We start from the raw sequence: 72,089 nt of genomic DNA, 5'->3' as shown, positions 1-72,089 counted from the left end.
CTTATCAGTGAGACCATTCGTCCTTTGGTTTTTTGAGATTGGCTATTTCACTTAGCATGATATTCTCCAATTTCATCCATTTGCCTGAAAATGCCATAATTTTATTATTTTTTGTGGCTGAGTAATATTCCATTGTGTATATATATATATATCCATTGTGATATATATATATATATATATATATATATATATATATATATATATATATATCACAGTTTCTTTATCCATTCATCAATTAAAGGGCATCTAGGTTGGTTCCACAATCTGGCTATTGTGGCTATTGTGAATTGAGCAGCTATGAACATTGATGTGGCTGTGTCACTGTTGTATGCTGATTTTAAATCCTTTGGGTATAAACCAAGGAGTGGGATAGCTGGGTCAAACCGTGGTTCCATTCCAAGTTTTCTGAGGAATCTCCGTACTGCTTTCCAGAGTGGCTACACCAATTTGCAACTCCACCAGCAATTGTATAAGTGTGCCTTTCTCCTCACATAAATGCCAACACTTATTATTGCTTGTGTTCTTGATAATAGACATTCTAATTGGAGTAAGATGAAATCTTAGGGTGGTTTTAATTTGCATTTCTCTAATTACTAGAAATGATGAGCACTTTTTCATATATTTGTTGATCATCTGTGTATCTTCTTCTGTGAAGTGTCTGCCCAGTTCCCTAGCCCATTTATTGATTGGGTAGTAGACTATTTTTTTAAATTTATTTTATTGTAAACAAATGGGATACATGTTGTTTCTCTGTTTGTACATGGAGTAAAGGTATACCTTTTGTGTAATCATACATTTACATAGGGTAATGTTTTATTTGATTCATTCTGTTACTTTTCCCTTCCCCCCACCCTTCCACCCTTCTTTTCCCTTTATACAGTTCCTCCTTCCTCCATTCTTGTCCCCTCCCACCCCCATTATGTGTCATCATCTGCTTATCAGCGAGATCATTTGTCCTTTGGATTTTTGAGATTGGCTTATCTAACTTAACATGATATACTCCAATTTCATCCATTTGCCTGCAAATGCCATAATTTTATTATTTTTTGTGACTGAGTAATATTGCATTGTATATATATATATACATTTCTCATGGTCCAAGATGGCCCCAGGAAAAGGAAGAATTATTGTCCAAGTATTGCCAACTGAAGTTCCAAAGCACTTACTGGTAGGTAACCAGAAAATACTGTTGGCCTAACTCAGTCTATTCAGTGTGATCCATGGACCACTGCCTGTTCACACATTTTTGTTACCCTACTTGTCAAAATAAGCATAAAAATCAAGAGGGGTCAGAAAATTTTATTACACCAATTTTCAGTCCCATCAACAACATATGCATGTCAGTCCCACCAACAATGTATGTGTGTACCCTTTTCCCCACATCCTCACCAACATTTATTGTTATTTATATTCCTGATAATTGCCATTCTAATTGCAGTAAGATGAAATCTCAGTGTAGTTCTAATTTGCATTTCTCTAATTACTAGGAATTTTGAACATTTTTTCATATACTTGTTGACTGGTAGTATTTCTTCTTTTGAGACATGTCTGTTTAGTTCCTTTGCCCATTTATTGATTGGGTTATTTGGTGCAACCACTCCGGAAAGCAGTATGGAGATTCCTCAAAAAACTAGGAATGGAACCACCATTTGACCCAGTTATCCCACTCCTCAGTATATGTTAAAAAGATTTAAAAAATTATCCCACTCCTCACTATATAGTCAAGAGATTTAAAATCAGCATACTACAGTAATGTGGCCACATCAATGTATATAGTAGCTCAATTCACAATAGCTAAGCTATGGAGCCAACCTAGGCCCTTCAACAGATGAATGGTAATGTGGTACATATACACAGTGGTATATTACTAAGTCATAAAGAAGAATGAAATCATGGCATTTGCTGGTAAATGGATGGATCTGAGATTATCATGCTAAGTGAAATGAGCCAATCCCCCAAAACCAAAAGCTGAATGTTCTTTCTGACATCTGGATGCTAACACACAAATAAGGGGAGTGGGACAGAAGTTCAGTGGAGTAGACAAAGGGGAGTGAAGGGAAGGGAGAGGGAGATAGGAAAAGGAAAGACAGTGGAATGAATCTGACAAACTTACCTATGTATATATATGAATACACCATGGTGAATCTCATCCATAAAAAATTAATTAGAAAAAATAACTATGGGTAAATGGCAGAAAGACCAATAGAGGGAAGGGAGTAAGGGGTGGGGAAAGGGAAGGGGAAAAAGAGGTACTGGGGTCTGAATTGGAATAAGATATAGTCCACGCTTATATAATTATGTCAAAATGGATTCTATTGTCATGTGTAACTAAAAAGAACCAATAAAATAAAATAAATTCTTATTACAATTTGACAGTGTAATTTAATCTGGTAGTAAAAACTGAGGCTTATGTTTTGTGTATCTTTGCTTTGTGTCTCATTTTTTCATGGGCTCACTTTTACATTCTACCCTAGTGTCAGTCCACACAAGATAAAGAGGGGGGACCCACTTCCCTCTCACCTCCACTCCTTCCTCCCCATGGCAGCTGGGTTGATGCTCTGCCTAGTACTCGTGTGCATGCCTCTATCACTCTGCCTCCATGTTGTTTTGTAGTTATCTACTTCTACGAAGTCCCTCTGGGGTTAGCTGCTTTAGATCAAGACAACATCAGGTATCACTGTGCAGTAGATACTGCTGATGCCCCCCTGCCTCCCCTGTGTCACTCTAGCGTACTTACACCCCAGATAGCATGGGTGTTGGCTGTGAATTTTACACCTCAAGTCTCCCCCAAAGTGATTTTTCTTGGCTGACAACAGACACCTGGTCTGGAGAAGCTTGAGAGTTTACGTTAGCTTCCACCCATCCCCAACCCCAGAGACTATAACTGTCTGATAGCAAGTGTATCAGCCCAGCACCATTGCAAATGGGGAGGGTAATCTGGTAAAATTCATTCTCCACAGGACCCTGAGAAGTCATATCATTGCCTTGCTTCTTTACCCATACTTTTCTGTCTTCCCCACTGCTTTTACAGTGTCCCCTCATTCTATCACTTTCCTAAAAATTCCCACCTTACTTTCTGCTGCCAGGGAGCATAACCTAAGATACTTCATGACTAGCATTAACACATGGGAATATTCTCTAAGAAACAAACATTGAATATATGATTAAGTAGATGTTAGAGAGTCATGGAATCAAGTATCAAAGACCTAGCCAGGTCTTTACAAGGCCTAAATTGATATTAAAAGGAACTTCCATTCTTGATTAGCAAAAGACTTGAGTACAGGGTGAAAAGATTAGGGTGCAGTTTCTAAAACAAGGCACAAGACAGTGGGTTTACTCACAAAAATGAGGGAAGAAGCTCATGATTATACCCGAGGAACAATGCCTACTGTGTGCCCAGCACTATGTAAGTCAGTTTCATCAGCACAAATAGTCTAAGATCACTTTAAATTCTCACCACTGGAATAGGTTTCCTAAAATTCTCTCAAGCTTGACTGGTCACAGAGCTGGGGATGAGATGAGTTTGCAAGACTGGATTATGAGATTGGTTCAGAAGAATTTTGGTGAACAGTGTATGGAAGGGCTGCCTTTGTAGACCTGACATCTTGTGATAATATCCTGGAGATATTAAGAGTTTGGCCCTTAGAAGCCAGGACTGAAAGACTGGAAAAATGAGAGACAAATTCATACCATAGTATTTCTATCACAGATAAGGTTCTCTGTTGTAATTTCGATGTCTCCTTTCAATCTTTGCATCAGTTTTGGAGTTAAGCAGATGGTAGGTGAGGGATGAAGTGAGTAGTGAAGTTTCAGCTGCAAAAGGCATTGAATGACAATTCAAAACCTTTCTTTTTCCCTCACATGTCATATTGACAGGGGGTTAGAAAATCTGAAAAGAAGGAGGAGGTCCATCAGAGTCAGGTATCCTGTGTGTGATTCAGGTGTATGCAGGCAAACACAACTGAATTCTTTTCTTCCCTGTATTTGCTAGTCCCAAGACAAAGGGCCAGACTTGCTTGTGAATTTAATTATATAACACACACACACACACACACACATATATATATATATATATATATATATAATTTATAAAACTACAGTATAGATTTTGTTTATAATTAAAAATATATATTTAAATGTGTCTAAAATACAAGGGATCTCCAGTATATGAAGCAATTGCTATAATGCAGTCTGAAACAAGTGTATGGGACCTTCATGTATCCCATTTGTTTACTATAAAAATAAATTAAAAAAAATAGAAATTAGAAAAGTTCAAAAGAACATCATTTTAAGCTAGTTGTGGAGTTTTTTTGAAGTTTTACATTACATTTTTAAAGTAAAGTAAAAATTATATTTAAACCAGCTTATTTAATAAAGTTAGTAAACAAATGCAAAGCATCTTCAATGTACTTTCTGTGAACATGCCTAAATATGCATCAGTTAGGTCTGTAAGTGTCTCAATACAGTGCAAATGAGGAGAGTTAAGATATTGTCTACAAATGTGGGTAAGGCTAAGAGAGAGCCATACAACCAGTGGTGCCTGAGCTAGGAACACCAGGGAGTCCTTAGTATCTCAAGGCTTGCAGGGGGAAAGGAGGGTAGTCGTTGCCCTTAGAGAGGGATGAAGCTGAGCTTCTCTTACTTGTGCCTTGGACACTACAGACAAGAAAGTCTGGGCAGTGCTGGGTACAGAGCAGGAAGACGACTAGCAAAAAGCTCATTAGAATTGGTGACTATTCAGAACATATAATACAGTAGTATCCTTAACTGTGGGGAATATAGTCCAGCCCAAGCCCCCAATGGATATCTGAAACCATGGAAAGTATTCAACCCTATATATATTTTTTCCTATGCATACACCACTATGATAAAGTTTAATTTATAAATTAGACACAGTAAGAAATTAACAGCAGAAATAGTAAAGCAGAACAATTTTACTGTAATAAAGTTATGCAAATGTGCTTATTCTCTCTTTTTCTTATGGCACTGTGTTCATCTTTCCTTTGATTATTTGAGATGACAAAATGCCTATGTAGTGAGATGAAGTGAGGTAATGATGTAGTCATCATGATCTAGTATTGTGCCATTACTGACTAATGATGTACCAGAAAAATGAGCATCAAGCCATGATGATGTTGATAGTTGGATGTCAGAAGCCGATGATCTGATAAAAAAGATAGCTACTAAATGGGTAGCATATATACATCACATGATTTAAAAAATATGCATTATTATTCCTGAAATTAGCCATTTAATATTTTAGACTGCAAATGACCACGAATGACTGCAACCATGAAATACTGTACACTACACATATTGTATTTCAGTTTCAAAGTTAACCATTCTTTAAAAAGATGTGAAGTGAGACATGTTAAACACTTAAAAATGATTATGTCAATCTCTTCCCTTAAGTTGCATAGCAAGGTAGGGACTGATTGGTATATCAATAACAACAGAGAAACAGAGGTAACAAATATACTGAGTTACAAAAGAAGAGTAGTGTGAGGAAGAGAGGGCCTGGGAAGAGAAAAGAAAGAAAGGAAACAATGGAGAGGAATGTCTTTTGAGGAGCAGTCCAGAAAGACTTCAAGGGAGAAGAAAGCATTTGACCCTGTCTTAGAGGGATGGGTTGGTTTTAGTTTTGACAATAAATATGGGGAGAGGGTGAGGTGCCCATCATCTACTCGCAGGTCTCGATCTCCTTGCTTGTCATGGTAGACAGCTGGTCTCCCTGCAGCAGGCAGTGTAACCAGGCTTCCCAGCTGTCAGGCAATAGTTTTGATGAGAGACCTGCATAACTTCCTTGCCATCTGCTCCTGCACAGCTGCTGATGTGCCTGTTCCTTCCCAAAAGAGAAACAGAAATTATATTCCACAGCTGGTTAGTGAGAAGGGTGTGAATGGGAGTATTAGACACTGGACATCCAGCAGCAGAAAGATAGTTTGCAGCTGTAGAAGATCTATCTGTGCCATGGGTCTGGCAGGGATTTTTGGTGCTAGTCCTATTACTCTGAGCCACATCCTTCATTCACCTTTCTGCATATCTAGTTCAGTAAGAGCTGACACTCATGTCTGTTTCCTGTTTTTTTTTTTAACTGCTGCTTTGTGACTTTGCATGCCTAGGTCTGATGACATCTGGGGAACAAAATTCTATCTCACTAGGTTGAATTGGAACACGTGGACATTTTTTAAAAATTATTTATTTTGTGATTTTTTACAGACTGCATTTTGATTCATTATTCACAAATGGGGTACATCATTTTGTCAGGAACTTGTGAACAGGAAGGGCTATGGGTCATGAGTGTTATGTCACCTTTACTGCTGGCTTAATCCACTATGTGTGTCTAGAGGCACTTCTCAGCTTGGGTAGCTGCTGAGAGACGGGGGCCAGCACTCACAAAGGACACCAACTCCATCTGGCTCCTGTCTGTTTTCAGAGTCAACACTACTCAGTCACAGTTCCCACTCCTTGAACAAACAGCTCGTCATTAACATGGAACCCCTGTAGCCCCTGCTTCCTTCTCCCATTGAGCAGGAAGAAGAGCTTCCCCTGGGTGAAGATAAGTCGGCTGCTTCATTTTAGATGTCTACTTCTGAGGAACAAAGAAGCATCAGATACCCAACATCAGGTATTTTGTCATAGCAACAGAAGACAGATTAAGATACCATGTGTGAGTTTGCCTGTGAATATATATGTCTGTTCACATAGTACTTAATTAGAGACACTTTGGAAAGTAGGGTCAGTCATTTCAGTATGAAAATTAACAAAGAAGAGATACATTACTTGCTTAAGAATTAATTTTCTGGTGATCAAGTCAGAAAAGTGAATTTTTTTCTTAAGGCTATTTTGGAATTTCAAAGAATACACAGTAAGTATTAAAGAAACTAGATAGTTGAGGAAAATGATAACATATTTACTCTGAATGAAGCTTTTTAAGAAGCAAGTTGTTACTGAACGAGTTTCAAATGTTCGGTGTCCTCCAAGATTACCATTGAGGGCTGTGTGGAACATTTCCTACCAGGGGGCCTCTCCACTCTAACATCCATGCATATGTGCTTGGATTGTTAAAGAAGGTGAAAATCTTTTTTCTGAGCTTGCAGATGTGCAGATCCCACATTTGACAACAGAAAGCGCCATCAGGAAATGAGAGTTTGGATGGAGATTCCCACTATTAGAGGAAGGCCAGCAGAGAAACAAGGAAACACATCTCCCTTTCCCCTTCCACCCCCTTGTTCTCATGAATCCTTATTAATTCTACTGCCAGTATTCTGGAGGTTAGCTGATTGAAATCACTGAGAAGTACCAAATAAACACAACATCAAAAAAAAAAAAAAAAAAAAAGAAGCATCAATTCTATGCATGCTGGGTAATAGATTGGGGAAGAAGCCACAGTGAGCCACAAACTAAGTTTTAGTGAATACATTTTTTTTGCAGTCAGAAGTCTGTGATATATTGGGAGTTCTATCAGTTTTTCCTGGAAATTTCACTAGTACAAATTATTTCTAAGATGACATGGCAGAGCAGTAATAGTGATATGACTGCCCTGCTCAATATGGTAACACTAGCCATGGTGGCTATTTAAAATTAATTTAAATCCATTAAAAAAATTCCAATTCCTCAATCACACTAACCAGACTTTAGTCCCTAGTGGCCACATGTGGCTGATGGCTGCCATATTGGAATCTGAGACTGAGAACCTTTCCATTATTACAGAAAGTCCTATTGGAAGGTGATGTTTTTCACTACATCACAATTAAGTTGGTAGTTATAAAGAATTCTCTACTTGCTTGGCATGGTGTTAACATGCCTGTAATTCCTATTACTTGGGAGGCTGAAGTAGGAAGATAGCAAGTTCAAGGTCAGCCACAGCTGAGACCCTATCTCAAAAAAATTTAAAAAGGAATGGAGGTGTTAACTCAGTAGTAGAACACTTCTGGGTTTAATCTCCAGTACAAAAAAAAATAAGTATCTCTACACTAACCATCCTCTTTCTACCACAGCATCTCCCCACTCTTTTTGTTATCTATTCCATAGGTACTTTATTTTGATACGGCTAAAATAAAGTGTCCGCTTCAATACAAAAGTGTTTGTTTGTTTGTTTTTTTTTAAAGACAATGGTAGAGGTTCTTGTAGGGTTTGTATCAAAGGATTTACTTCAGGGAAGAATCTTACCATACTGCTTGCTAAAGACATCTGGTGTGGCAAACCTCACATTCTTATTTAAAAAATAAAGTTACTGGCACCCTTAATACAAACAAGCATTTTCTTACTTTTATTTGGTTTAATCATTGAAAATCTAGATACTGGGAAGTGTAAGAGGGCAGGTCCCCTGCTTCCAAAAGATCACCTTCACCTCAACCTTAAGTCAAGAATTCCTTCCACAGGAGAGAACTTTTCAGTTCATAATAAGAATTTATCTTGGATTGTAAATACCCTTGAGAGAGGTAGAAGCAACTAACTCACACTGCAGCATAAATATATTTTAGTAAATCTTTTCCTTGAAAGGATATATTTATGGTTACAATAAGACCTGGGCAATCTTAGGTCAAAAATGCTATGGGAGAGGGAAAGTATGCAAATGTAAGAATAGGGTCTCAGAAGACAACTTCTGGCCCCTGCTAGGCTACAAGAGATAGTGATTATAATAGTCTTTGTTATCTGTCCTAACAACTAACTGTATACATTCCATACTAAATTGATTTTCTTACCCCAAGGGTCTCTGGGTCCAGGCTGATTGTGCATAATTTTCAGTAGATTATCTGTTTTTGTTTTGTTTTTAATATTTTTGCAAGTAGAGAAAGAAAGTCAGCTTTGATTTCTGGTCACTGATGATTTTCTTGGTTTCCTCTCACATGCCTGGAATATTGCTTTGTTTGAGTGAAAATCACTTTTTGTGAAGGTCATAATTATTCCCAGGTTGACTGAATTAGGGTATGAGTAATGGAGAAAAAGAGAGGAGAAAGGAGAACACATGCATGAAGTTTTGCCTACTCCTTGTCTGCAAAGATGAAAGTCCAGCTGGGAATAAAATGTGGAAGACCAGACTGGTTGAATGGTTATCATGGAGAATATGAAAGCCAAGACATTGCTGTTTTGGGAGCCCTTTGGAGATGATGGGAGCCTGGGAAAGTTTTCCTCTGTACCTTTCACATCATTCCATTAGAAACTTCCATTTTTCAGGTCCTACTGACAAATACAGTGGATGAAGCTAGTGTCCTTTACAAGGCTGGGGCTTAGTGTGCTGTAGTAAATAAAATTCTTTAATCCAGGTTGCAGGGAAGGAGACTTCCCACAGGATGCTAACTCCCCTCTGTGAACACTTCTGATTTCAGGGAAGGAATGGCTCACTCTGGGACTACTTCTAATCAATCATTTGCTCACCATCTGCTTGAAGTATGGTGTCTATTATTAGTGGAAGCAATTCAGTAGTGGAGCTTTCCAAATCATTATTCCTGCTCAGGTTGGCATTTGGCTGCTGCTCTTAAGTATTAATTGATTGTTTTAAAAGATTTGCCTAGAGTGAAAAAAATGTCAGTCACTAGGGTAATCCAGTCAGTCCTTGAGGGCTGGGATTCGAGTCAACAGAGCATCACAAGTTTGACCAGCTGTAACCACCAAAACAGTTTGCCAGTGGGGAAAACATTCTGCTCAGCAGCTAGACAAGCACTCTTACCATGTCCTAAGAAACTGCAGCAGAGAAAGCCCGTGGCACACACCTGTAATCCCAGCTACTTGAGAGGTTGAGGCAGGAGGATTGCAAGTTCAAAGCCAGACTCAGCAATTTATCAAAACCCTGTCTCAAAATAAAAATTTTTGAGATGAGGCTTAGTGGTTAGGCACCCCTGGGTTCAATCCCTGTTACCAAAAAACAATACAAGAAACTGCAGGAGAAGAAAATGGAAACAATTACCAAACCCATTGTTATTAGAGAGCAGAAGCTAGGATTTCCCAAATTTTGGATACAATTCATCATCAGCATGAGGTTCTCCTTTCTTGCACTTTTGTTAGTGGGTTGGTAGTGAGTGTTCAATAGATGTTCTTCAAGATGCCCAAGTTGAAATATTGCAGCAGGATCTCATCATCTCTCTCTCCCTCCTCTCTCTTAGCACTGTGTCACCCAGTGGAAAAAAGCCTGGTGCAGCATGTGCTAGTGACATTCTTTCAAGTTGATCCATAAAGATAGGTCTACAGCGATTTGGGCAGATACAGAAGGGAGGTTCTGATCAGTTGTCAGAAGGCTGGTTTCTGGGAGTTTCCACTGGAGTGTACACCAAATACCATTTACGTATGTGGGAGGATGCAGGCTTCTCTTTGGTTTGGCTGATGGCAAATTAGAGGCCACACAGACATGGCTTCCAGTGCTAGGTGCATGTACACTGAGCTCATATAATGATCCACTGGGGTGGAGAAAGAATCTACTCAGACTTCTTCTGATTTTGTTTATCACTTTCATGTAAAATTTCCATTGTGCAGGTCTTATAATGTACATAACGAAGACAGCTCTACACATATCTAATTTAAAATAAATATGCAGCTATTAATAACTATACATCAACACTTTTTATTTCCCCAAAGCAGACTTAGATACAACCACTCTAGCTCTTACAGATGTGTTTAAATGAAGAAAAGGTGGAGTGTGTTTCTTAAACTTTGAGATTCCTGTTTGTGCCAAAGCTCCAGATTCCTCATATAGATGTGAGACTTCTATGCTCTAGTTATGGTGGTGACATGCCATTTCACATGAAGATCTGCTACTCAGTAAACCCACACAAGTCACCCAAGAACAGTCTTGGCCTTTACCAGGCAGTTTGGTAGTGCTGTGTCACTGTCATTTAAGTGTTCTGTGGCAACCTGTGAGTCTCCAGTACATGGGGGCTGGATTCCACTTGAGGGGACAAGGGTACAACATTAGTGGGTATTCTGTGGTTGGTGGGAAGATCACTGGATAGAGGATGAGGGGATGGGGGTTCATTCTTTTATTCAGTAAACATGTACATCTATCTGGCATATGCAAGTCACTGACACCACCTAGATCCTACTTCCTCTTCTGTAAAACAAGGTGAGATGACTTCTAAGATTTCTTCCTATTCTGACTGGCTTTTTATAATCCTTCCTCCAAATTGCTGCTATTTTTCATTATGTCCTTTTGGATAATTTTCTAGTTTGAAAAATTTGAAATTTTCTAGATTGAAAATTTGAAAGTGAAAGGTATAGTCATCTTCTTTTTAAATGTGGTAAATGAAACAGTAAGCATATGGCACCATGATCTCTAAAAACAGCATCCAACTTTTTCTTTTTGTGAGTGGAACATTTCCAGCATGAAATTGCAAATTAATAGGAGCTACTTTAAAGGGGAATATAAAATGAATATTTTACCACTTGAAAGAGTTCTTGCTTCCTTTAACACATCATCTCCTCTTAGAAGAGAAGAGCCCGTAGAGAACTTTTTTAACCCCCAATTCTCCACTACAACATTATAAATGTGACAGTGTAACAGGACTTAGACTCTCTACTTTTACCTACAAATGACTGATGGGTGGCTAAAAGCAGGAGTAAAGTCTTGGCATCTCTGCAGTCTTATTGCATCTTCTCCTTTGCTGGGAGTCACCTTGGAGTCTAGGAACAAAAGATCTGATGGATAAATGCCTTGTGATGATTTGAAGCTATCCCCAACTGCAGCAACAGCAGCTTTCTTAAGCTGACAAGGCCCCATTCTGAGCCCAATGCCACCTCAGGACTTTTGCACAAGCTGTTTTCTCTACTCAGAAGGGCCTTTCCTCTGGTTTATGTATGTCTATTTTTCTTTAAGTCTAAGCTTAAATTTCAGCTCCTTGGAAGAAGGTGTTTGCTGAGTGCCCAATTCTATGTATATACAGATATGTCCTTCACAAGTAGTTGTGCAAAGTTTTCACAACTACTTTCATTGAGGGATTTGTGACATGTTCTCTTTTCCTTTTCAGATACCATGGTGAATAAGACCCACAGCCTCAAATGTTTAGATTTTCCGTGAAATTTCCTATGTATGTTGAGCCAGGTGTGGTTGTACACATTCATAAATTCAACTCCTTAGAAGGCTGAGGAAGAAGAATTGAAAATTCAAGATCAACCTTGGCAACTTAGTGAGATCTTGTCTCAAAATAAAACATCGAAAAGTCTGGGAGTGTAGCTTGGTGGTAGAGTGCTCTTGGGTTCAATCCCCAGTACAGAAAACAAGAAAAGAAAAAAACTACTATGAGTACATTTGTGGATGTTTGTATATGTGTGTGTGTGTAAGTCATAGTACATATGGCAAGTACATATACACATCTGCACACACACGCACACACCTGGAAATATATACATATACAATTTTGTCTTTAGTGCTAGTGCAAGTTGGGTTTTGAAAATTAGGTAGGTTAAGTTGTTATGTATTTTTGTCAGTGCTTCTTTCCTTATTTTTTTTAGATCAACATCTTACACTTTATAATATACTCACATTTATACACAAATTTGTGTTTACAAGTTCAAAAGGCAAAGAACTGCAAAGAATCTAAGCAACTGCATCATCAGCTACATTCAACAGCGTTAATACTGTTATTCCTGCTCCCCATTTTCTAAATCTGGAAGGAAATGGTAAATGCCATCCGATGTGGACTTCACTACTAGAAGTTGAAGACTGTGCAGCCTGGCACACATCTGAGTTTCTACAAAGCTGAACTGAGACTCCACTGTGTTCCAGGCCAAATCGGATAGAAGAAAGTCATCCATTGCTATCTGGGTTTCATTGCTGGTGAAGGACAAGCTCCCCAGGGTTTCAAACCTGAACTCAAGGTCTGTGTTTCTGTATTGTTCAACTGAACTTTGCTCTCCAAAGCAGATAGGTTTTTAGCAGTGGAGATTCTTTCAGTTTGGGTCTCTATGTCTGATGAATCAGTGCTCATGGAAAAGCTGGGGTGTTTCAGGATGCTGCTGAGGGGCAGATGAGGGCTACTGTGTAAAAAGAAATTTCAGTCTGTCTGTGTTTGTGTGTCAGACATCTCAAGACCTAGGAAGTGAGAACTTTCCCTGTACCCATAAGGCTACACAGATGGTTTGCAAGTAAAAAGTCAGTGTGGGTCTTTGTTCAGTGATTCCGAGACTGGCTTAGTGCTAACTGCACTGTCTCCAGGTTGAGTCTGGATATTTGAAGCTGAGAACTCTTCAATATCAAAACCTATTCCAGGATTCCGGGTTGGGTTAGATGGCAGTTGGGTGTCAGGTCCAGGGTTTGTGTCAGACAAAAAACTAGTTATCCAATGTCTGATGGGGCAGATTACTTGACAAGATGTTTTCTAAATTACTTAATAAGTCTGTGGTTTGGGTCTTATTATCTGTCTTGTTTTGTGAAGGAAGAATACTAGTTGGTGCACTGAAGCTCAAAATGGGCGCAGATTTCTCAATATCTTGGTTTAAAATCTTAGAGTCATTCTTAGGTAACAAATCACGAGTTACTGTCTCTGCTACTGGCGCATGCCTGTACTCCTAGCAGTTTAGGAGACTAAGGCAGGAGGATTGTGAGTTCAAAGACACCTTCAGCAACTTAGGGAGGCCCTAAGGAACTCAGTGAAACCCTGTCTCCAATATAAAAAAGGGCTGGGGATGTGGCTAAATGATTAAGTGCCCCTGGGTTCAATCCCTGGTATCAAAAAAAAAAAAAAAAAAAAAAAAAAAAATGGTGGGGAGCATTCTTGTATTCCTAGCAGTGTGGGAGGCTGAGGCAGGAGAATCACAAGTTTGAGGCCAGTGAGACCCTAAGCAACTTAGCAAGATCCTGTCTCAAAAATCAAGCAAATATACAAATGAAAGGCAGCTCAAATCTATGTTGCCCCAGTGAAAAATCAGAAGTGTCCAACAGTCTGTACCACCCTGCCCTACAAAATGTTTTAAGCGAGGTGACTGTTAATCTTGTTTAGTGTTTAGCATGTTCAGAAGAGTTACTCTGCAAGCCACTGTTAGAAAAGTTCAGTGGGAAATGTCCAAAATGTTGTATGCTGTAGCTTTAACTTGAAGAGTTACAATGCATGTTAGCTTGTTAAGACTTCTAGAAAAATAAAGAATTCTTGCAGTAAGAAATACATTTAAGGAAGTCAGTTCCTAAGCTGACAAGATGGAGAGTTGGGCCTACTTTTTCTTCTAGTACACATGGGGTATCTAGTCAACTTTGAGCTGAGTTCTGTATAGGAAGGGGTCTAATTTCATATTGCTACATATGGATTTCCAGTTTTCCCAGCACCATTTGTTGAAGAGGCTATCTTTTCTCCAATGTATGTTTATGGTGCCTTGTCTAGTATGAGATAACTGTATTACCCATACGTTGCTGATAGGACTGCAAATTGGTGTAACCACTTTGGAAAGCAGTATGGAGATTCCTCAGAAAACTTGGAATGGAATCACCATTTGACTCAGCTATCCCACTCCTCAGTTTATACCCAAAGGACTTAAAATCAGCATACTACAATGACTCAGCCGCATCAATGTTTACAGCAGCTCAATTCACAATAGCTAAATTGTGGAACCAACCTAGATGCCCTTCAACAGATGAATGGATAAAGAAAATGTGGTATATATACATAATGGAATATTACTCAGCCTTAAATAAGAATGAAATTATGGCATTTGCAGGGAAATGGATGGAGCTGGAGAATAGCATGTTAAGTGAAATAAGCTATTCCCCCAAACCAAAGGCCAAATGTTCTCTTTGATTTGTGGATGCTAACCCACAACAAGAGGAGGGGAGGGGAAGAATATAAGTTAATTGATTAAACAAACGGGAATGAAGGAAATGGAGTGGGGAGGAGAATAGGAAGGATAGTAGAATTAACAGTCATTAACATGACTTTCCTATTCTTGTATTTAAATACACAACCAGTGTAATTCTGCATCATGTACAACCACAAGATAGGATACTAATTAGAATAATTTATACTCCATGTGTGTGTAATATGTCAAAATATATTCTACTGTCACATATATCTAAAAAGAACAAATAAAAATACACTTAATCAAGTATTTTACATACTTATTTGACTGTAGATCCTTATCTTATGTTAAACAACTTTTATTACCTCAAGAGACATATTGTGTCTGTCTACTCACTTGGCCCCCTAACCACCTCAGCCTCCTCACTCACTTTTAGCAATAATTCATGATTTAGAAATTTAAGTTGGAGTAAGTATATTCTAGGTTTTTAGAGAACTGTTCTTATTGTATAAATGTACATAATAACACAGAAAACAGACCTATAAACAGAATACCAAATAAGATAGGGTAAATGCATAAAGTACCAGGGACTGTAGATTATTGTACTCTATTGAGATGAGACTCCCCTAAACCTCTAACAGAACCTGTGCAAATGTGGTTCTTATTTTACAATCAGGGAAGACTATACTATAAGGATCCACAAGAGTGCAAAAGTGAGTCCCACCTCACAAAAGTGTTACCTCTTGAAGATGGTCAGTGGAGACCCATGGTTCCCCATGGTCCAGCCAGGGCCTAAAGGGTTCTCTGACGAGCTGGGTCAGGGTTGTCTGCATCAATCTTGAAGTCCCAGCCGAATGCCCAATAAAGGATAAAGCTTTGAGGGTTAAGACATCTGTTATGCAGCGCATGTGTATTATCCTCCGGAGAACAGGATCGCTTTACTAGCACGGATTCCTTGTTCTGAACCCTAAGTGTGAACCAGGAATTGGGGTGAAGAACGTCTTCTATATAAAGTTCTAGGCTCTGCAACTGCGCCATTCCTCCTGAGGAGTCATCTCTCTCTGCCTGCAAGCTCTGCTTTCTAGATCTGTTTATCTTAACCAGGCTGCAGGAGAAGTTAACTAGATCCCACACCATGGGGTATAGCTATATGGAGTGAATTTTTAAAAAGACAAGACTGCCCCCCAGTGGAACACTCTCAAAAACCAGCGAGGGTTCTACTTGGGTGAACAGAGGCCGCACTTCAGCTTTACTTCTTTGAGAGTCGCGAGGGAGTAAACTGGGGAGCAGGGTAGTGATTCTTTTTACCATTGTGGGGTACTGGGGGGGCTCTGGGAAAAAGGAATGCACGAGCCCAGCTTTTGCTAACCTCCTCAATGTAAAAGCCCCTGCTGAGATCCACATTCCAGGTCCTCGCCACGGAGATTCTGATTTGGGCGGCCTGCAGTGGGGTGCTGGGGTGCTCTGGGTTTCTAATCAGCGTCATTGTGATCATCTGGCAAATTCAGACACCCTGCGCCGGGAAGCGACTCCTACTTCCTTTTCCTGGATCCCAGGGAGGAGCCTGGCTCACGCGCCTCAAGCGAACCCGGAAGTCGCCGGCTAAAAATTTACGCAGCCCCTGCGGCGCCGCGAAGCGCCCCCCGCGGACCCGCCTACTGGAGGCGGAGCAGCTGCGCCACCGCCGCGGTTTCCATGACGACCTGACCGCGCCCCCAACTGCAGATCCGCTGCCGGGGCGATTTCCAGGACGCAGGACCCTGCAGACCTCAGCATCCTTGGCATCTCACTGGCGCCCACAACCGGCTCTGGAATTGAGGATTTTCGTTCAGGACAGGTGAAGAGGTAACTTTATTATTAATATTATGTTTAAATATTTTGCTTATTAGTTCGAATACTTGTTGAGCCCATTATAGTCAGTGAGCTTTAATAGTTTTGTTTTTGTTTGAGAACGGAGGGAAATACATGTGACTTGTCCTTCTGGTACTTTCTTTCTATTATTTTACCTTCAGATTCAAATGCTTTGGATAGAGAGACTGATCCTTGGCTGAGGCAAGCCATAAGGTCTACCTGGTCAGCAATTTACCTTTGTTCTGTGATCTTCCTGTGGGGGACAAGGGCACTCAGGTATGTAGCTTGTGTCGCTAGCCACAATGAGGAGGTCCACAGACGTGGACTTTCTGTCCCTCTCTTGACTTTCTGCCATTTCCTCCAAGAGTAGTTGCCTTAGTGGAGCCCAGATTTTGTGAGCTTGGTGGGAATGCAAAGGTCATGCTTTCAGAAGAAACTGGGGTGAGCTTGGCACTCAGAAGCCCTTCAACTTCTTTATGAAAGAGACATACTTTTGGAGATGCTGGGCTTTCTGCTTTTTAACACTTAGGCCTGAACATATACCAGAAGCTGCTTCCAGTAGTTTGGACACCATTTTTCCACTTGTCAGGTTCTATGCCAAGGATCTGTTGGTTTTTGTTTTTGGAATGGCCTGATGGACTTGAAGGTCCCTGGGTGACCTTTGATTCAGGGTTTTGCTTTGGGGGCAGTTTGGTTGTCCAGGGTGGCTGGAGATTAACTGGAAATCTAAAAGCTGATGGATATGCAGTTTGAGTGCCCACAGAGGAGAATTGGGGTACTGTAGAAAGGGATGTCACTTTTACTTTTCACTTCAACCCAGTGTAAACTTATTGTCTCAATTGTGTAGAAGAGAAAATGGAGACAAAGAATTTGAGAAACTTGGCCGGTGGTGGAGTCCAGAGGCAAACCCAGGATCTGTCCCTAATGGAGCTTTCATTCATTCTTCTCTACCCCCCACCAATTCAACCAAACTGATGTAACCCTCATTGACTGGTGAACTGTTTCCTTTCTACCCAGTGTCCTGTGAGGGTAGGTCCACAGGGACAGACACAACCACATCTGTTTTGTGAACTTTCTTATATGTAGATCACAATGGACTCTCAGGAAAGTTTTATTTTTAATAGTACATGGATACAATACCTTTATTTTATTTATTTTATTTTTATGTGGTGTTGAGGATTGAACCCAGTGCCTCACATGTGCAAGGCAAGAGCTCCACCGCTGAGCTACAACCCAAGCCCTCCAGGAAAGTTTGATGAATAAAAAGAACAAAGACAGTGAGTGCTTCATATTTCTTTTTGTTTATCATGTGAATGAGGAGGAGAAAGAAACATAAGTACATTTGTAATGACCTCTTATAGTTCAAATAAGATTTTTCATCCCCATTCATTCCTGCACCATGGGATTGGAAAATAGCATAAATCACAGTTTTTTCTCTTTTGTTAATGAGGAAAGTGAGGTTAAATCCCCTGCCTAAAGACACACTGACAGATTATGATGGATTCAAACCTGGGATGGTTTGTCCTACTCCTAGATCCACATATTTTTTGCAGGTCCTCTTGCTTACTGGAGCATTTAGAAAGATGAAGCAGTTGTTAAGGGGAAGGTAGAAATTTTTTCTCAAAGTGAAAAATGAAAAGTGAGAATTTGGAGCTGGAATGTGACTTAGTGGTAGAGCACTTGCATGGCACATAAAAGGTCATAGGTTTGGTTCCTAACACCACAAAAAAATTATATGATTGTAGTTGTGTTCTTTAGCCATAAATAAGAGTGTATTGAGCTTTGAAGTATACTAGCCATGAGGGAAGAGAGAAAGCGGATGAATATTTAAATCCAGATTCTAGGGGGAACGTTTCTCAGTTAGAGGAGACTATCCTTACTCTGCATCCTGACTTAGGGAATCCTGAAGCCTCTGAGTTAAATTAGGGATGGAGAAACTGGGATAGTTTTACTTCTTTCATAAGCTTGCCTCAGATTAACTTTGTAGTTTCATTTCGTTATTTTAAACTAAGAAGGTGTATAAACAACAAACAGAAAAGTGGATTTTTTGGATTTTATGTGCAGGGCAAAGTTTGCTGTGGAATATGTGCAGTATTTTAAAACCAGTGCTATGTTTTTTGTTTGGTTTATCTTCCTAGTAGAATCTATTTTGTGACATTTTTTCTAGGAGGGTACTGCAATTTGAACCCAGGGGCATTTTACCACTGAGCTACATCCCTGACTCTCTTTATTTTTACTGTTTGAGGCAGGGTCTTGCTAAGTTGCCAAGGTATGGTACAACAAAATGAAAACTTAGCAGTTTAGGAGCTAGTAGGCTGTGGTTTTGGCTAACGCACATCAGCTCTGTTTACTGACATTTAACCAAACAGTCTTACAGTGGCTAACAGGTACCTGTAACGTAACCCCAGTAGAAGAAGCAGGAAACAATACAGCAGGGACAGAACAATTACCCTTTAGACTTAGTGCAGTAAAAATTCCTGAGCTGTGTGAGCTAAGAATCCCCAGGCTGTTGATAAATTTATACTCACGTAAGGAATGTAAAATGCACCCTCCAGTAGAATTGCACCAACTCCTTTGCCTTGATGTACCCAAAACTTGCTTATGCGTAAAAGTAAAAGACCTGCTGTGCTGAGGGCTCAGATTTTGGATATTATCCCACTGGGCTATGATAAAGCCACTAATAAAGTGTTGCTTCCAGATCTGGGTGTCCTAACTCTCATTTCCCCGCTATAGAGGGTCTCATTGAGTTGCCCAGGCTGACCCATAACTTGAGATAATCCTGCCTCAGCTTCTGTCTCAGCCTCTGGAGTTGATGGAATTACAAATATGTGCCACTGCTCCTGGCTGTGTTTTGTGTTCTGGTAATTCACCAGTGAGCATGTGGTTTGACTTTCAGTAAGACAGCCTGTTTCCAGGTTGCTGCTGATACACTCTCCTGGTTTTCCCACCTCTTAATGTAATGTTGTTATACTTCTGCTTTTTTAAATTCTTAAATTTTCTTAATTTCTGTTGACCTTTTTTTGTCTCTGTATCTAGTCACTAGTTTTCTAGGTTAAACTCAGGGGCCCTCGACCCCTGAACCCCATCCCCAGCCCTATTTTGTATTTTATTTAGAGACAGGATCTCACTGAGTTGCTTAGCACCTTGCCTGTTGCTGAGGCTGGATTTGAACTCTCGATCCTCCTGCCTGAGCCTCCTGACCTGCTAGGATTACAGGCATGCCCCACCATGCCCGTGTAGTTTTCTAGGTTTTATACTAGTCATCCTTCTTTTCTATGTCTCATCTTCTGCTCATCCACGGAATGACAGTCTGTTAAATCATCCCCTCGGCTAATCTGGAGGAAACCAGAATCCTGTTGGTACCTACAGGTGGCATGTACAGACTGCTATCTAAGGAGGGTCTGGGAGGTAGAACTTTATTCTTAGAACTCTCAGTAGATTTATAAGGGACAACTCTTGATATAATGAAGAGCCAAGGTCTAAAAAAGAATTATCAGAATTTGAGGAGGATTAAAATAAAGATATATTATCCAAGTATCTGTTTATCTATCAATTTATCTATCTATCTATACACACACACACACATATATATGTATTGACACTGCCAGTTTTATACTATATTAGTAAGTGAAAATCATAATTTAAAAATATATTTTCATATTTAGTTTTAGATATTTTCTTTTCAAAGAGTAGATCAGTTTTTTACATTTAAATTGATGGCCTGGGATCTAAAAACACAAAATGAACTATGCATTGGTTGTGGTCAATGTAAAACCAATTAAATAATTAAAATTGAGAGGCAGTATATCTAAAGAGTTAAGAGTAAAACCTCTGGAACCAGTTGTCTCAGGCCAGCATTCTGGCTTTACCAGCTCTGAGCTGTGTGACCTAGTTACTTATCCTAGCTGTACCTCTGTTTTCAAAGCATTAAGTTCTATGTGTTAGCTGTTGCTGTTTGTTAGCACAAAAAGACCAGGACAGACGCAAACTTCACAAATCAGCTCAGCTCTTTTATTCAAGATTGAAGGAAGTTTCACCCAGGAACTTAGGCCAGGGATGCAAGGATGAAACGGTTTCAGTGGACCACTTTCCTGGTGGAAAATGAGCCACTGAGCAAAGAAGGGGACTGGGTTCATATAAGTTATTTTGAGGGGTGGTCTAGTGAGTACATCAGTTTTCTTGGGCACTCAGGAATTTGAGGTCTGTTCTATGGATCAGTGAATGTGTCAGTTTGAGTGCTAGGAATTTGAACTTCTGGATCGAGGGTCTGTGTGCATTGAATGCCGCCTCGAGACTGTCACTTTAGGTATAATGAAGCACCTCCTCCCTGCTTGCAGCCAGCATCTGGAAAATATTTGTCTAGGGAGATGAAGTCTGTGTGCATGGCCTTCTTTTTCACTCCCTTTTCCAGGTCATATTATCTTAGGAGTTTTTCATTTTCCATATCTACTATTATTATTGTGATTATTGTTGTTATTTGTGTCACACATTTTCCATAGATCCTACTGGATCATAATTTTGTGTTATATGTAAACTCTGAGCTTTTATCTTTTTTCCGTTTAAGTTACTAGTTTCTGGATTTGTGAGGTCCTCCATATGCAATTTTCTGACAATGGGTCAGAAATGCAGTCAGAAAGTTGCAGAAAGAGCCCTGGCCTTCCAAAAGTGGTGGATTCCCTCATAAATGGCCACCTACTATCTGTGGTTATTGCTGTGGCCCTAAACTCCCTACATCTGAGTGTCCATCTCTATCGGGTCCCCTCTGGCCGCAGAGAGAGACACGACAAATGTCTGGAGCTTTGGAAGTTTATTGTGCACAGTTCCTTTCCTACGCTCTCTTACCCCTAGCTCCTGCGCACTCTCAGCTTCCCTTTTCCCAGCTTCTTCCACTCCCGCGTACTCCCTCCTTCCAGCTCCGCTCCAGCTGCTGCTGCTGCTGCTGCTGCTGCTGCTGCTGCTGCTGCCGCCGCGGCCGCCGCCGTCGCCGCCGCCGCCGCTTCTTCCGCTCCGTTCGTTCCGTTCCCCTCGCTCTCCCACCCACCAGGCTTATATACACTTCAATCAATCAGGGGAGAGTACACGAGATAAACGCGGACAGCTGCAGGCGCAGGATGGGTACACGAGGGGGCATGCTCTAATCACATCGTTAACTAGCCAATCATTGGAATTCGCTGGTTGTTTACTGTATAGCTGGCCGCCTCTGGCTCAGCGTCAGGCGCCATCTTGACCATGTCTAAGGCTGGGGGCTCTAGAAACCCCGACACATCTCTAACAAGTGACAGGCACAGTTGGCTAAGAAAAAAACCAAGTTATCTTTATATCCACCTGTGGCCCTAATAACATGACCTGAGCAAAATGAGGTCAACCAGGGCAATGAGCCCTGGAATGAGAAGTGGGTAAAGCACTAAGCCCATACATGCCCTTCAGACTCATTTCCAGTGTCTCAGAGTTTCACTGCTTAGTGACTTAGGCCAGGGTGCTGAGATTTGGGGGCCATCCTACATGAAAGGCTGTTGGCTTCAGAACAGAACACAAAAGTCGAAAAGCAAGGGAGAGAACCTTCCCAGGCTTCAGCTTTTCTAGATTGTGAAAAACAGGCTGTCTCACAGTTCTTTGTGGTTCAATATCCTAGTTGAATCATGGCTATCTTTATCTGGTAGTATCTTCATGTTGATTGATCAGTTATTTATGTAGTGCCTTCTTTGCAAATAAACATATGATTGATGTTCTAGAGGTATTAAAAAAACCCACACAAAACCAAAACAGAAACAAATAAACATCAACAAAACACATATAAGCATGCTATATGTGTCCTGAAGAAATTTGGATCCTTATGAGAGACAGCAGATATGGCTGCCTCAAGAGTTAGATAAACTGGAAGTCCATATGTAGCAAAATGAAATTAAACCTCTATCTCTCACCCTGCACAAAACTCAACTCAAAGTGGATCAAAGACTTAGGCACTAGAACACAGATCCTGTGCCTAAGAGAAGTAGAAGGTAGGCTCAGATCTTCTTCATGTTGGCTTAGCATCTGACTCTCTTAACAAGACTCCTAAAGCACAACAAGTAAAATCAAGAGTCAATAAATGGAATGGATTCAGACTAAAAAGCTGATTCTCAGCAAAGGAAACAATCAGTAAAGTGAAGAGAGCCTACAGAATCGGAGAAAATTTTTACCACACACATCTCAGAGCACTAATCTCCAGGATATATAAAGAACTCAAAAAACTTAACTAAAAAAACCAAATAACCCAATCAATAAATGGGCTAAGGAACTGAACATATACTTCACAGAAGAAGATATTCAATCAATCAACAAATATATGAAAAAATGTTCAATATCTCTAACAATTAGAGAAATGCAAATCAAAACTACTCTAAGATCTCATCTCACTCCAGTTAGAATGGCAATTATCAAGAATGCAAGCAATAATAAGTGTTGGTGAGGATATGGGTTAAAAGGTACTCTTAAACATTGCTGGTGGGACTGCAAATTGGTACAACCACTTTAGAAAGCAGTATGGAGACTTCTCAGAAAACTTGGAATGGACCCACCATTTGACCCAGCTATCCCACTCCTCAGTTTATACCCAAAGGACTTAAAATCAGCATACTACAGTGAGGCAGCCACATCAATGTTTATAGCAGCTCAATTCACAATAACTAAACTATGGAACCAACCTAGGTGTCCTTCAACAGATGAATGGATAAAGAAAATGTGCCATATATACACAATGGAATGTTACTCAACCTTAAAGAAGAATGAAATTTTGACATTTGCAGGTAAATGGTTGGAGCTGGGGAATGGCATGCTAAGTGAAATAAGTCAAACCCAACAAACCAAAGACGGAATGTTTTCTCTGATAAATGGATGCTGATCTCATAATGGGGGGGCAGTAGGGAAGAATGAAGGAACTTTGGATTGGGCAGAGGAGAGTGAGGGGAGGGGAAGGGTTGTGAGGGTAGGAAGGATGGTGGAATGATACATAATTACCCTATATGTGATTATGATTACATAGCAGTATGACTGTGCTATGTACAGTCAGAGGAATGAGAAGTTATACTCCATTTGTGTACAGTGTGTCAAAATGTATTTTACTGTTATGTATAACTAGAACAAATTAAAATAAAATTTAAAAAGGGGAGAACTGGTCTGTGGCTCAGTGTTATAGCATACCTAGCATGGACAAGGCAAGGCCCTGGGTTCAATCTCCTGCACTGCAAAAATATCAAAACCAAACCAAAATAAAAAATAAACAATACCAGCTGCAGCAGCAGCAACAACAACCAATAAAAGGGGTGGTGGAAAGGGGAAAAGGAAAGGGTGAGTTTGTGCTGGCTCTTATTTCTTTTCTGTAACTGCTTTCATCCTTTGTTGGATATGGCATACACACTCTGCATCTTAAAAAAAAAAAATGAGATAACATTCCTGAAGTCAAGGAAAGACCACGAAACTGTCTCAGAATAAAGGAAACTAAAGAAACAACTAAATGCAAAAGGTAAATGGGAACTGAATCCTTTTGCTAGAAAGGACATTATTGGGACAACTGGTGAACCTTGAATGGGGTCTGAGGATAAGGTGGTAGTGATGCATTAATGTTATTTTTCTGGTTCTGCTGATTGTATGCAAGTTATGAAGGAGAATGCCCTTGTTTATACACCAGAGATATATATGATGATGATATATAGATGATGATACATCATCAGGGATGATGGAGTAAGATTGTTAACTTACTCTCAGAAGGGGAGAAAGGACTTTGTACTTAGGATGACTCACTGACTTGGTTTGCCTGGGACAGTCCCAGTGTTAATACTGAGAGCCATGTCTTGGGGAAACATGATGGTTGGTCACCCTGTTTGTACTTTGCTTGAGACTTTTCTGAAAGTTGGAGTACTTTCATAATAAATATGTTTAAAATAAATAAAGTGAAAATTTAAGCACTAATAATTCATCAGACCAATATAAGCATCAACAAACAAACAATGCAAATTAATTTCCAAGCACTAGTGTGGACACTGGGTGGGGAAGTTGGGGAAGTGCCCATGGTGAGCTGGAGTGTTCAGAGATGGATTGAGATGCTGAAGTGGGAGTTGCCAGGCTGCTGCTGGCCTGAGAAGTCACAGTGCTAAACATCCTCAACCAGACTGACCTTGAACAAGTTGCTCAGTTATTGCAAGTCAGTGTCCTCATCTGCACCATAGGAAGGTCTTTTGGTTGATTTCAAATGTTTTTTATTGGTGGTAGAATTTCCAGGAAATTTCACCACTTAAGTTTGATGGAGCTGCTTGCAGTAAGTGCATGAAGGGTTGCAGGTTCTGCAGTCCCTCAGTCTCTCCAGGCCCCTTCTGTCTATGTCTCTGATCTTCCTTGCAACCCTGGAGCACAATATGAAAACCACTGGGCTAAAGAGTATTTATTTGCCATTTATAATCTCTGTCTTGCATTTCAAAACAAGGATGGGTCTCTTTCCCCTAGAAAATTTCATTGTGCAAATATCTGTTACTGCAAGAGCATACATGTTGCCTTCAGAAATTATTTGTCAAATGTATAAGTACTCATTTAAGAGAAAAGTATCCATTTATTATGATTTATTATCAGTATTATGTGTATAGAGTTATAATTCATTGTCACTTATCAACACTTAGGAATGAATTTATTTATGGAGTTGATTTCTTTTTAAAATTTTAATTGATAATTATTACATGTTGGGTACAAAGTGATATTTTGATTCATGTGTACATTGTAGAATGCTCAAATAAGTGAAAAACATGTTCATCACTTCAAATATTTATCATTTCATTGTGGTGAGAACATTTTAAATCCCCTCTTTTAGCTGTTTTGAAATTCTTATTACATTATTATTAACTACAGTCACTTTGAAATAGAACACCAGAAGTTATTTTCATTATGTAACTGTGACTTTGTACCCTTGACCAACATCCCTCCTTTCCCTGTCCATGCCCTTCTCCCAGCTTCTGGTAACCACCATTCTACTCTCTGTGATGTACCCTGAGTTACATCCCGTCCCCTACTCCCTACCGCTTTGAGTTTGACTTTTAAGATTCCACATTATAAGTGAGATCATGTGATATTTATCTATATGCCTTGCTTATTTTGCTTAACATAGTGTCCTCTAGATTCACCCATGTTGTCACAAACCTTTTTTCTAGGTTGTCCAATTCATTTGTATATAATTATTTATGGTAGTTTCTTATGATTCTTTGTATTGTGGTGATATCAGTTCTAATTTTCCTGTTTTATTTCTGATGTTTACTCCTCTTTGTCTCTCTTTTGTAGTCTAGGTTAGGGTTTGTCAATTTTAAGTTAGATTTACTGTTTTTTCCTATTCTCTATTTCACTTATTTCTTCTTCTGTCTGTGTTATTTTCTTTCTTCTGCTAACTTTGGGCTTAAATTATTTTTCTCTTTCTAGATCTTTGAGGTATAGCATTAGGTATGAGATCTCTTAATAATGAGATCTCTTTTTTGATTTGGGCCTTATTTCTATAAAATTCCCTTCTAGAAATGTTTTTGTTGAATCTTGTAGTTTTAATATGTTGTATTTTCATTTTTGTTGGTTTCAAGATACTTTTATATTTCCTGTTTAATTTCTTCCTCGATCTAATAGTTGTTCAAGAATATACTGTTTAATTTCCACATTTGTTAATTTTACATGACTCCTCCTTGTGTTGATTTCTAGTTTCATGTCATCATTGTGATTAAAAAAAGATAGTTGGTATGATTTTTGTTTTCTTAAATTTACTAAGATTTGTTTTGTGAACTCACATATAATCTGCACTGACTGATGTTCCATGGATCCTTGAAAAGAATGTATATTCTGTTGCTGTTGAGTAGAACTTGGCTCAAATCCAATGTTTCCTTGTTGCTTTTCTGCCTGAATTATCTGTTCAATGTTGAAAGGCGAGTATTAAAATTTCCTAATATGATTGTGTTAAAGTCCATGTCTCCCTTCAAATATTTAAATTTTTACTATATTTAGGTATTCTGATGTTGGATGCATATGCATTTATGATTATTGCATCTTCTTGATGATTTGACTCCTTTATCACTGTACAATGACCTTCATGTCTTTATATAGATTTTGACTAGAAGTCCATTTTGTCTGAAATAAATTTAACTACTCCTTCCCTCTTTTGGTCTCTGTTTGCTTGGAATATCTTTTTCTGTCCTTTCACTTTTAGTCTATGAGTATCCTAAAGCGGGTCTGTTTTAGGAAGCATGTAGCTGGGTCTTTTTTTTTTCCTTATCCATTTAGCTACTCTGCCTTTAGATTGAATAATTTAATCCACTTACATCTAATGTAAGCATTCATAGGTGAGGACTTACTAGTGACTTTTGTTAATTATTTTCTGGTTGTTGTGTAGATGTCCCATCCCTTTTTTCCTCTCTTGCTTTCTTCTTTTGTGATTTTATGGCTTCTTACTTCTTTCTGTAGCAGTATGCTTTGGATATTTTCATCTTTTGTATATATATTATAGATTTTTGCTTGATGGTTACACTGGGGTTACAAAAAAACATTTTATGAGAAGCTATTTTAAGTTGATAACAGCCTAATTTTGATCACATACACAAATTCTACACTTTTATTCCTTGTCTGCCCATGTTTTAATGTTTTTGATATCACATTTTATCTTTTTATGAAATGTATCCATTAATGAATTATTTTAGCTTTCACTGGTTTTAATAGTTTTGCCTTTTAAAATTTTTATTTGAAATAAAATTGATTTTCCCACTGCTATACAGAATTAGTGTTTTTGATTTGACAAGAAACTTTTACTTGTGAGCTTTATACTTTCATATGTTTTCATGTTTCTTTTTAGTGTCCTTTTCCTTCAGGATAAAGAATTCCCTTTAGCAGTTCTTGTACAGCATATCTGGTGTTGAAGCTTTCTCAGGTTTGTTTATTTGAGAAAATCTTTATTACCCCTTCATTTTTGAAAGACATGATTTCTGGGCATAGTATTCTTGGTTGGTAGGTTTTATTTTTTATTTTTATTTTTTTCACGGTGTTGGGAATGTATAATCCTACTCCCTTCAGGCCTGTAACATTCTACTGCGAAATTCACTTAGTTGTATTATATGTGATGGATGACTTTATTTTCTCTTGCTTCTTTCAAAACTCTTTGTCTTTATCTTTAGATAACTTGATTATGATGTACTTTGGTATGGGTCTCTTTCAATTCATCTCATTTGGTGTTCTATGAGATAACTAGACCTAACTTTCTATTTCTTTCCCTAGACTTGAAACTTGTCTGTTATAATTCCTTTGACTATGTTTCCTGTCCCTTTCTCTCTTTCTTATTGTAGAACACCAGTAATGCATATATTGTTCCACTTGATGGTATACCACAGATCTCTTAAGCTACCTTCATTCAGTTTCTTTCTCTTTTCTTCTCAGGTTGGATTATTTCCAGTGACATCTCTTGAAGTTTAATCATATTATCTTCTTCTTGATCTAATCAGCTTTGAATACCTCTTAAATCTTTTTAATTCAGTTACAGTGTTGCTTTGATCTGTGATTTCAGTTTTGTATTGACACATATCAGTTTCTGGAAATTCGTTCTTTTTTTGGAATAATTTCTTGTTTCTTCATTTTCATTGATTTTCTGTGTTGGTTTTGAACATTGGATAAGACCACTACCTTTACTAATGTTGTCAGAAAACATCTCATTAGTCCTCTTGACCAGAAGTATTAAGGTGCCTCTCAAATATTTATGTTTGTCCAGACCAATGTCTCTGGTTTTGGTGGCCCCTCTGGAGCTTAAGATGTGCCATGTCCTATCAATCCCAAGACTAGAATAGATAGGAACTGGACTTGCTAAAGGTGCCTGGAAAGGTTGGGATATTGAATATCTTTTAGTTCCTCCTGTCTTCACCACCAAGCTGACATGGCTATTTATCTCACACTTCTCTGCACTAAGCTGGGTGTAAGAACTGTGACAAATGCTCTTATTCATGTTCACACAGCCCCTTCTGATCTTGGGAAGACAGCAGCTGGAAGTGCCATATTATGCATCCACCTGTTTGTTTTCTGATGTGTAGGACCACTCAGGAACATAAAGCCAATTCAACTCAGAGTCGGGTCATTATGGAGACAGTCCCTTGAATGGGAAGTGTGGAAGTTGTGGCACTTAGATATCCTGTAGGAATGGGTAGACCTGGATTTCTGTTGGGGTGAACTGGAGGGAAGGCTCATGAAATGTTCAGTTCTGACTCCATCAGGGAGACCTTGTTTATTTACCATGTTGGCTGCCTTGCAAGTTTCCAGTGCAACTCCCTTGCAGTTAATCAATGGAAGGGTGTACCATACGTCTCTTGGAGATAGAATGCTGAAGCCAGATGTTTCTACTCCTTTCCTGCACTGCTCTGAGGTGATTCTGCTCCTGGAAGTGTTTGCACTCCTGTTTAAAATCTCCTTTTTTGTTCTTTGTTTTAGGGAGACTCACATAAATGTATTTCCCTCTGCTTCCAGAAAAAAAGTTTTGAATTTAGGACCTCAGTGGAAGCTGTAAAAGATAAGTGCCCAGTGTCTGGGCAAGCACCTCCAAGTTGACTGTGGGTTAATATTTAACTGCCCCTTTAACACCCTGAGGCAACTTAGTTGGAAACCATATTGCCGAATAGCACTAGAGGATTATGTCATAAATCCCTTTGGGGGAAAAGCAGGGAACTGCACTTTTTAAGCCCTTTCTCTTCACTATTTGCAGGAAATGAAGCCACTGGAAGTGTTTGAATATCCATTTAAAACTACTGTTCTTTTCCTATGGTCAGGTGAAATTTACATGCATCCAACCTTCTTTGCTCCCAGTTTTTGGTAAATTGAGAGCCAAACCCTGGGGAATACTAGAGTCAGGGAAGTATGCATGAGGTTCAAACCCTCTCTCTACAGGGAGAAACTGGGAGTTGGGAATTCCTTTCCTAATTCTTATGATCCAGTGCCTGGGGCCTTAGCTTTTCCTACCCATTAGATGTGAATTTTTTTCTCAGAATCCCAGTGAACAGAATTCTCTCAGCTGTTCTCCAATCTCCCTTCAAAGGAAATTGATCATGAGCAGATGTTCATCTGATGTGTCTGTGGGTGGATGGAGAGTTGGAGGCTTCCTATTCTTCCATGTTGCTGCCATTTCCTTCAAGACCAGTTATTTGTTGGACAGAGCTAAATGCAGTCTGAGAGCATTAGACAGCTGTCAGGGAAGGAGGGGAGTAGAGGGAAAGACTAGTTCAACATGGGACATGAGTTTTTGAATATGAAACCCTGGTTTCAACCTGAAATTTTTTTCTCCAAAAATAGCATTAGTCATTGTGATATTTTTAATAAAATAATTAAGAAAATACAGAGAATGTTGCTTTTCACATTTTCTCAGACTCTTGGATCTTCTGTGAACCCACTGTAGATGCACATAATATGGACATTAGTACTTGGTTTGACCTGTTGCCACCATGTGGGATGGGCAGATTTGTGCAGATGCCCCATGTTATCACCAGGGGAACAACTCCAGAACAAAAGGAAAAGACTCCATCTTCAAGTCACCTGTTACACAAGTGGGTTGAAAGTGTCTCTCCCACTCCAGGAAGTTGCTGATAGTCTCTCCTGGAGCAATGACCCTCCCCACAACCCTACAGCCAGGTAAACCAGAGCGTGGGACTAGAGTACTAGGGACATATTTCTATTGTTTGCACATGTTGAGAAGATCAGAGGTCTCTCTTTAGGAGAAGGAAATGCCTCTTTTCCCATCTAGGGGCTTGGACTGTATGAATCAAATTCCATTATCACACTTCTCAAAGAAAAAAGCCAGTCCAGTGGAAACAGCCTAGACGGAAAGATGAAAGACTGGAAAGAGGTCAGCAAGGGAGGTGGAGCCGTGGAAGGTGAGGGGTACTCCCATCTCCAAGGACACATCTTTGAAACCTCTAGGTAACCATAGAATGAAGCTCAATCTGGGCAAAAGTCTCTTGAGTAGCAAATATATTGCCACTTAGATATGTGTCATGTAGTCACTGGGGATGATAAACAAGCTTCTGGCTTCATCATGAACTCACTGTATAAATATAAAATGGGAATAATTCATAGTAAAGTATAAATTATAAGGTTTTATACAAATATTACTTTTATTTTGGCAGGCCAAAATAATTAGCTAATTAAAAGTTATTTTAGAAAAAAGTTACTGTGAAAGGCAAAAGCTTTGACATTTTTATGGTTGAGTATATCTTTTTCTCAGGTGCTGGCAATATTCATGAGCATGATGCTTCTATTTCATATGGAAATAAGTAGTTTATGCCTTTCATCAAAAATCCATCTTCATAACTAAGGTGAAAATAGAATGTGCCTCTCCACTTTGAGTGCTATGTAGATAGAAAATGATTAATTCATTTTCATTTTATAGGATAAACCCACATAAGATATGTAAAATACCTTGCTGGATCTTTATGCCAAATAAATTTTTATTTGAATTCATTATCCTTCTTTGGGTTTTGGAACAAGTTACATGATTTGTTATAAACAATCATAAAATACTTTACTCCCAAGCTACTTTGAGAAGCAGCTGAAACAGAAGACACAGATTATGAAAATATATGCTTATTTTATTTTTATGAGTTTTGGGAAGCTGAGGGACATGGCTTCCATCAGTGCAGGTAAGAGAGAACACCTTCAAAGTAAAATCTTCATGCTTAATATGAATCATGAAGGATTTATAATTTTTTATTCTGTACTTTTAGGATGATTATGTTCTGTTCCTTTCCAGATAACATCTAGAATGATCAGCTGTACTGGGAAAAATCTAATACTGTGTGTTCTTGTACATGTGAAGATGTGGAGTCAAGGTTTGACTATTCTTTTCTTTCATTACACGTATTAACATTTTAAGTAGCTAAGTGTCAACATTAGCAATATTGAGTAATTACTCTTATTGAGTAATTAGCTAATATCCTTGTTTATACAATGTAGTAAAATTAACTCTGTCTAGAAGGTCCACTGTGTGTGAGCTGAGATGACACAAGAAAGAAAGAACAGTTACTCTGAAGTATTGAGTGCAAAGTGATTGAACAGGTGGAATCAGGAAAGTCCTTTCTCAGCAGATTGGAAGTAAGGATGCTTTGAAAGATGTATAGGATGCCAAGAGGTGAGAAAAATTACCTGTTGGTGAAAATATCACGAACACAATCATAAAGGTAGAATGCTCGGATTTTGTTAAGGGAGTATGTTGGGGTCTTTAGCCCCCTTGCTCTTCTCGACCAGCAACAAGGGAAGGGAGCACTCCCCAACAAAGCCAGACTGGGAAAGGTAGGGACTGCCTTCACCCAGCCCTCCGGGCGGAGGACAATCAGATGCATCAGGGAGACCAGTCACAGCAGGAACTCGTTTATTGAGGAAGTTACACAGCTTTTATATGGGGTGGAGGCTAGGCAGAAACCAATCAGCTTAAAGGTTAACAAGGCATGGGGTCTTCACCCCCTCATCAGCTCTCCCTTGAGAACTGCATCTGCACTCCCACTCTGATCTGTTCTCCACACTGCCATCAAATAGAGTTTTTCCAGCATCTTGAAAAGTTCACAGTGGATTGTCAATGCTTATGGAATAAAGATTAACCTCAGTAAGATATCCTTTGGGGTTCAGAGTGATTCTACCTGTGCCTCAGTCTTTTTTGCTCCAGCCCAGAGTCTCCCTCATTCTAGTGCAGTGAATTCTATCCCACCTGAGCCTTGGCATTTGCTGTTCCCCTGCCTGAAGGGCCCTTTCCACTGCCAGCCTCTCACTTATTAAATACAGAATCATTTAAGAACCTAAGGAGCCCTCACTTACCACCTTTAAACTAAATCGGGTCTACTAGTCCATTTAATCACAAGGCTCCATTTTTTTTTCTTTCAAGGAACTAATCTAAATGTCATGAAATAGAATGTGAGGAGAGTCTACAAGGGCAAGATCAAGTCTGTCCAGTTCAGTCGAAATCAGCACCTTGCCTAGAACTTAATAAATATTCCATATTTACTTATTAAATAATAAATGCAAATTTTGTGGGAAGTCATTCTCATTTTTAGTGGATTACCAATATCTATCTTTTATACAGAGAGAATATATAGTAGATTCCATATTTATAATAACTTCTATGTTTCTAGTTTTAAGAGTTAATTGTTGAGATGGTTTAAGAGAATAATCCAGATATGTACAGTGATCAACATGATGTTAAGATATATAATGATGGAATGGCTAAATCAAATGATTTAACATATGTATTACATCATGTACTTATTTTTGAGGTAAGAAGACTTAAAGTCTAATCTCTAAGTAATTTCATATTCATAAGTGCTGCTTTCTTGTAATGACACTTCTGGTTAAGTTTATTTTTCTAAAATACATTAGAAAGCCTACAATAACAGTTATCTTGATCACAGTTGAATATTTACTCAATAATTGTTCTTAATTATGAATATTATTTAAAATTTTGTTATCTATCCATTTCTGAATCATGCCTGACTCTTAGGTCTTTTTCTTAGCTGATTTTCCTTCTAATCTACGTAGATTGAGAAATTAATTAAGCATTCTTCATAAGCTTACATGTTAAATAAGAGTTAATAGGACTTTGAATGAAAGTCTAAGGGACAAAGTGCATAGTTTTAGAATGTAATGTTATGTTAGCATTTTTCTTTTTTGTCCTATGCAGATTTCTTGGTGCTTGAAGGAGTCAGAGGTCTGATTACCTGAGAAGAGAGATGTTACAGGATATATTAATACTCTTATGAGACAAAGCATTTAAATAGAACACAAAACACTTGATAAGAACTGAAGATAATATTAACAAAGTATCAAATCTCAGCAATTAATTTTACTCATCTACATAAGAAAAGTTAGATCTCTAGGAAGTAACCAATGTGTAGTAAAGGAAGGAGAAGTAGCAAAAATTTCTTTAATATTTATAGTTCGCCCAAATACTATATTTGGCCTACATGACAATACATGTTTTACTCTAATTAGCCTTTGAGAGTATCTTCATTATCAAGTGACCTTTGCAAAGAAAATATCCAAATATCCAAGCTTTGGCATTGTTAGTTTTCTGTTGCTGTGACAATATACCTGAGATAAACAACTTAAAAGGACTAAAGATTTATTTTAGATCATGGTTCCAGAAGTTTCAGTTCATGGTCACTTGGCCTTGTTGCTTTGGGCCTGTGTGAAACAGAATATCGTGGTAAGGGAGCACATTGCCAAGAAAAACTGCTCACATAACGGCAGCTGGGGAGAGAGAGAAAAGAGAGAGAGGAGGGACCAGAGTCCCAATATCACCTTCAAGGGCACACCTCCAGTGATATAACTTTCTGCTACTAGGATCTACCTTTTAAAGTTTCTACCACTTCACAATAATGCTATCAGCTGGGGACCAAATCTCCAACTCTTGAGCCTTTTGGACATTGAAGATCCAAGCTATAATGTCATCCTCTACTTCTGAGGCACAATTTAAAAGTATTACAGCAAAATAGAGTGATAGGAATATACTTTCCTTCCTTCTGTGAATCCTGGATGGACTGTTGCATGTCATTCTGCTGCACTTTTTTGTGTACAGTTTGAAGACTGTGAATTGGTGGAAACAGTTGCCCTCCTGTCAGCAGTTGTCCTGGGGTAGAGTAGGCTCCTGACTTGCGAGGCAGCTGTCCTGGGTTCTACAGGATCCTCCCAAACCTGTGTCATTGCATGAAATGGATGGCCTTCTAGGAAGAGGGCCCTCTTTCAGCCAGAGGTTTCTGATTAGCTGCATTTCTTTGTTAGAACCTTGTATAAACTAATTCCGGAGAGAGAAGACCTTTGAGCACCAAATCCTGGGCTCTAAAACCTAAGAGAAGGTAAATATCTTTAGTTGCACTTCTGGAGCAAAATTAACTGGAAGTCATATCCAGAGTGGCAGCTTCACCTCAGTGTCATTGCCTTGGTGACTATAAGTAACTTCTAACTCTTTTCAGGGAACAACATAGATGACTTAACAAATTCTTGCAACAAATTTATTGAGCCCAAACATGAGCACACTGCTTTAAAAACTGGGTGAACAGCAGTGAACAACACAGATAAATACACCCTAGTATTTGTGGAGTTTACATTTCAGAGGGGCAAGAAAGAAAATAAAATACACAAGGAAAGAACAAACCTTAAAATATGGCAAATGGTGATAGGTGTGAAGGAAAGTAGTATGCTACAGGGAGGTAGTGATGTTGGAAGGGTTATCATTTTTAATCTGATGTGCAGGGCATCTCATGTGATGAGTAGAGAACTGAGGAGAGGGTCTGGGGAAGGACCCTCTGAACAGGTGCAACAGCAATACAAGGGCTCTAATTGGGAGACTTCTTGTTTTTCTTTTCAGAAGAATTTTATGCATCCATATGTGGGGCATGCATATCCTTAATAGATTTACAAAATTCCATCATTAAAAAGCATAACTAACTACTGTCTTCTACTTAAGTGTGTCTTAGAGGTTTTTTGAAGACCTGCAGACAGGGTTCCTTCCTTGTCAGGTGATGGCTTCAAGTTTCATGTTGTGCACTTGCTGCATGTATTGACCAGCTCCTCAGTGGTGGACTGGGCTAAGGCCAGTTCATAGTCCAGTTGCAGGTCTAAGAAGCCAGAGGCATTTTCCCTGTCCATTTCTTTCTTTTTTTTCCCTACATAATATATGTAATATAAAATACTATTATAAATAGTAATAATATAAATAATATAAATGAATATTTATAATGAAGGTATAATACAAAATAATGTGCATAATTTATGCACAATTCATTTCACAAAACTAATAATAGTATTATATAAAAAACAAATAAAACATATAACAATATATACAAGTATAATAAAGTTTTCAAAATGAAGAAGAAACTTAACACATCAATTCCAAAGGTGAATTTAAAAAAAGTTGCTACATGGATAAATGAAATCCTTTGAACATTTTTAAAAATTTGTGCATTATAATTATACATAGTAGTTGGATTCATTGTAACATAATTGTATGTGCACACAATATAGTAATATCATTTGGTCAGTTTCATTCCCCAGCACCTCCATTTTCCAACTCTCTTCTCTCCCTTCCCCGTCCATTTCTGTGCTCTTTCCTCTCTCCAGTATCTGATACACATTCTCTCTTGCCAGTACTCTTGCTCTGCCTGCTCTTTTTTGCTCCTCTTGCCTGCAGAAAAAACTGTCCGCACTTGTTCCAATTTCTGAGTCCTCAATGCAGTGTCAGACAGAGGTTCTATCAGTACTCGCTTGCCCACTGATCTAGATATGAAATAAAACCACGCACGAGGATTCAGAAATGCACTTTGCTGGTGTGTCACTCACTGATGTTCTTGTGCATCATTTGTTCCTAAGTCTGTATTCCATTCACCTGGAATCAGAAAGAGATTCAGCAGCACTGGACATGACAGTCTCATTCTGCCTTAAGTGGAAGATGTTATTTCTGACACATTAGGTAGCGATCCCTGCCTCAATGGCAGCTCAACAGCTGAGGGACTTACATACCTTTGTCTAAAACGTGGAGCTCTCTACAGCAGATTTCTAAACTTTGCCTTAACATCTTTCAAAAATCAAGTGTGTTCATTTTATCCAGGTGCCTCCAAAATATGTGGGAGGAACCTCATAACTTCCTTCTACTAGACTCTGCCTTCTGAAATTTTCAGTACCTCCCAAAAGCACCACCAGTTCCAGACCAAGTCTTTAACAGATGAACCTTTGGCCCATTTAAGATCCAAATCATAACAGGCATCCTGTACTTCTGAGGCATATTTTAAAATACTTCAGCCACGTATGATGATAAGAATATACATTCCTTCCTGCCAAGAATCCTGGTTGGATTTTCCCTTCCAAATGTGTAAACTAGTTCATTTCCTGAGCTAAATTCCTGCCATTAGGTCTTTATTTCTCTTGTGGAAGTCACTGAGAATGTTTATAAAATGGTGATTAATAAAGTAAATTTGAGTTGGAAGCATTCTTTTGCTTAGCAGAATCATTTAACAGTTGTAGCATCTGTTTTTAACTCTTAGTATGACTTCTACGATAGTTCTTTTTGCTTCATTGGCTGTCTAAATATTTAATATTTTTATTTATTTTGATAGTAAAGTATTTTCTCTGTTTGTTGCTTATTTATAGTTTTCTAAATTATGTGAAAACAGAAAGCTACTCCTGCCTTTTATCATCCTCTGGGCTTCTTTCCTGCACTGCTGCTTGCTCCAGAGGCTGCAGAGTGCTTTGTGGAATGGTCTGCTAAAAGCAGAGCTTGGTTTTGTTTTCCAGGCCCGTTGGGACTTGGACTGCTTGAAATGCTATTGGGCTGAGGCAAATGGCTTGCATTTAAGTACTAAGAGGAAACCCGAGGCCATTTGTCCTCTAAGTAATTGGCTTCCTTGTCTCCAGGATACTGCATTAGCTGGTCCAGATGATGACAAAATGAGGCTGCTCTCTGGGGTCTGCCATCTGGGTCAGCCCCCTAGGAAAACCTGCAGAGAGTGGAAGTGAAAGGCATTGGATTATGCATAAGAAAAGAGGCTTTTTATGCTTAACAAAAGGAGCAGAATTCTTGACATTACATTTTTTAGACTGTCCAGAGAAAGGGAAAGCCTGTTGAGCAGTTTTTTACCTAAATTGTGTGTTGTCTGCTTCCTTTGAGCATAAATGTTATGTAGTCAAAGATTCACGTGGCTCCTTATTTCTAAATTATGTATGTCTTTGGGTAATTTAGCAAAGACTCCTTGATTTGGGGAGTTCTGAAATTGTAAATATATATTTAAGAAATGAATGAACTATGACTACTTAATGATAGAAGTAAAACAGTCAAGAAGTCATTTTGTTCTGGATGTCTCCTAAACTAGAGAGGTTTGAGAACTGGGTGCAATTGTGATTGTGAGTTTCCAAAAGACAATGCAAGTGTAACAGTGTTTCCATCAAGCAGTTAGTTTCCCTGTGCTGTTCTTATTGTAGATCTCAAAGCATTTCAATACCAAGCTTGGCTGAAGCAGAGGAGGACCCTCCACCGAGGTTCATTAGTGTTCATGCCATTGGTAGGTGTTCATGTCATTATTAAACCCAGTGGTCTCATCTGTCGGATTGATGGAAATAAAAAGAAAACAGTTGCACAGACCAAAACCAACTAACATGTAAAAACCAGGAGGAACTGATGAGCAATGTAAAGAAAGATATCCTATGCCCATGATTCGTTTCCTGCTGGAATGTTGGCATCACTTTTAGATGAGCACTCTTAAAATCTGTGGTCTCAAGAACTTGACTTCAAAAAGTTCTTAGCAGAAAACCATTATTGAATGCCACCAGCATCCCTTTTTTAAATATACTGTATTCTCGTCTCACTATCACTTGACAGGGAAGAAGTGCCAGGGGCAGCCCTAGCAGCTCTGTGTTGATGAACTAACATACTCATCAGACCTCAGCAAAGACCTCACTTCAGATTAGTCCATGGCTCCCATGGGCCACATGTATGCTACAATGGAAGAGATGCTTCATGAAGTGGTAAAGCAACTCCTGTGACCAGTGACTGTTCTGTCTCTCCCGAGAGCACAACCTTCCAGATATAGATGGGAACTTCAGCAATACCTTGGCCTCTGCCATGGGCCATTTTGTTCATGGTGACCATCATCACAGAAGAGCAGCTCTATCTGTGGAATCATGTTCTTCATTAAAGGAATAACCCTAGAGAAATTTTGTGATTCCAAGTGCTGGGTGAAGTCTGAATCAGTCTGATAGTGTTGGATTTCCTTATTTGTAGTTTTTCTTGCCTTCTGAATTATTATAAAGACTAATTTGTACATATTGCAGTCTGAAGGAAAATCCCTCCCAGAGTTCAGAATCTTAGGAAAGCAATAAGGAATAGCCTTTTAACCTTCCCAGTTATGGAATTAAAGGAGCCAGACAAGGAGAGATTATCAGTTTATCAGCTGGGGTGTCATAAGTTCAGGTTTGCATTAGACTTTAGATACACAAATGTTAGGTTTAGATGACTTTACGGTCATCTAACAAGTATCCACAGGCAGGGGCACAGCCCCTTCCTCTTATCAAGGAGTCTCACAGTGGTCCACATGCCAGCCCTCTTTGCCCTGCCTCTCATCTGAGGTGTGTAAAGCTCCCACGGGTGAGAGCCAAGGTGTGCAGGGTCATTTTGGCCTAGAGAAACCATCATTCCTTTTTTCTATTAATGTTTTATATCACTTGTCATTTGCAGGCCTAAGACCCACAGCTCCCTCAACCCAGGTGCAGTCACTTAACAAAGAGTGGAAGAAGGACTCTTGTTCATCTTTGCTTGCCATTTGTAAGAAAACAGTTTTTAGGCCTCCCTAGTCATTTGTAAGCCTGACATTAACCATCACTAATTTAACATGTCTTGAATGGGATTCTGATCCTTTCCACCCCAACCTGTCCCTCTGGCAGTCTTCTCATCTCAGTCAAGTCCAGCTCTACCTGCACTTGCTCAGGCCAAATATACTGGGGTGATCCAAGGCTTCTCTCTTTTGTATTCCATATCTACTGCCACCATGCTGGTCTGACAGCCCTCCTCTCTGTCTGATATTGCTTTGGGAGTTGTTTGACTGGTCTTCCCACTTTTACCCTGCCCTTTGCCTTTCGATTGCCTACCACTCTCATCAAAAGGCTATTTATTTTTATCTTTATTTATTTATTTATTTATTTATTTATTTATTTTTGAGTATAAATCAAGGTGATTTTTATTTTTGGAATATGGATATTTAATTGTTTCAGTGACTTCTTTTTAAAGAGTATACTTTTTCCAGTGAATTTCATTTTTTTCCCAAAGTAATTGTTCATATCTGAATGAGTCTATCTCTAGGCACTCTATTCTTTTTTAAAAATTATTTATTTATTTCTAAATTTTTTACAGACTATATTTTGATTCATTGTATACAAATGGGGTACATCATTTTGTTTCTATGATTGTATATGATGTAGATTCATACCATTCGTGTAATCATACATGCACATGGGGAAGTGATGTCTGTCTCATTCTGCCATTTTTCATAACCCCCCCCTTTTCTTTCTACATAATCTAAAGTTCCTCCATTCTTCTCTCACTCCTCACCCCCACCCACCCTCGTTATATGTAGCAGCTCTATGTGTTGATGAACTAACCCTCATTATATATCATCCTCCACTTATCAGGGAAAACATTCAGCCTTTGGTTTTTTGGGATTGGCTTAATTCACTTAGCAGGATATTCTCTGATTCCATCCATTTATTTGCAAATGCCATAATATTATTCTTCTTCATGGCTGAATAATATTCCATTGTGTATATATACCACAGTTTCTTTGTTTCTTTATCCATTCATCTGTTGAAGAGCATTTAGTTGGTTCTACAATCTAACTATCATGAATTGAGCTGCTATAAACATTGACAAGGCTGTGTTACTCTAGCATGCTAATTTTAAATTCTTTGGGTATAAACCAAGGAGTGGGATAACTGGGTCAAATGGTGGGTCCATTCCAAGTTTTCTGAGGATTCTCCACAACTGCTTTCCAGAGTGGCTGCACCAATTTGCAACCCCACCAGCAATGTAAAAGTGTGCCTTTTTCCCCACATCCACGTCAACATCTGTTATTGTGTTCTTTATAGCCATTCTAATTGGAGTAAGATAAAACCTTAGAGTTGTTTTAATTTGCATTTCTCTAATTACTAGAGGTGTTGAACACTTTTTCATATATTTATTAATTGCCTGTATGTCTTCCATAAAGTGTCTGTCCAGTTCCTTGACCCACAAAAGGCTATTTTTAAACATGGCACTAAGAGCGATTCCCTGAAAAAAGGGAAAGAAAGAAAGGACAAAGAATTCATCATTTGCTTAAGGTCATTCAGTGACTTCCCACAGAATCTCACCCCTCTCTACCCCACTGTCCATCACTGCTCATACTTTCTCCCATTTGCATTGGCTTTGTCTGGTCAGCTTGCCCTGCCTCTTCATATCATAGTCACCTTACCTTTATTCATTTATTTATGCTTATTATCTTTCTTTCATTGGTGGTAGGTTCACTCCATGAGGGTAGGAAATATTTTGTCTGTCCATTTTTCCACTGCAAAAATACCAGTGCTTTGAACAGTGCCTGACATTTGTAGGTGATAAATAGATATTTGTTATCTAAGGATCAAACAGACAAGTGAGTGATTGATTGCTTTAGCAGCATGGCCTAAGTGAGCCACTCATCCTTCACCCCTAAATGAGATTGACCTTTCCCACTCAGAGTTAGCTTGTTAGACAACCCCAGACCTTACCAACAGGGTCAGTCTGCTGACCATTGACCCTGCTCTTTTGGGGAGAAAGAACCCTCAAGAGGTTGGGCAGACTCAGTTCCCTCCTGCAACTTTACCATCTGGATGATTCACTCTGCCTCCCTAGGACAAGTGATGGGTGTGAGGGAGGGGAGTGGCTCAGGCTGATATCACACTACTTAGAAGCACAAAGCCAGAGAGACATTAGGGGTTGCCTCTGATACACAGCAACCTTGATTCATTAAGATTTTGGCAGACTAGGAGCATGCCCTGCATCAAGTTCATGCTCCAGAGAAAGGCCAAAGTTATTGTAGGTGGTTTCAGTGTGATCTTTGAGTACAAAAGTTGAGAACACTTTCAGGGCCATGTCTTATTTTTTAATACCGTTCTCTAACAAAAGAAATCATGGAAAAGTGACTGTTCTAGGACTGGAACAGGGAATATAGAAACTGAGCCTAGAAAGTACCAGAAAGTAAGGAATTGCTCCAAAAGCAAAGGAATGGGGTGTGTCAAAGGAATACAGGAGCAAAACTCAGGTGGACCAGACCTGGAGTGTGGCTCGGTGGTAGAACTCTTGCCTGCCAGGTGCAAGGGCCCAAGTTTGATCCAGCATCACAAAAAGGAAAGGAAGGAAGGGCTGACCAAAGCTGGAGCAATTTGAGCAACAAAGTAAGTAACATAGTATTAGCTTATAACTAAAAGTATGAGATAAATATCCATAAGTCCATACAAATATAAATGAATTAGTGAATGAGGCAGTAAATAAGTGAGAGAGAAGTGGTACATCTTTCCTACAGAAGGAAGGGTCCTACTCGAATGACCTAAAGACTTCCCTCTAGCCCCACCTCTTAAAGGTTCCACCTCCAACCAATAGCACCAAGCTGGGGACCAAACCTTAACAAATGGGTTTTGGCAGGACTTTCCAGTTCCAAATGATAGAAAATCATTGCAAACAAAACATTTTTTGACCAGGGTGAGGGTGAGGGAAGTGGGAGGAAATGAACAGCAATTTTATACTTAAAAGTCAGCAATTCCTCAAAGCAAAAGAATGGTCAAGGTTGAGCCGGGCTTGGTGGCCCATGCCTGTAATCCCAGTGGCTCAGGAGGTTGAGACAGGAGGATCAAGAGTTCATAAGCCAGCCTCAGCAATGGTGAGGTGCTAAGCAATTCAGCGATACCCTGTCTCTAAATAAAATACAAAATAGGGCTGTGGATGCAACTCAGTGGTCAAGTGCCCTGAGTTCAATCCTTCGAACTTGCCCCCCACCCAAAAAAAAAGAAGAATGGTCAAGGTTAGGGTTTATAAGCATCATCAACTTACATTTTCACTAAAAGTGAGTGTGTAAGGGGTTTCTGTGACTGGCCTTTCATCACAGACAGCTTGGTTCTTCTCCATAGACTCCAAGTATTCAGAAAATGATGGTTGAAAATTGTGACCAAGATGTGCTGTACAATTGTCAGATGAAATAAGTGAATTCATTTCAGTGCCTTTTCTATTTTCATCAGCTAATATTCTTTCATTTTTAGTTTGCTAAGAATTAATTAAGGACCAGCTACTATTATGTGGAAGGAGCTATTTCCTCAGGGGATTATAATTGGTGCCTGCCAGGTTATCACTTGGTAATAGAAAAATATATTCAAACCAAGATGCTGTCGTATCTGCTGAAAGGCCATGATCTTTACTAGAGTCTTTGTTAGTAAATTGGCTTTCCTGGTTATTAAAAGTTTGAAATTCATAGGCTGGTCTCAACTTCCCAAGATAGATTTTCCATTATTTATTTTTTTTAAATTAAGTGTGGTTACTCACAGCTTCTTTGGGGTTGCAAGGATACGTACTCATTAGACTAGAGGGAAATGTCACTTTTCAGTTTGTTCTGATTGCCCTAATGTGCTAATATTTTTTCTTCACCTAGGACCTGTGGAAAAATTCTCTTGCAAGAATGTGCCTCAAGATATGGAGAGAGAAAATGAGGTAGCCAGGCCATGTACTGTGTGAATAATTAATATCCTGGTCTTGTTGCTATTTACTTTTGAATAATTCCAGTGCTTTAAAAAGGGAGGAGTCTTGCTTAAGGAGGAAGTTCACTTGATAATTGGATGGGCATGGAGCATGGTGCATGGGAGAGTCTGAGGTCCTCAACAGTGGTTGCTCCTGAAGCCAGGTGAGGGTTTCAGTTTTTCCTTACCATTGTCACTTCAGTAAAGTTGCATCATGGGAGTGAAAAAATCTTTAAAGCATATCATTAGCAGTTGTAATATAGATATTAAAAAGTGATTTAATGCAGGTGAGAACCTCGGTGAGCAGCCATGTTTTTTGCAGGTGTTCCTGATCTCTTATTTAGACACACCTTGTTGGTTTTTAAATTCTAATATTGTATCATTAAGGACCAAAATAAAAAGTTCAGCATACACAAAGTAGAAATACTGGGTGTTGTAAAAATTCTAACCATAAATAAAATGAAAGGCTAAGTGTAAAGCCAACCCTCAAAGACCTGAGTAGCACCTAAACCATAGGCAAGTTCATCAAAGAATAAGTGTTCTTTCGTGCATGTGTTTGTGTGGGTTGATAAATGCCTATTGATCCATTGGAAATAAGTGGGTAACTTACAGTTCACTATTAGGATTTACAAATAGATTTTGAAATGAGATAGTTATATAATAATGTGGCATACTTTCTTCTCTGTTTTAAAGAGCACTTTTTCCATAGGGCTTATTGTAATTCAGATGTAAATACTGCATATGAACAGGGACGTTTTAAATATAGAATTACTTAGAACCTTTATAGCTTTGTGAATCCTACAAATCTGTGCTGATAACTAATTCCTATATCTTGAGGCATGTCCTTGCAAGAACATTTTTCAACAGGTGATGAAAACTGGGAAACATGCTGTAGAATGCCAAATAGGCTACTGAGATTTTATACTGGAAAGGAATAAAACCTGCAAAAGGAAATAATGAATCCAGAAATTCAGGGGGATGGAGTGAATGGGGTGGGGAGAACTTCCAGAGTCAGCTGAGAGCAGAAATTAATCCTTCATTGCAGCACCAGGTTCACATTCTTCATTTTTGCCCATTATGGCTAAATACGCACAATTGGAAAACACCTTGTAGGAGCACCAATGAAACTCAGGTGGCAGCTGGGGAACTCTCCAAAGTGTGAGGAAGTTTGAAAGATAGCAACAGGAAAGCAGGAGTTTTAAAATATTTTGTTTGAAATAGGCCTCCTTTGATATTTTTTGAATGATAAATATTTGAATTACTTCTTAAATTATTTTTGATGATTGAATTAATGTTTATTTGAATGTGACACACCAGGATCAGCTCTAGAAAAGAGCTACAGTAACATGCAGTATTCTAGACTGCAGCTGAGCCTCTCAGATTTTTTCCAGAGTTGAAATAAGAGTATGAATTTATCACATTGGCCCTAACTGTGGACTGCGTGAGATTACAGAGAAAGCAACAAAAAGATATGAAACATCATCATTCTTTCTCAGTTACACAGAAAACCAGAAAGGCATGATGCTGAAAGGGGATTACAACTTTTCAGAGAGTAGTTTAGGGACAGGTGTTCCCATGGAGATCCAGTCCTATGTGATATTATGAGGGAATCTCTAGAATGAGGAAGTCCAAAAACTTATAAAAGTCTCATCTGGGAAGTGGATTTTAAGCCAACCTTAATAGTAATCCAATTTTTCAAGAAGTTAGAATCATTCTTGGAAAGGCCAAGAGGGCTGATGACAAAGGTACTTTGATCAGCTGCAGGGTCCTTTCCAACACCAGCAGCTGAGGCTGCCTCCCCTGAAGTGACCAGGCCTGGGTTGTGGGCTTGTAGTCAGATAGGGAGCATAGACGTGTGGTTGGGGCTCCACCCTACCAACCACTAGTAATATTCATGGACAGCACTACAGCGACCTGGAGTTGAGAACCCAGAGCTGTGGTGGAGAAATGCCAACCAGATGCCACAGTAGTTGACCCAGGGGGGCTTAAAAATCTTCAGTTGGAGTTCTCTATTAATGTTTTTCATTTTTGCTTCCATACATTGGGATGTGGAGTTTATGTGGTGAATGCACTGGACTGAATTAGGTGGAAGCAAAGAAAAGAGGTCCCTGGTCACTGTGCTTTGAGTAAACAATGTTTCATTTCTTTTTCTTTGAAGATGTGTGACCTCCCCTTTCTGTGCTAGACTTCTAATTGTCTTTGTCTCTTTGTTTTCTTCTAGGATCCACAAAAGAAATGCTCATTTCTCACAGCGGCTACTAGTGCCTGATGAAATATGATTTGCATATTTTTTCCTTCTTTTTCACAAAGAGCTTGTAGTGGTCACACAAGTGTGTCATCACTTTTACAGACTTGCAAGTGACAAAAAACCTCTATAAGCAGCAAGAATGGTATTTGAAATGAATGCACCTTAATTGGGGAGAAAATTCTATAAGACATTAGACTTGTTTTCTAAACCCACATTCATCTGGAACTGTCTCACTCCTGATCCCCACTTCCTACATAAAAATGAGTTATGTGCATTTGTCATCTGTAGCCAATCAGAAAATTCCCTCAGGACAATGACTCTGTTCTCAAAAGTGTGGTCCTCAAATCTGCAGTATCAGCCTAACCTGGGAAATTGTTGGAAATGCAAGACCTGAATGGGAAACTCTGGGGTGGGACCTGGCAATCTAAGTGTTAATGAACCATTCAGGTGATTCTGATGAGTGCCACTCTGTGCAGAAAATGAATTATTGGCAAGTGGCCAGAAAGGTCCTCCCAGAGGGACCATTCTCTAATTACTAACAGTTCATTTTAAAAGTTAAGATTTAGTATTTCTCATAGGATAAACAGTTTTAAATTTTTCAGCAATATCCTTTAAAAATAAAATGAAGATGTTTTCCCACAAGTTTAATATTTCAATGATTTTGATTAGTATAAATGCCTTGTCTACTTTTTAAATTCTCATAATTCAAGCATAGATAATGAATGCTTTGGAATAGTATAACAAATTGGCTAATAACAGTGATTTAATAAAAGTTAGGCTCTAGGGGTTGGGGATATAACTCTGTTGGTAGAGTGCTTGCCTCACAAGCACAAGGCCCTGGGTTCAATTCTCAGCACTGCAAAAAAAAAAAAAAAAAAAAAAAAAAGCAAACAGACAAAAATGTTAAACTATCAAACAGTGGGAAGAAAAACCTAAACTATGTTCATATCTAAAATCTCCAATTGCCTTAGTTAATCCATGCCTAGTTTATATACTTTCTTATAGGAAGAATTAGAAACATACAAGGTGTTTTATCTAGAAATACTAGAAAATTAAAAAAAAAGATATAGTCTCTCTAATACCCCACTAAATTTCCTTTGCAGTTTATCATTGCACCATCCACAACTTTTTATAACTATGGGTTAATTAGCATTCTATATAAGTGGAAGTATAACAGTATATACTCTTTTATCTGACTTCTTTTCACTCAACATGATTTTTTTCCACATTTTTATGGGTGTATTATAGTTGTACAATAATGATGGGATTTGTTGTAACATATTCATACATACACACAATATAATAATACAAATTGACCAATAATGCTCCCTAGCATCTCCCCGCTCCCACTCTTTGGTCCCTTCTCTCTACTGATCTCCCTTTGATTTTCATCAGACCCACCCCCATCTTTCTTTTCCTTTTTCCTCTCTAGCTTCCACATATGAGAGAATATATATGACCATTGACCTTCTGAGTTTGACTTATTTTGCTTAACATGATGGTCTCTAGTTCCATTGATTTTCCTATAAATGACATAATTTAACTTTTCTTTATGGCTGAATAAAACTCTATTATATATATTATCTCTATATAACATATACATGTGTATATGTTAATACATAATAATATATATAGATAATATATATAATATAATAGATATTATATATATTATAGATAATATATATATATATATCTCACATTTCTTTAGCCATTTGTCGATGGACTCTGGTGGTTTCAAAGTTTGGCTATTGTGAATTGTGCTGCTGTAAATGAAGGTATGCATATATCACTGTATATGGTGACTTTAATTCTTCATATGGCTGGGTCATATGGTGATGTCTAGACTTTTTAGGGGTCTCTAACAGATTTCCATAGTGGTATTATAATATATAAACCCACCAAATAGTGTAAAAACGTTCCTTTTTCTCCATACCTGTCGCGTCCCCTCTGGCCACAGAGAGAGACACGGCAAACGTCTGAAGCTTTGGAAGTTTATTGTGCACAAGTTCTTTCCTACGCTTCTCTTACCCCTAGCTTCTTCGCACTTTCAGCTTTCCTTTTACCAGCTCCTTCCACTCCCGCGTACTTCCTCCTTCCAGCTCCGCTCCCGCTGCTACCGCGGCCGCCGTCGTCGCCGCCGGTTCTTCCGCTTCTTCCGTCCCTTCCTCAGCTTCTCCCTTCCTCAGCTTCTCTCTCTACTCTCCCACCCACCAGGCTTATATACACTTCAGTCAATCAGGGGAGAGTACACAAGATAAACGCGGACAGCTGCAGGCACAGGACGGGTGCACGAGGGGGGGGCATGCTCTAGTCACATCATTAACTAGCCAATTATTGGAATTCGCTGGTTGTTTACTGTATAGCTGGCCGCCTCTGGCTCAGCGTCAGGCGCCATCTTGACCACGCCCGAGGCTGGGGTTCCCGGAAAACCCCACACATACCCTCTTCAGCATTTATTATTTTTTGTATTCTTGATGACTGCTGTTCTGACTGGTGTGAGGTGAAATCTCAGTGTAATTTTGATTTGCATTTACTTAGTTGGTAGTGATTTTGACAATTTTTTCATATATTGGTTGGCCATTTGTATTTCTTCTTTTGCTAAGTGTCTGTTTAATTCATTTGCCCATTTTTAATTAGGTTATTTGATTTTTTGGTGTAAAATTTTTTAAGTTCTTTAAATATTCTAGATATTAATCCTTTGTCAGAAGAGTAGCTAGCAAAGATTTTCTCCTATTCTGTAGGCTCTTCCTACACATTCCTACTTTTTTCCTTTGCTGGAGCTTTTTAATTTGATGCCATCCCACTTGGCTTTTTTTCCTGAGCTTTTAGGAGTCCTATTGAGAAAGTCATTGTCTGCTGACTATGAGCTGGGGTATTATCTCTATGTTTTCTTTCAGGAGTTGCAGTTTCTGGTCTAATTCCTAAGTCTTTGATCTATTTGGAGTTGATTTTTGTGCAAGGTGAGAGATGAGTGTCTAGTTTCATCCTTCTACATATGGATGCCCAGTTTTCCCAGCACTATTTGTTAAAAAGACTGACTTTTTTGCAACATATGTTTTTGGCACCTTTGTCAAGGATCAAATGACTGTAAGATATGTGAGTCTCTCTCTGTGTCTTCTCTTCTGTATCATTGGCCTATGTGTCTGTTTTAATGCCAGTACCATGCAGTTTTTGTTACTATAGCTATGCAGTATAACTTAAAATCAGGTATTGTGAATGCCTCCAGCATTGCTTTTTTTGGCCTAAAATTGCTTTGGCTATTCTGGATCTTTTATTCTTCCAAATTAATTTTAGGATTTTTTTTTCTAGTTCTGTGAAGAATGTCAATTGGTATTTTGCTATTGAATTGAATCTGTATATTGCTTTTGGTAGTATGGCCATTTTTACAATATTAATTCTGCCTATCCATGAACATGGGAGGTCTTTTCATCTTCTGAGTCAACATGATGATTTTGAGATTCATCCATGTTGTTGCATATATTAGTAAGTCATTCCTTTTCATTGCTAAGTAGGATTCCAGGTAGACTACAATTTGTGGATGGACTACGTTTTTTGCATGTATTGATTTGTTGATAGACTTCTTGTTTTAATTTGGGACTGTTACAAATAGCAGTGTAATGAACATTCAGGTATAAGTGTTTTTGTGGACATATGTTTGTATCTTGGGTAAATGCTTAGTTAGAGAATGACTGGGTCATAGGCTACGTGTAAAACTGTGAATGTTTTTTTTAAATTTCCCATTTATAGAACTGTTGAACAATTTATATTCTCATCCTCAATATTTGTCTCCATCATCAATGTTGGTCTACACCCTTACCAACACTTGGTATCATTAATCTTTTTATTTTTGGTCATTTGATGTACGCCTAGTGATATTTCATTGTGAATTTATTTTTTATTTTCCTAATGACTAATGATGTGTGCTTTTATGTCCTTGCTATCCATTCATCTATCTTTTGAAAAGTGTCTCTTTAACTATCTTTTTCTTTTTTTCAGTGATATTAAATAAGTTATTAGATATTCTGGATATAAAGAAGTCCTTTATCTGCAAATACTTTCTTCATGTGTTGCTTGTCTTTTCATTTTCTTAATGGTATCTTTCAAATGGCAGAACTTTATTATTATACCCAAATCTATGTCCTATGAGGAGGAATGATTTACTTTCAGATGACCCTCATCCTAGAGGTCAGCTCAAACCCATGAGTAGTTGCTTTGGTTCCTCATCCTTGCAGGAACTGGATTGTGTCTTTCAGTTTCTTCTCAGGAGACTGTGAGAGTCGCTGCTAGGTCACTCAACTGCCATTACTGATTAAGCATCTGGTCTAGACTAAGGGGAACTTTAAATGCCAGATTCATTCCAATGGATTCCAACTTTTCCAGGATACTGGTTGCACGGTTTCTCAATGTTTAGTAAGTTTTTTTTTTTTTTCAGTTTAACACCTTTAACATGATGTTTTAAAAGAACACTTTACCTTATTTTTCAATTATTTTCAGTGGGAGATTAACTTGGAGTTACCCAAAGGAGGACGTTGCCTCCTTGATCTCTTTAAAAATGACCACATGTGATATTCTCCAGTGGGTTCCATGTATGTTGCTCAGATCATGGACGTGGATCTGCTCTTGGGGGAGAGGGGTTATTTCCCAAACACAGTTCTCTGCTTTGCACACACCTGTACTTCAATCTCTCTCATTTGGGGGACATTTCAAAATTCCAGTTGTGTCAGACTCCAGTCCATTCTGTGCTGCACATACCAAGCTTCCTGAGTGTTCTTAAATGATCTCCTCACTAGGACGACTAAGTGCTGCCACACCATGGTTGATACACTGCAATTCTAAAGAAAATTTCCAGAGTTCAGTTTGTTACCTCTTCAACTCAACCTTTTGATCTTCTCTAGTTAAGTAAGTGACTGAGGGTTGAAAACTCATTTTCAGCAACTCCCTTTACCATCAACTGGGTAATTGGCACATAGGCCTCAAATACTGAAGCTGAAATATTTCAGTTTTATTGTATATTTCACAAACGTTTGTCATTTCCATTTTGATTTTTATAGCGATGTTTTGAATGTGTCAGTGTTAAATTTTATATGATATAATGTTTTTATGGTTTTTATTTTTCAAAATCACATTATATGCTTTTGAGGTTGTTTAAAAATTTACCTATTTTTTCCTGCTATGCTTATCAATTCCTTTTCTACATTTAAATATTTAATCTGCTTGATATTTGCTAAAAGGGATCTAACATTTTCCTCTTGAATGATAAATCACTCAAAAACTTCTAAATATTTATATTTCTAGATTTTTATTCTATTTCACACTAGCCTCTCTGACTGCTCTGTTGATGACAATGTAACATTAATTGAAACCAAGATATTTGTGTGTTTTTTAAGTGCTTACATTAATTCTGACAATGTGTTTCTTTGTCAATAGTTTTTTAATCAAATACCGTTACTGAAGATGTTTCGATGAAATTACTCTTAAATTGGAATTTTATAATGTGAATCACAGGTTTCCTTTGCTTAGAGTGTGATTTTTGTTTGTTAAATAATTGTGATGGTATGTGGGAAAATGCCAGTTTTGATGATCTAGTCAAAGGGAAATTTATGGCTGTAAACAAATTGCATTTGAGGTGATGCCAGTCACAGTGAATTTGTTTGAGTTCACCTGCTAGTTGCCAAAGGTTCTGGCTTCTGTAAATTTTCATGGAAAAATTTGAAACTAATAACTAACTCCCTATGTTAGTTAGATAGGCTGCATGGCTTGAGGCAGCAGACGTGGTGGTGTCTCAGACACAATGCAGCTGTGTTTGAGATGCCAGTCACCTTGTGTGTCTAGTGAGCAGGACTCCTGTGCTTGCATCCTGCTGACGAGGCCAAATGTTTTGAGCAGTTGCATGGTTACAGGGCAGCCAGGGCGAATGTGCTGTTGTCTCTGAGCAATACCAGAGTATCCTTCATCTGAGATGGAATTCTGACTTTGGGGAGAGTTCCAGAATGGGGGATACCAGAAAGATGGAACTTGTGTTTCCTGTTTCCAAATGGAGATAAAGATAGAGAAATCAGTTTGCACAGTATTACCAAAGTTTTCCCTCCCTCCCTCCCTTCCTCCCTCCCTCCTTCCTTCCTTCCCTCCCTTCCTTCTTTCCTTCCTTCCTTCCTTCCTTCCTTCCTTCCTTCCTTCCTTCCTTCCTTCCTTCCTTCCTTCCTTCCTTCCTTCCTCCCTTTCTTTTTTTAAACCAAAATAGATAAGAGAGTAGTTTTTAAAATACTTTAAACATTTTTATTTAATTAATTCTGCTTTTTTCCTCAGAGAAGCAGAGGTATGTATAAAATATATTAAACAGAAAATTTCTTTTGTAAGATAATACCAGGGCAAAAGGATTAGAAGGGTCAAATAGAAAAATAAAGTCCAGAAAGAAAGAAATACATAGAAATGTCTGTCCCCTTTATCCTTTAATAATTACAGAGTTGTTGCACAATTGACTGAATATGCTTGAGTCTGAGAAGAGATAAACATGATGAACCACAAAATTCTCATTGTCTGGAAAAGTAAACCTAACTGGTTGCTCAGAGAAAAAAGGTTTTCCATAGAAGTGAGTTAAATATTTGAAAGAAGCTTCTGCCGTGGGTTCTTTTGGGTAGTGCTGTTACTATATTTTTTCCTTAACACTGTTTATGTTTTGTGATCTGTAAATAAGTTATATCTTACATGTGATGAATAAGTACATTAGCCACTTTGCAGACATTGTCTCTAACCCACAGGTGTTAACCATTTTGTTAAGTGCTCAGTGTTTCATTTGGTATTTTAAAGATACAAGATACCACCCTGGAGTAAGAACTAGTTGGGCAAAGGGTCACTGCAAGAGAAAGGACCTGCATTACAGTTTCACTAGTATAAGTAGTAGTAGTATGCACAGAGAAGCAAAGGATTTAGCTAGAAAGGGTAAGAAGCAGGACAGGTGAACTGACATAATGCAACACTCAAGTTTGACAGCTTAAAAAGAAAGAAAACACTTTCCACAAAGAGGGAACAAATAAGCCAAAAGCACACAGGTAAAATTAACTCATTGGCAGCTCCAGACAAGGAGATTATCCATAGTTGGGAATGACAATAAGAGGACCCAAGTTTAATTGAGTTTTAGAGAACTGACAGATGCCTGTTCACTTAAGGTCTCTGGTCTCTGATTTCTCACACTGCTTAATGCTTCAGCCCAGGTCCTGGGAAGTGAAGCAGGGATGTTTTGGGTAATGCTGGCCCAGCATCAGTAGTCATATTCTACTGGGTTCTGGCTGGACTATGAAGTACAGGAAGTTGTCAGATATATCCTTCTGCCCATTCTGAAACCTCTTTTGCCATCTTAAAATATCCTTAGGAATATCTGTCCTGTCATTGAACCATTTTGTGTTACCTCTCCTGGTGGTACTGAATTTAAAGGTTTTCCACAATTATGCAGTATAAGATTTGGAATGTCAATCTGCATGCATTTAGTTCATTTTTGGAAGGGGAGCCCTGCCTTCATCCAGGAAATGTGTACCACTGCACCCTTGGGTTTCATCAAACCCAGCCTTCCATTCCCCACATTTTGACCATCTTTCTCCAACCCTACCTTCCTTCTCACCAAATTCAAAACTTCCCCTGCCCCCAGTTTGGTTCAAGGCTGCTTATATTTGTGAATATAGCCCACTGTACTCACATTGATTTGTGCTATGTCACTAATATTGCTGCCAGTCTTTTTTAAGTTGCCAGCTAACTTGCTTATATTTGAATAGTGATGCAAATGAAAAAGCAAGTTAGAATCATAAAGAAATTCTTACAGACTATGTATTTATTGTTTGCAAATTTTATTGAGTATGACCTGCAGAGATGTGTTTTACATTATGACCCAACATACATGTATGACTGAACAACAATTTTATAAAAAAATAATGCTGAAGAGCCTGATACAGTGGCATATGATTGTAACATGAGCAACTTGGGAGTCTGAGGCAGGAGGATCACAAGTTTGAGGCCAGCTTCAGCAACTTAGTGAGTTCCTGTTTCAAAATAAATTAAAAAGGACTGAGGGTATAACTAAGTAATAGTGTGCTTGCTTTGCATGTGTGAGTCACTGGATTTAATCCCCAGTACTACAGAAAACATACAAACACAAAGAATCCCCAGACTTAATCTTACTATATGTGATAGACCTATTCTATTCTATTCTATTCTATTCATTGATTCCATTCCATTGCATCTCACTCCACTCCTTTCCATTTTATTCAGTTTTACCTGATATTAAAAAAAGTGTGTTGAGCAATTTCACTGCTTAGTGTCTATTCAACAAAATGATATACATGAAAATATCAAAAGAATTTCCATAGCAACATTATGTGTAATTGTCAAACTGGAAATAATCTAAATGTCCTTCAAGAGTAGAATGGAGAAGAATTTGGTCTACTTTTTTTTTTATTAGGTACAGGATCTCTGGTCTAGTGCCTAAGTCTTTGATCCACTTAGATTTGAATTTCATGCAGGGTTAGAAATAGGGATTTAACTTCATTTTATTAAGTGTGGATTTCCAGTTTTCCCAGCACCATTTATTGAATAGGCTATCTTTTCTCATGTGAATGTTTTTGGCAATACTATGGTGGCTTAGGATCTGACTTCTTGAACAAGACTCCTAAAGTGCAAGAAATAAAAGCAAGAATCAGTAAAAGAGATAGATTCAAACTAAAAAACTTCTTCACAGCAAAGGAAACAATAATGTAAAGGAGAGAGTCTAGAGAGTGGGAGAAAATCTTTACAACATGCACCTCAGATAGAGCATTAATCTCCAGAATATATAAAGACTCAAAAAAACTTAACATCAAAAAAAAAAAAAAAAACAAATAACCCAATCAATAAATGAGCTAAGGAAATGAACAGATACTTCACAGAAGAAATATAATCAGAGGTTTCAAGATGGCGGACTAGAGGGCGGCTTCATTTCATGTTGCTCCAGGATGCAGGATTCAAAAGAGGAGATAGTGAGTGACTTGGGACCAACTCAAAGCCGCTGGGTGAGTTTCTCCCATTGGGGAGGCGTCCCGGATGGGGCGGTAGCCCCGGAATGCAGGGAACTTTGTGAAGTAGAGTTGCTCGGCGAGACACCCCTCCCCCCCGCTGGAGCGGTAAACACGGACAGCAGGGAACTTTGCAGAGGAGGCCGCACAGCACAGCGCTTGGTTTCAGAGCAATCTGCCAGGGCTCCAGCAGCTGCCAGAGAAAGAGTTAGGCCGCGAGCTATTTGGACTCAGCAACCTCCTGAACAACGGGGGGGGGGGGCTGTCCTGAGGAGGTGGAGGTGCGCAGTGAGTTGCCTGGTCTCCAAGCGCCCACACAGAACACCAGGTGGCTGCCTGGAGGAAGAGGCGAGTGGCGGGTCACTGGGGCTTGGAGCATATGTACGAGGCTCCAAGTGGCTGCTCAGAGGAGGGGTCGCATAGCCAGGCGATTAGGTGCAAAGCACCGTTCAGTCCGGGAACATAGGCGCCTTTTGTTGAAAGAGCTACACAGAGACAAGCTGAGGGGCGGAGCGAAGGTTCCAGGACTGCGGGCAGCTTCTCTGAGGAGGGGCTACCTAAGGAGACTCGTCTGCGAAGGGTGAGGCTCCCAGGCCCAGGAGGTAGGTCCAGGCCCCTGGGAACGTTGCCTGGGAAGGCTGCCCTGCCCAGGAAGTAGTTGTGGACTGAGGGGAACCTCTGGGAGGGGAACTAACAAGCGAGACCTCCCCATCGGGTGAGTCTTCCCCGCCAGGTGAGGTTTTCCCACAAGGATGGTAAAACCAGAGACACAGGCCCAAACAGGCCTTGCCTCAGCCTGCAGCCTAGTTCCCCTTTGGATGACCATTGGTCAACAAGTAGAGGCACCTCTGCCCACTAGCAGGGAATATACCCCACCTGAAGACCACCACCCCTAGAGAGGCAGCTTCCTTGGGGAGCACTGCAGTATCAACTTCCTCTAAGACTTCAGGCTACTGAAGGATAAGAGGGGATATACTAGCAATCTTCAGGGACATTATAAGTCAATAGAGGAAATCTGCAACATCACAGCAGTCCACTGATACCTGAATGACATGAGAAAACAAGGGAAGAAAATGCCTCAAACAAATCTGGATGTTACATCAATAAAATCCAATGACAGCATGGCAGAAAAAATGTCATAAAGGGAGTTCAGAATGTACATAATTAACATGATAAGGGAAGCAAACGATGAAATGAAATAGCAAATGCAGGCATTGAATGATCGCACCAATCGACAGTTAAAAGAGCAAATACAGGAAGCAAAAGACCATTTCAATAAAGAGTTAGAGATATTGAAAAAAACCAAACAGAAATCCTTGAAGTGAAGGAAACAATAAACCAAATTAAGAACTCCATAGAAAGCACAACCAATAGAACACCTGGAAGACAGAACCTCAGATATTGAAGACCAAATATTTAACCTTGAAAATAAAGTCGAACAAACAGAGAAGATGGTAAGAAATCATGAACAGAATCTCCAAGAACTATGGGATATCATGAAAAGGCCAAATTTGAGAATTATTGGGATTGAGGAAGGCTTAGAGAAACAAACCAAAGGAATGAACAACCTATTCAATGAGATAATTTCAGAAAATTTCCCAAATCTGAAGAATGAAATGGAAAATCAAGTACAAGAGGCTTATAGGACTCCAAATATACAAAATTACAACAGACCCACACCAAGGCACATTATAATGAAAATACCTAACATACGAAATGAAGACAGAATCTTAAAGGCTGTGAGAGAAAAGAACCAAATTACATTCAGGGGGAAACCAATACGGATATCAGCAGATTTTTCAATCCAGACCCTAAAAGCTAGAAGGGCCTGGAACAACATTTTTCAAGCCCTAAAAGAAAATGGATGCCAACCAAGAATCTTATACCCAGCAAAACTTACCTTCAGATTTGATGATGAAATAAAATCCTTCCATGATAAACAAAAGCTAAAAGAATATACAAAAAGAAAGCCAGCATTACAGAACATTCTCAGCAAAATATTCCATGAAGAAGAGATGAAAAACAAAGAAGCAAATCAGCAAAGGGAGGAGCTATCCTAAAGGAACTCTAAATAAAGAGGAACCAAGTCGTGTCAAAAATAAACAAATAAATGAATAAAATGAGTCAAATGACCGGGAATACAAATCATATCTCAATAATAACCCTGAATATTAATGGCCTGAATTCATCAATCAAAAGACATAGACTGGCAGATTGGATAGAAAAGAAAGATCCAACAATATGTTGCCTGCAAGAGACTCATCTCTTAGAAAGAGATACCCAAAGACTAAAGGTGAAAGGATGGGAAAAAACTTACCATGCACATGGACCCAGCAAAAAAGCTGGGGTATCCATCCTCATTTCAGATAAAGTGGACTTCAAGCCAAAGTTAGTCAGAAGGGATAAAGAAGGACATTTCATACTGCTTAAGGGAACCATAAATCAGCAAGACATAACAATCATAAATATCTATGCCCCAAATATTGGCTCACCCATGTATGTCAAACAAATCCTTCTCAATCTCAGAAACCAAATAGACCATAATACATTAATACTAGGTGATTTTAACACACCTCTCTCACCACTGGACAGATCTTCCAAAAAAATTGAACAAAGAAACCATAAATCTCAATAACACAATCAATAATTTAGACTTAACTGACATTTATAGAATATACCATCCAACGAAGAGTGAATACACTTTCTTCTCAACAGCACATGGATCCTTCTCTAAAATAGACCATATATTATGCCACAAAGCTAATGTTAGCAAATACAAGAAGATAGAGACACTTCCTTGTATTTTATCAGATCATAATGGATTGAAATTAGAAATAAATGAAAGAGTAAAAAACAGAAATTACTCCAACACCTGGAGATTAAACAATATGCTATTATATGATGAATGGATAACAGAAGATATTAGGAAGGAAATTAAAAAATTCTTAGAGGTCAATGAGAACAAAGAAACATCATATCAAAATCTCTGGGACACTATGAAAGCAGTACTTAGAGGAAAATTTATTTCATGGAGCGCATTCAAGAAAAAAAGTAAAACTCAACAAATAAACGACCTAACACTACAGCTCAAAGCCCTAGAAAAAGAAGAACAGACCAACACCAAAAGTAGTAGAAGACAGGAAATAGTTAAACTCAGAGCTGAAATCAATGAAATTGAAACAAAAGAAACAATACAAAAAATTGACAAAATAAATAGTTGGTTCTTCAAAAAAATAAACAAAATTGATAAACCTTTAGCCACACTAACAAAGATAAGACGAGAGAAAACCCAAATCACCAAAATTCGGAATGAACAAGGAAATATCACAACAGACACGATTGAAATACAAAACATAATTAGAAGCTATTTTGAAAATCTGTACTCCAACAAAATAGAAAATTTCGAAGATATCAACAAGTTTCTAGAGACTTATGAATTGCCTAAACTAAACGAGGAGGACATACACAATTTAAATAGACCAATTTCAAGTAATGAAATAGAAGAAGTCATCAAAAGCCTACCAACAAAGAAAAGTCCAGGACCATATGGGTTCTCAGCCGAGTTCTACAAAACCTTTAAAGAAGAGCTCATTCCAATACTTTTCAAAGTATTCCATGAAATAGAAGAGGAGGGAACTCTCCCAAACTCATTCTACGAAGCCAATATCACCCTGATACCTAAACCAGACAGAGACACATCGAGGAAAGAAAATTTCAGACCAATATCCTTAATGAACATCAACGCAAAAATTCTCAACAAAATTTTAGCAAATCGCATACAAAAACATATTAAAAAGATAGTGCACCATGATCAAGTGGGTTTCATCCCAGGGATGCAAGGTTGGTTCAACATCAGGAAATCAATAAATGTAATTCATCATATCAACAGACTTAAAGTCAAGAATCACATGATTATTTCAATAGATGCAGAAAAAGCATTCGATAAAATACAGCACCCCTTCATGCTCAAAACACTAGAAAAAATAGGGATAGTGGGAACGTTCCTTAACATTGTAAAGGCCATCTATGCTAAGCCCATGGCTAATATCATTCTAAATGGTGAAAAACTGAAAGCATTCCCCCTAAAATCTGGAACAAGCCAGGGATGCCCTCTCTCACCACTCCTATTCAATATCGTCCTTGAAACTCTAGCCAGAGCAATTAGACAGACCAAAGAAATTAAAGGGATATGAATAGGAAAAGAAGAACTCAAACTATCCCTATTTGCTGATGATATGATTATATACTTAGAGGAACCAGGAAATTCCACCAGAAAACTCTTAGAACTCATAAGTGAATTTAGTAAAGTAGCGGGATATAAGATCAATGCTCATAAATCTAATGCATTTTTATACATAAGTGATGAATCTTCAGAAAGAGAAATTAGGAAAACTACCCCATTCACAATAGCCTCGAAAAAAACAAAATACTTGGAAATCAATCTCACAAAAGAGGTGAAAGACCTCTACAGTGAGAACTACAGAACACTAAAGAAAGAAATTAAAGAACACCTTAGAAGATGGAAAGATCTCCCATGTTCCTGGATAGGCAGAATTAATATTGTCAAAATGGCCATACTACCAAAAGTTCTATACAGATTCAATGCAATTCGAATTAAAATCCCAACGATGTACCTTACAGAAGTAGAACAAGCAATCATGAAATTCATCTGGAAGAATAAGAAACCCAGAATTGCTAAAGCAATCCTTCACAGGAAAAATGAAGCAGGGGGTATTGCAATACCAGATCTTCAACTGTACTACAAAGCAACAGTAACAAAAATGGCATGGTATTGGTACCAAAATAGACAGATAGATCAATGGTACAGAATAGAGGACACAGACACAAACCCAAATAAATATAATTTTCTCATACTAGACAAAGGGGCCAAAAATATGCAATGGAGAAAAGATAGCCTCTTCAACAAATGGTGCTGGGAAAATTGGAAATCCATATGCAACAGAATGAAATTAAACCCATATCTCTCACCGTGCACAGAACTAAACTCAAAATGGATTAAGGACCTCGGAATCAGACCAGAGACCCTGCATCTTATAGAAGAAAAAGTAGGTTCAGAGCTTCAACATGTCGGCTTAGGACCAGACTTCCTTAACAGGACTCCCATAGCACAAGAAATAAAAGCAAGAATCAACAACTGGGATAGATTCAAACTAAAAAGCTTTCTCTCAGCAGAGGAAACTATCAGCAATGCGAAGAAAGAGCCTACAGAGTGGGAGAAATCTTTGCCAATCATACTTCAGATAGAGCACTAATCTCCAGAATCTATAAAGAACTCAAAAAACTCAACACCAAGACTACAAATAACCCAATCGACAAATGGTCTAAGGAAATGAACAGACACTTCACAGAAGAAGACCTACAATCAACAAACATATGGAAAAATGTTCAACATCTCTAGTAATAAGAGAAATGCAAATCAAAACCACCCTAAGATTCCATCTCACCCCAATTAGAATGGCAATTATCAAGAATACAAGCATCAACAAGTGTTGGCGAGGATGTGGGGAAAAAGGTACACTCATACATTGCTGGTGGGGTTGCAAATTAGTGCAGCCACTCTAGAAGGCAGTATGGAGATTCCTTAGAAAACTTGGAATGGAACTACCATTTGACCCAGCTGTCCCACTCCTTGGCCTATACCAAAGGACTTACAATCAGCATATTACAGAGATACAGCCACATCAATGTTCATTGCTGCTCAATTCACCATAGCCAGATTGTGGAACCAACCTAGATGCCCTTCAGTTGATGAATGGATAAAGAAACTGTGGCATATATATACAATGGAATATTACTCAGCCATAAAGAATGATAAAATTATGGCATTTGCAGGCAAATGGATGAAATTGGAGAATATCATGCTAAGTGAGATAAGCCAATCTCAAAAAACCAAAGGAAGAATGATCTCGCTGATAAGTGGATGATGATACATAATGGGGCGTGGGAGGGGTTAGTTTTAGGGTTAAAGTGAGGGTTAGGGAGGGGGGCAAGAATGGGGGAAGGAAAGACTGTATAGAGAGAAAAGAGGGATGGGAGGGGTGGGGGGAAGGGGAAAAATAACAGAATGAATCAACCAACATCACCCTATGTAAATTTATGATTACACAAATGGTATGCCTTTACTCTATGTACAAACAGAGAAACAACATGTATCCCTTTTGTTTACAATTAAAAAAAGAAATAAAAAAAAAGAAATATAATCAATCAACAAATTTATGAAAAAATGTTCAACATCTCTAGCAATTAGACAAATGCAAATCAAAACTACTCTAAAACAACTTCTCATTCCAGTCAAAATGGCTATTATCAAGAATACAAATAAATGTTGGCAAGGATGTGAGTTAAAAGGTACATTCATACATTGCTGGTGGGACTGCAAATTGATGCAACCACTATGGAAAGCAGTATGGAGATTGCTCAGAAAACTTGGAATGGAATCACCATTTGACCCCGTTATCCCACTCCTAGGTTATAACCAAAGGACTTAAAGTCAGCATAGTACAGTGATGCAGCTCAATGTTTATAGCAGCTCAATGCACAATAACTAAATTATGGAACCAAATGGATGGAGCTGAAGAATATCATGCTAAGCGAAATAAGCCATTCCCAAAAAACCAAAAGCCAATGTTTTCTCTGATATGTGGATACTAATTCACAATGGCAGGGATGCTAAGGAAGAATGGAGTTACTTTATAGAGGGGAGTGAAGGGAGGGGAGGGGGTGTGAGGGTAGGAAGGAAAAGTAGAATGAATCAGACATTATTACCCCATATATATATATATATATATATATATATATATATACATATATATATATAAAACTATATGACTGGTGGGATTCTACATCATGTATAATCAGAAGAATGAGAAATTATACTCCATTATATATGATGTTTCAAAGTTCATTTTACTGTCATGTATAGCTAATTAAACAAATTTTGAAAAGTAGAATGAATAAATTGTATTTTATATAACATTACTAAAATTGGATGAATGAAATATTAGTATGAGAGTATGAGGAAGAGCATAGATGAATTTTGGAAACATAATTTTGGACAAGAGATGTCAGACATATTGAATTACTCCATTTTATAATAGGAAGGAAAAAATTATGCATAAGAAGTGAGGGAAGTGGTTGCTCTTGGGGAGAGCAAGCAGCAGTAACTGAAAGGGCAAAAGGGTGCTGATCATGTTCTGCTTCTTGATCTGGGTGTGAACATTAATCAGGCTGTTATTTTGATGTGTTTTTCCAAATGTACATTTCAAAAAAGAAGTTTGCTAAAAGGAAAAAATAGCTAACTGCAAATTCTTAAGCTGATTTACTAATCAGTCATCACCACCAATTTGAAAACACTGGTCTAGTGTAATCGTTACAGATGAAATCAGATCCAGAAAGAACCGGCGATGTGGCCTAGGACAGGGCTCAATCTGGGTCCCACACTGCTTCAAATCTAGCTTTATACTCTATTATACTTTTTATTTTGAAGAAAACAGTCTCTAAACTCATCACTTTTGCTCCTTTTTTATTATTTTAAATTTTTGAGATTCATTGGGACCCATTTATACATGTGTATGACATAATTTGGTCAAGTTCACTCTCCAGTATCTCTCCTTGCCCTCTCCTCCTCCCTTTCCCTATTCTCTTCCTCTACCCTACTAGTCTACCTTCTGTTTCCACAAGATTACTTTTTTCTTTTTTTCCTATCTTCTAAATATGATAGAAAACTTATGACTCTTAACTTTCCAAGCCCAGCTAATTACACTTAACAAAATGCTCTCCTTCATTTTTCCTTCAAATCATGTAATTTCATTGTGTTTGTATGAATGAATAAAAACCCATTTTGTATATATACCACATTTTTTTTCATCAGTTCATCTATTGATGGACATGTACGTTTGTTCTGTAATGATTGCTATTGTGGATTGTGTTGCTATAACGTGGGTACATGTGTATCACTATAGTATGCTGACATTAATTCTTTGGATAAATACCAAAGAGTGGTATAGCTGAGTCATGTGGTGGTTCCGTTCCTAATTTTTTTTAGGAAACTCCATACTGATTTCCCTAGTGGCCATACTAGTCTACAGTCCCACCAACAATATACAAGAGTACTTTTTCCCCTAAATACTCACAAGCATTTTTTATTTGTATTCTTGTTGATTGACATTCTAACTGGAGTGAGATGAAATCTCAGTGTAGTTTTGATTTGCATTTTCCATGTTGAACATTTTTTCATATATTTCTTACCCATTTTGTACTTCTTTTAAGAAATGTCTGTTTAGTTCATTTGTCCATTCATTGACTGGGTTATTTGCAGTTTCATTAAGTTTTTTGAGTTCTTTATATAATCTGGGTCCCACACTGCTTCAAATCTAGCTTTATACTCTATTATACTTTTTATTTTGAAGAAAACAGTCTCCAAACTCATCACTTTTGCTCCTTTTTTATTATTTTAAATTTTTGAGATTCATTGGGACCCATTTATACATGTGTATGACATAATTTGGTCAAGTTCCAGAAGAGTAGCTGGCAAAGATTTTCTTGTTTTCTGTACGCTCTCTCTTCACACTATTGTTTCCTTTGTTTTGCAATTTCTCTTAGTCTAGTGCTTTGTTTTATTAGTAATTAAACTAATATATTAAAATTTCTGATATGTTGTTATATTATTTCTTTCACTTTTCAAAGATTTTGTTTATTTCTATAGATGAATTGCTTTTCAGATGAATTAAGCAATAATATAAGATCTAGCAATTAAAGTGTATGTTCGTATATTCAGGAAGTTTTTTTCTCACATTTCAGACTGTCTTTATAATCCAAGTTATTGGTATGAAGAAGTATCTTATGATACTTTTCTGCAGAATCTCAACCTAGATTCTTGAACAATGATGTCCACTAGAACATCCTGCAATGGTAGAAATACTAATCTATATCTCTGTCCCCCAAAATGAAATACAACTAAGAAACTGAACTTTTTAATTAAGTGTAAATGATGCTGTGGTGTAGATAAATGTTCTCTAAAGGTTCATTTGTTAAAGGCTTAATTGCCTGCCTATGGTACTCTTGGAAGCTGGTGGAATCTTTAGGTGGTGGAACCTAGTGGAGGAAATTAGGTCATTGGAGGTGTTTCCTTTAAGGGGATATTGAATGGACCTCATCTCCTCCTTCACTCTCTCTTTTGCTTCCTGGCTGCCAGGAGTTGAGCATTTCCCTCTATCATGTGCTCCCCCCATGATGTTCTGCCTCACTGGAGGACAGACAGTAGGGCTAACTGGCCGTGGACTAAATCCTCTGAAACTGAGCCAAAAGAAACCTTTCCTCCTATTAGTTGTTGGAGATATTTTGTTACACTGAGGAAAGCTGACTAACACATGGCTGTGTTTACTGTGCTAGACAACTCGGCTGTAAAGACATATCAAGAGCCAGCATTGAGCTTTTCCTTTGCTTTAATTTAAATTAGAAGTTTAAATTATAATCAATAACCAATGTTTGTCCTTACATGTTAACTGACTTTTGTAATGTAGTGACAAAAAAGAGTTGACAGGAATATTGCCTTCTTTTGTCCTTAGTCACATAGTAAGAGGATATTTGAACATCAGTTTTCTTACATGAATTGAATCGAAGATCTTTTTAATTAGTGGTGTTTTGATAACAAATAAAAGCATTCAAATCTGAAATCATTTGGAGGCATATCTTGTTTCTCCTTCTCACATCTCTTTTGTGACCAGGAAATTATGCCTAGAAAGTTACCTTGCATGAAAGACAGGACCCTGGTTACCAGGCTGCTACAACCTGGTATAGTAGCTGAAATGGGCTACTTTAGGTAACCCTGTGCCACCTCCTGCATGACACCAGTGTCACAGGACAGATCAAAGAGTTAAACCTCAGGGCCTGCCTTAGCTGCAGGGACAGTTATAACCTCCCTCCAACCACCTCTTCTTTTTAAAATCCCCTTCTTGTTTTCCCACCACTTATCTTAAACCTGTTTTATGTCTAACACTGCTCACTCTTCAAGATCTGTGATCTGATGGGAATCAGTTTGTTACTACTGTGACTTTGCACAAATCCTTCTCAAGACTCCAAGGTTTTCCCCCATTCTGGTGTCTCCCCTATGTGATTGGATAAGTTCAGCAAAGTGCTCGGAAATTTTATTCCTACATACAGTTGAAATTTTCTCCCTATAATTCTACTCATGGTACCAGTTCATCTCCTGGGATCACATAAAACCATTCTGTCCTAGCCCTTTTCATTAAGTGGTTGTCCTTCAGGTGTTGAGGACAGCTCATGCCTCATGTTAGCTTTCTCTTGGATGAAAACCCCTGAGCACTTTTTTAAGCTCAGATTTTTGCCATCTTGGACATACGTCTCCCAGTACTCTCTTGTTTGCCAGGTTCTAATGTCATCCTGTAATTTACTTCCCCAAAGTAGGGTGTATTTGTGAGTAAAAGCAGTATCTAATAATGACAATGAGATAAAATGCACAGATAGGAACCCTCAGACAAACCAATATATAATGCTATTCCTATCAAAATCTTACTTGAGTGTTTTGTATAACCAGGCAGTTAAGTTCTGATCAAAAGAGTTACACATGCACTCTTACTGAGATCTGAGTGCTTCACTTCTGTTAGTATAGCCAAAACCTAAATGTTGCCATCAGTGAGTACTCCCCTTGATTACTTGCCTGCACATTCATTTTGGTATAAGTGTTTTAATCAACTTTTTTGCTACTGTGACCAAAAAGACCTTACAAGAACAATTAGAAGCAGAAAGTTTATTCTGGGGCTCATGGTTTCAGAGGTTTCAGTCCATAGATTGAGTTGAGGCAGAACATCATGGTGGAAGGGTATGGTAAAGGGAAACAGGGCACCAGGAAGCAGAGAAAGAGCTCCATTCAACAAGGACATAAAGTATATTCCAAAGGCACATCTCCATGGACCACATCCTCCAGTCACACCTTGCCTACCTACAGCTGCCAACCAGTTAATCCCCATCAGAGGTATAATGCACCAATTAAGTTAAGGCTTTCATAGCCCAATCATTTCACCTCTCAACACTCTTGCATTGTCTCACATGAGCTTTTGGGGGACATCTAATATCTAAACCATAACAGTAAGTGTGTTCCATTTTTTTGGTGGGGGGGACATTCCTCTCTCAATTGATTGCATCCTGATTTCTAAGAATGGACCCATGTCCCACATCTGGCCAATTAAAGCAACATTTCCACCTACCTTACAGTGACTGCCTTTTGCCAAGCAAGACATTAGGAAAACACCCATAACAATGACTGGCACACTAACGCAAGAAATGCCAACTCCTCACTTTTCCTTTGTAGCACTTTTTATAATAGCATAAGAAAGGAAACAACACAAATGTCCATTTGTTCATAAATTGGATGCATAACGTGGTGTTACCTATTTCATAAACATGGAGGAACCTTAAAAACATCATGCTATGTCAAAGAACTCCAACACAAAACAACACACATCTTATGATTCCATTTGTATAAAGTGTCCTGAACAGGCAAATTTAGATAGACAGAAGGAAGTTACCTAGTTCTGAGGGTGAACGTGAGGAATACAGATCACTACTAAAGGATGCAGAACTTCTTTGGGGTAATGATGTTCTAAATATCCTAAAATTGATTCTGGTGATAGTTGCATAACTGAAAATATTAAAAACTTCTGAACTGTACACTTTAAATCAGTGAGCTGTATGTTTTAGTCAGCTATTTCATTGCTGCAACTAAAGGACCCAACCAGAACAACCGAAGAGGAGTTTATTCAGGGGCTCATGGTTTCAGAGGTCTCAGTCCATAGACAGCAGGCCCCATTACTTGGGGTTCATGGAAGAAGAGTGTGGCAGAAGAAAGCAGGTCACATATTGATCAGGAAGTAGAGAGAGAGAGGTCTCCATTTGCCAGATACAAATTTATACCCCAAAGCTACATCCTACCACTTCAGTTACCATTCAGTTAATCCCTTTCAGATGATTAATTAACTGATTGGATTAAGACTCTCACAACCCAGTCATTTCTCCTATGAACCTTCTTTCATTGTCTCACATATGAATTTCTGGGGGATGCCTCACATCCAAACCATAACACCGTATGATGTCAGTAAAGCTGTTATAATAGAAAAGAAACATAGGAAGACTTACATTCAACATTTGAATAATTATTTGCAACATTTAATAACATCTCATGGACTTTTAGAGCAATGCTGAAAAGAAGTTGATATTGCTAGATCAAGTTGGAGAAAATAAAACCTCAAGACTGTAAGTGATTTGCTTGAGACATTGGCTTGTTTGTGGTAGAGCCAGGAGATGTCAGCCTGCACTCCTCTGAGGTCAAGTCAGTGTTATTTGCTCACTCCTTGTTTACTTAGCCTCAGCTTCCTTATTTAGGGAACCATACATATAACTTATTTTGCGTCAGTCCCTGTTTTAAGTCTTTCAGATATACTAGCTAATTAAATCCCCACAACAACCCTCTTAAGAAGTGTGACTTTGATCCTACTTCTGGATGAAGAAGTAGAAGCAGGGAGTGTATCTTAGCCAGATCACACAGTATGTGACAAAGCTAAATTTGAACCTAGACCCTATTTGCTCTTAAACCTCTGCACGTCAGAGAGAGGCTGTCTTCCTTTAGTGCTTGTATCTTAGACCTCTATCTCATTGTAAAATGAGATGAAGGTCGCTGCTCCATCTGTTCAGCTGGGTTGAGATCTAATACTGGGACACCACCTCAGCGTTTCAGTGACCTGGGATTCCCCAGCACTAGAGCCAAAGGTGAGTGGTGTCAGTTAGTTGATGACTTTTCTGCTCAAAAGCACTGCCAGCAGCAGTGTTTGCTTTGTGGTAACTAAACAAATCTTTCATCTCAGGTGACTAGCTGGGGTAAGCAGGAGAGAGGAAGAACTGGAGGGTTTGTATGTACTTTCTTACAAAGACAAACCACCACTGAAGGAGACAGAATTAAATAGCTCTGTGGTGCAAGAATGATTTCTAACACACACACACACACACACACACACACACACATTCTGCAGTTCTCAGGTGTCTCACTGCAGACTGGCCACAGAGTTGCAGATTGTGTTATACCTTGGCTCCCTGTGTTCTGCATCAGTAGAGCAGCCCACAGCTAGTCCCAAGACTTGTATTTCCAGTTGCGTGTTTAGAGAAGACTTAAAGGTGTAAGAATGCTTCTCTTGTGACTTAGTCTCTATGTACACCTCCGGGTGTCAAATGTAATCAGGAGTTCTTAGCAGGACACACAGGCTTCACACAGGCCCTGCAACATCTGTGCCTGGGTTGCTCAGCAGAGGCCCAGTCGTTCTTGCCTTTGCTTTGTGTAAGGAGCCAAGTTGTTTGACTTCACAATGCATTAGGGAACACAAAGAGTTAAGCCAACTGCTGCAGGGCTGGGGTGGATTCTGGTTTCCTGGTGCCAATGTGGGAGAGAAGGGCTGTACCTACTTGTGCCAAGAGCTGTCCTGCCTGCTGCTCCTGGGGCAGTTAAATCAAGGGCTGTTCTTCAGGTCATTCTGTGTAGCATGATGAGGATTAATAATGATGCTGCCTTCTAGGATAGCATGGGATGCTGCCCATTTCTGTGTAATTTTGAGTTTTTGCAGTTTATCCTTACTGAAATGTATCTGGGCAATATTTTCATGCTATTTATTTTTTATTTTGAATACAACTGGAATCTGAATTCTGATTTTATTTTAGAAGGAGATTCATCAGTACATCTGTACTGAAAGAAGAGCTTGGAAAGACTGATGGAATGATAGGAACCTCCAGGTTCCTACTACTTTTAGTGTATTCCAGATAATACTGTTTACTCCTGTAATTAGCTATTAGAAAACTTTGGCTCAAATGTAATAACCATTTTTAGAAATATGACATGTTTGTTGGGGTTACCTTATCACTACCCCTGTTTTTCCCTTTCTCCTGATTGTCTTCCTTTTTGTCAATTGAAAACCTGTCACATTCTTTTTGCAATGAGGTTGGTCACAAATAAAAAGACCAAATCATGCATCCATACATAAACATTTCTTAAAAGGCAGGTCTACTGGAAACAAATCCCCTCAATTTGCAGCTAAGTGACTCATTTTTCTTTCTTTCACATTTGAGGAATAATGTTTCAAGGCAAAGAATTCTAGGACAGTGGGTGGTTTATCTCTCAATACTTTAAATATTTCACTCGGTTCTCTTCTTTTGTGCATGGTTTCTGAAGTCAAAAATAATTCTTGTATTTGCTCCAATATGAATAAAGTATTTTTCTCTTTCGTTTCTTTTGTGAATTTTTTGTAGTTTCAAAATGAGAAGCATAACTTACGTATTTGTTTTATTTTCTTTTGTGGTGTGTATCCACTTGGTGTCTGTTCTCTGGGCTTCTTGGATCTGTAGTATGGTATGACATTAACTTGGGGAAATTCTCAGTCTTTATTGTTTCATATATTTCTTGTGTTTCATTCTTCTTTTCTTCTGGTTTTCCCATTATGAATATGTTTGACTTTTAAAGTTGTCCCACAGTTCCCAGATACTCTGTTCTTTTTTACAGTATGCTTACTTTTTGCTTTTCAATTTTGGTGGTTTCTATTGAGATGTCCTTCATCTTAAAGATTCTTCAAAAAAGTAGGCCCAAATCTGTACCACATTGGTTTAGGAACTGACTTCCTTAACAAGACTTAAAGCCCAAGAAGTAAAATCAAGAATCAATAAATGGGATGGAATCAAATTAAAAAGCTTCTTTACAACAAAGGAAATAATAACGTGAAGAGAGAGCCTACAAAATGGGAAAAAGTCTTTACCACATGCACCTCAGATAGAGCATTAATCACCAGAATATATAAAGAATTCAGAAGACTCAACACCAAAAAAATAAATAACCCAGTCAATAAATGGGCAAAGGAACTGAACAGCCACTTCACAGAAGAAAAAACAATTGATCAACAAATTTATGAAAAAATGTTCAACATCTCTAGCAATTAGACAAATGTAAATCAAAACTATACTGAGATTCCATCTCAATCCAGTCATAATGGCAATTATCAAGAATACAAGCAACAATTGATGTTGGTAAGGATGTGGGGAAAAAGGTACACTCATATATTGCTGGTGGGACTGCAAATTGGTGCAATCACTATGGAAAGCAGTATGGAAATTCCTTAGAAAACTTGGAATGGAACCACCATTTGACCCAGTCATCCCACTCCTAGGTATATGCATCAAGGACTTAAAATCAGCATATTACAGTGAGGCAGTCACATCAATGTTTATAGCAGCTCAATTCACAATAGCTAAACTATGGAACCAACCTAAATGCCCTTCAACAGATGAATGGGTAAATAAAATGTGCTCTATATATACAATGGAATATTAGCCTTAAAGAAGAATGAAATTATGGCATTTGCTGGTAAATGAATGGAACTGGAGAATATTGTGCTAAGTGAAATAAATGAATTCCAAAGATTCAAAAGGCCAGATATATTTTCTATGATATAAGGATGCTAATTCACAATAAAGGTGGGAGGAGAACAGAAGTATTTTGGACTAGACAAAGGGGAGAGAAAGGAGGGAAAGGGGTTTGGGGGTAGGAATGATAGTAAAATGAATCAGACATCATTATGTGCATATATGATTACATTCCTGTATAACTCTATATCATATACAACCAGACAAACTTAGAACAAATAAATATTTTTAAAAGACTCTTCAGCAATTTCTAGACTGTTAATAAACCCATCAAAAGATTCTTCATTTATTTTTTTGTGGTGGGAAAGAGTACCAGGGATTGAACCCAAGGGTTGTTAACCACTGAGCTACATTCAGCCCTATTTATTTTTTATTTTGAGATGGGTCTTGTCACATTGCTAAGGGCCTCACTAAATTGCTCGGACTGGCTTTTAACTTATGATCCTCCTGCCTTAGCATCCCAAATCACTGGGATTACAAGCTTGTGCCACCATACCCTGCTAGGATTTTTCATTTATGTTAGAATATTTTTGATCTCTAGAATCTAATTGTGTTTCATTCTTAGATTTTTTTTAGCTCTAAGCTTGCATTGTCCATATGTTCTCCTATTCAGTCTACTTTATCCAGTAGAGCACTTTCATAAATCATAGTCCTTGGCTGGTCTGATAATTCCAACAACTCTGCCAAACATTTCAAATTCCTGGTCTGATCATTTTAACATCCCTGCCATATCTGAGTCTGGTTCTGATGTTCCCTCTGTCTCTTCAAACTGTTTGTGTTAATGACCTGTAGTACATCTTATAATTTTTTTGTAGATAGCCAGACATGAGGTACTGAGTAAAAGGAACTGCTATAAATGCATATTTAGTACCATGATGATCAGGTGTCTGTGTGTGTGTGTAGGCAAGGGCTCTATAGTCCTATTATTATTATGCTTTAGTCTTTTATGAAACTATGCTTCTGGACTGTGGGCTGCACAAGTTATAATTTCCCCCTCCTTAGGTATGACAGGATGGGAAAGAGGGGGCTGGATTGAATATTTCCCTTCTTGCAGGTCCGTTAAAACTCTTAAAGTCCCATTAGTTCAGGTTCTGGTTAATAGTTGCTCCTGACAGAAGGTCTCAGAACCAAATGCTCTGGCAAATTTCAAACTGGATAGTTTTCCCCTCTTCATATCTGAAGTTCAAAGGAATTTTTCTCTGAAATTTACCAGGAGAACCTTGTCAAGTACCTAGAGGTAAAACTAGCCAAAGTATGAGGGCTTCCTTCCAACTGAGACCTCTATAGTCATTTCTAATTCATGGGCTTGTTCATAATGGACTAAGCTGTGGCTCCTTGGGTTTGCCTACCTCCAACTTCAGCCAGAGGTTTGCTAGTGTCCTCGGAGTGATGACTTCAAGCTTCTCATATGCTGGAGCAGACACTAGAAGTCCTGTACCTAGAAATTAATTTTTATTTTTGTAGTCCTGTAAAATATTTTCTATTCAAATATTTTCAAACATATATTTATTTTGTAAATACTAATTTATATCAAGGTCCATGAAAGCAAAAATTATCATTCAAATATTGAAATAAAAATAATAATTATTTGAACTCCACAATCTTGATTATAGGTTTCTAAAACCATCTCTAGCAGTTTTCTGAAGAATATATTTATATATAGCTTTATTTTTACCTTTTTAATAAATTTTTCTGTTGTCTTTTTCAAGACTGCATTTTATGGTTACTAAATTTGAATCTATTGAGAGCGTCAGTTGGCTTTCCTCTTGAGATTATCAGATTTTTAACTGATAGCCTATGTTCTTTTTAGTTACCCACTTAATAAATTCACAGTAAATTCTGCCAAATCAATGCTAATATCATTTAGTAAGATTAATTCTAACTTTTAAAGCAAATGTTGTACATATACACAATGAAATATTACTCAGACATAAAGAAGAATGAATTATGGGATTTTCTGGTAAATGGATGGAACTGGAGATTATCATGCTAAGTGAAATAAGCCAGTCCTAAAAAATCAAAGGCCAGACCTTCTGTCCGTTATACAGATACTTGCACACAATCAGAGGGGTGGGGAGAGTAGAAGTAATTTGGATTTGAAAAAGGGGAATGAAGGGAAGGGAGGGGGAATGGGAATAGGAAAGACAGTAGAATAAATTGGACATAACTTTCCTATGTTCATGTATGAATATGTTGTGTAACTGTACATCATGTACAACTGAAAGAATGGGAAGTTATATCCATGTATGTATAATATGTCAAAATACATTCTATGATCATGTATAACAAAAGAACAAATAAAAAAAATTTTTTAAAGATTAATCTTAATTTTAACAATTTCTAAATTAATTCCAACCTTTTCTGCATTAGAACTTGTAGGTATAATAGCCATAATATTTTCACCAGTTTTATCTCCATTGAATGAATATTTTTGAAAACAAAACTCATAAAGAAGTTATTTG

At 38.4% G+C, this 72,089-nt stretch overlaps 1 long non-coding RNA gene across 1 annotated transcript; it reads left to right on the top strand.

The window, feature by feature from the left end:
* Window positions 1-16,383: 16,383 nt before the first annotated feature.
* On the top strand, window positions 16,384-46,559 carry LOC124963936 (uncharacterized). Its single transcript, XR_007104845.1, has 4 exons — window positions 16,384-16,563; window positions 31,337-31,415; window positions 42,765-43,013; window positions 45,071-46,559. It is a non-coding gene; the product is annotated as an uncharacterized LOC124963936 (long non-coding RNA).
* Window positions 46,560-72,089: the final 25,530 nt, after the last annotated feature.

This window comes from Sciurus carolinensis, chromosome 14 (genome assembly GCF_902686445.1).
Source record: "Sciurus carolinensis chromosome 14, mSciCar1.2, whole genome shotgun sequence".
Classification (NCBI taxonomy): domain Eukaryota; kingdom Metazoa; phylum Chordata; class Mammalia; order Rodentia; family Sciuridae; genus Sciurus; species Sciurus carolinensis.
The sequence above is the reverse complement of the archived record's forward strand: the minus strand, read 5'-3'. Positions and strand labels throughout refer to the sequence as shown.